The following is a 68,689-nucleotide window of genomic DNA, read 5'->3' on the forward strand; positions in this document are numbered from 1 at the left end:
TGCGTCTGACTTTGAAATTCTCCGCCCTATTTTACGGTACATTCCTAAGGTTGCCTAATTTGACAAATGGGAATAGATCATAACAGACAGAGTACAAGTAGTATAGCTGAACAGAAGAGTGTACGCCGATCAGTTGGCACAATGTTGCAGTTCAAACAACGCGCAAACACCAAATTCATGTGCAAATTGAAGAAAACTTCTTCAGATTCTTCGATATCCTTAAAAACAGTTTAGCACTATCCGATTTTTGACCCTTTCCAAAGCTAAAAATGGACCTGAGATGTACTAGTTTTGCCACCATAGACGCATTCATCTTCAGGAATTATAATGAAGAGACCGGCGGAGAAAGCACACACACACACACACACACATATATATATATATATATATATATATATATATATATATATATATATATATATATATATATATATAAAATACTATTTAGGAGTAGGGCTATGAATGGGTACTTGTGATTGGCTGAGGAATGCTGGCTTCTGATTGGTTGTTGTTGTGGCTATACGAGAAATGACTGTTGAATGTCTGTTTTTGTTCCTGAAAAGGGCCGACCAGATAGGGCTGACAAGGGAACCTTCCGAAAATGATAGTTGCAGTGAAAGATGTGACCTATGCCAATTGAAAGAGCTGTAACAGAGATGAGCATTCCCAAAAAATTAGCTGCCCATAGCAATAGGTTCAGAAATATAAGAGGTGGAATTTCGGGAAACAGCAAGGTTGGACAAGAGGGGGGAAAGTGCAAATTCCGCAAAAGAGGGGGCCACTACAAAACACAATGCTGACAAGTGATGTATAGAAAGAGACTTGTCACAGTAGGGAACAAATGAAGGCCACCAGTGGGGTTAACAGTGTTGCCAGCTACGATGAAAAGTACATGTTTTGCAAAGAACACTATATGAAGTGAGTGCAATATTCAGTGTCAATCTGTCATGTAGAACATAAGATATGACGTGTATAATCAGTGGTACAATCTAACAAAAGAGAATAGAAAAAACAGAAGTATGAAAAATACGGGAAAGACGGAGTTGGCCATAATGCGCCACATTTGATCACGAGCTGTGCATATTAGAATGAACAAAACAAGAAGCACGAACTATGCAGGAAACCGACGTCCCTAGAGTCGAAAAAAACTAGTTCCAAAGTTGGCAGCACTGGCCATGAAAATCCAGACAATTCTAATATAGTTAGGCCACTCGCTTCACACAAAGAAAACTTCGGCAACAGGCATTCGCCTCCGCATCATTTGTACATGCTCGTCCACATTGTACGTGCAATTGTTCGATGAGACAATGGTCCAAACCGAAGATACATTTGCAGTGAGCGCAGTGGAATACTACCAATCCGTCACACATGGTACAAAGATCGCCTGTGAATGTCTCGAAACAGTACTCTAGAGGTGTCGGAACCTTTGGTGGTCTTTCTATTACATATCCACACCTGCAGAAAGCAAACATAATCAAAGGCTCGATCTGCTATGTGTTGCTGTCGCAGTACTATCACCGCTTATATGATATATCCAGTGTCCCACCTAACTCTGCGACTGAAATAGTTTCAAAGCAAAAAAAATATGACACACCCAGTTGTGCAGGAATGTACCCATGTCAGCGGGCGACAAACTTCTGTGAGACTCAAGTGCCACGAAGTCCCCCATCATAGGGTCCCAGGGGCCAACTTCAAAATTTCAAATAGCACCATCGGTCGAGTTATATTTCTTTCGATAAATCTTGGAATATGCCACAACGCATATCAGAAATATTTACTATATGGGATTTCAAAATGACCGCCAAAAATATCTGCTAGGTGACAAGAACAACGCGCATTTTTGGCGGCCATTTTGAAACCCGTGCTTCATATAGCAAATGTTTCTTTATAGGCGGTGTTGTATCTATCCAGAGAAATATCATCCGCCCCCTGTTCCCATTTGAAATGTTGCGGTTGACCCCTCCAGCCTTATGATGGGGACCCTGGGGACTTGCTTCTTACAAAGTTTTCTTGGCCCTCGACATGAGTAAATTCCTGTGCAATTAGATTTGCAACATTTCTTTTCGCTTCGCAGCAATTTGAGATCACAATGTCCTATGTCATGTTAAGACACAACATATATTTGTGGTGGCCATTTTGAAAAAAACATGTTTCATATAACAAATGTTTCCTATAGGTGTTGTTGCACATTCCATGATCTATCAAGAGAGTTACCACTCGGTCCCTGTTGCCATTTGAAAGTTTGAAGTTGACTCCTGGGGCCCTATTATGGGGATCCTGGGGGCACTTGCTTCTCACAGACTTTTATCACCCCCCTGACATTGATACATTCCTGCACAACTGGATCCGTCACATTTTTGTTCGTTTCGCAAATCTTTCAGGTCACAAAGTTTGGTGGGACACCCAGTATATTCCCACATACGACCGAACCATGACATAATGGTCACTACTTCTATTATCGGTTGTTGGCTCGACCCAACCATTTCATGTTCCCCGACTTGACATTGCCTCAATCACTCTATCATTGATGCATTCCAAGTGATGGCTGTTGCCGGAATTTTCTTTTTGTGAAGTGAGTTGCCTAACTATATTAGACTTGTCTGGATGCTCATGGCCAGTGTTATTAACTTTGGAACTAGTTTTTCTTTTCGACTCTAGGGACGTCGGTTTCCTGCATAGTCGGTGCTTCTTGTTTTGTTCATTCTGATATGCACAGTTCGTGATCAAATGTGGCGCATTATTGCCAACTCCATCTTTCCCGTATTTTTCATACTTGTGTTTTTCTATTTCCTTTTGTTAGATTGATTACACCACTGATTACACACGTCATATCTTATGTTCTACATGACAGGTTGACACTGAATATTGCACTCACTTCATATAGTGTTCTTTGCAAAACATGTACTTTTCATTGCAGCTGGCAACACTGTTAACCCTATTGGTGGCCTCCATTTGTTTTCTATTGTGACAAGTCTCTTTCTATACATCACTTGTCAGCATTGTATTTTGCCGTGCCCCCCCCCCTTTTTTTTTTCGGAATTTGCACTTTTCCCCTTGTCCAACCTTGCTGTTTCCCGAACTTCCACCCCTTATATTTCTTGAACATATTGCTATGGGCAGCTAATTTTTTGGGAATGCTCATCTCTGTTACAGCTCTTTCAATTGGCATATGTCACATCTTTCACTGCAACTCTCATTTTCGGAAGGTTCCCTTGTGAGTTGTATACCTGATAGGCTATACAATAGAGATCCCTACTGAGCCATTTTTACTGATCACTAGGCATCTGAAATTCAACCCGACATGTGATTGGTGTTCAGGACCACACACTCCACATCATTATAGAGTTGTTTATGAATCTCCTGCCAACTCAAAACTGGATACATAAACTCTTCACACGCCAGGATCACCAACTCAAGCAGTCAAAAACAGCACTCAAGCAGTCCTTAAGATGATCGAGTAAGTGACGCAAATCACCGGCTTTACTCAGAAGACACCTCAACCTCCGCCAACTACAACTCAGATGCCAGGTGTCCAGAGAGAAAAAAATCATAAGGACAGTAATACTTCTGGCCCTTCTGAGGTCCAAACGCAAGAGAGTTCCAGTGTAGACATCTCAGATGGAGAACCGTATAAGAAAGAGAAAAAGACATTCAAAGGTCGGCAGACAGCATAGCCTAGAGCCTGAACTCAGAATTTATTTTACAAATACCACAATAGTAGCCAAGTGCAGCAATTTTTGGGAGAGAACAATAAAGGAAGCCATAGTTATCTCACGGAAAAGGAATAGTCTCAATAGAGACAGTGGGTTTCAACTCAGCCCTATCTGGTCGGCCCTTTTTAGGAACAAAAACAGACATTTAAGAAAACCATTTCTTGTAGTTACAACAACAGCCAATTAGGAACCAGCATCCCTTAGCCAATCCGAAGCCAGCATTATCTCTCAGTCAGTCAAACACCCCATTCATAGCTCTGCCCCTAAATTGTCACTATATATAGATGCTCACATCTCCGGTCTCTTCACTCCACATACAACGAAATTCTTAACTATGTACAAAAACACAGCATAGCGCACAACCATGCCGCTAAGACAAACAAGTATGTCAAGATAGTGGTTAGGGGTCTACCAACTGACATACCTACAGACGAAATAGCCGAGGAGATCAACACTGAGTTACAGACACAGGGTATCACAGTATATCAAACGAGTAGGAGACAATACATGGACAAGACTAGCAAAGCACTGGGGACGGAGAAAGTTCTGATGCCACTGTTTCTAGTGAAATTACCAGATGTAGACTGTAAAAAGAGATTCGTGAAGCTTCGACAGTTATTATGCATGGCAGTAAAATTCGAAGATTATATCCCCTCCCTTCCCAACAAGAGTTAACCCAGTGCCACACATACCAAGGTTTTCAACATTCTGCAAGCAACTGCTCTCTGCAGCCCAGATGCGTCAAATGTGGCCAGGACCATTGGTATACGGAGTGCGGAAAGCCCAGGAGTGTCCCGCCTACCTGTGCTAATTGCAAGAGCTCCCACCCAAGCAATTACAGAGGCTGCGCGGAGTACAGAAAATTACTGGCATATACAGCTGGTAACAGAAACGTAAGAGTGGCTAACAGAACGCGAGCTTACACCACCACAGCACACAAGACTTTATAGAATGAAGTAGACAACACTATGACGGACAACAAACAAATATCCAAACCTAATACTCAACCTTGGAACCTCAACTAACGCCACCAAACCTAAAATCATCAAAACCCAATCCTACCCCTAAAAGACAACCCAGACCCTGAAAACCAAAGAAACCAAACACCTGGCATCAAGACAACAGTACCACGACCGATGACGAAACAAACACAAACAAACAAACAAACAAGACACAAGACCAAACAAACAACAAACAGACCACGGGCAAAAGACAACCCATCATTGAACAAAGTATACAATCTGAACTCCTTAGAAATAAATAGTGTAGGTAACCCTAACTTAGAATCTGTTTTCTCTCATTTACAAGACTTTTTAGCGCATCTCATCAAATGGGTAGGAAGATTACTTAAAGTCAGCATACCACGGTACTAGTACCAATGGAAATTTTGTATTAAGATTGGTAAACAACTTGGTGGTAATAGTTTCAAAATACTCGTCCGGAATGCTTGCGGACTTAATAAAAAAAATAGACGAACTTGCCTACTACTAGCAAGAAAACAAAAACGCTGCAACGAGTAAATTAGGGACACTAGCCGTAATCAGAGAAAATATTAAACATATAGGACCTTATAAAGAGTCGTTGTGACGCGTGATTAATGCCATACTAAAGAGTTTGATCAACATATGTTTCCTGCAGTAGTCAGACCTTTAGTACGACGCTAATCATACATCAAAACGACTCTGCATAAGGCGGATAGAATTTAAATTACCACCACTTAACACAATAGAGGCTACGGGAGTGAAAATATATCTAAATAACAAACCAGTTACAGTTGTCGGTATATTAGCAGAAACCAACATTATATTATCAAAAATAAAAACATTCAAACAGCTTGTATCTGCTCTGATTCACTTAGTGTATTAACCGTATTAATGCAAATACATTGGAGCTAAAAGCCTCGGAACCTATTAAATATCAAACATTTGTATAATAAATTATGCAATGATAACTACAAAATATTTATTCTTTTTGTAAAATCACATGTTGATTTATAAAAAAAATACATATACCATTAATACTGCAGCCAAACTTTCTTGTACAGAAGCTCAAGCTTGTCCTATTAAAATATAATATCAAACTTAATGTTCAGAAAAGGAATACAAACTTGTATATCAAAATTCATTCATCCATACCAGCCTGGAAAATTGTACTCGTCCATAACACTAAACCTCATGGAAGGATAATCCACGGAATTCAATTGAAAGTTGGTCTAGATCCAAATCAGTTTTATATTACGGATTAATATTTGGTACAGCAGCAAATTTAATCAAATCAAGAAAAATCCTACCTTTCATTGTTGGTATGTAATAAAGACATTGATTGGCACGATAGGACCTCTTGTATTTGAATGTGATTTATTTAAGGATTACCGTTCATATTTAATTGATAAGATACATAACGAACAAAGGTATGGTTCTTTGTGTTAGCAACAACCAGAAACACTATTAAAGTATTGCTAACATATCTGTTAGTGGTTGGTCTAAATTTATAAATTAAAGTATATTCATGCAATTATAATTCCATCATCTTTAGTTTCACCATATGGGTATGTATTGGGTATAAAATATCTTGAATCTTCAGCATTAATTGACAGATATGTACACTCATGTCCAAAATGATTGTCGCATATCTATAACTGTCTTATTGTAAGAATATAATTTGATAATGATTTTGCAGGGTACTTTTAATACCGATACTATGCAGGCACGTAGCCAAGGGGGAATCCGGGGGGTCCGGACCCCCCCCCCCCTTCGAGACCAGAAATGAAAAAATTAAGGAAGGATAAAACAAAATGAAATGACGAAATGACAAAATGAAATGAAGGATCACCGTTAAAAATTAAAAAGAAAACTACAGGAAGCTTTTGCTTACTCTTTCTTATGAGGAAATTTGTATTACTTCCAATATGGTGGCGAGGTAAGCGAGATATTCTGGAAGAGTCAGGGAATTTGAAATTTCAAGAAAAGTTATGGAATTCTCAGAATTTCTGCTACTAGTCAGGGAGATTTCAAGCTTTCGAAAGCATAGTGCCGTTGTGTAACAGCGTGGACATTTTAAATCATAATTTTTTGTCATCGCATCCTTGTAGTATCCAACATGTTATTTCAAGGACAATTTTCTATTGCTCCTTTAACCTGTCATTTGGAACCGACAATAGTTGACGGAATAATAGAAACAATAATTTATGTTGAAAGAAAGTTCTGTTAGCATTTGATTCAACAGAGAAAGGAACGTATATATTGTAAAACTAGTTGAACATACACATGCTTCGCCACAGGGGCTGTATTTGGAAGTCAACGCCTGTGGGAGTATCACCATGAATCTCAGCGACGGCAAAAACTATGGATTTGATACTAATATCGGTCATTTCGGGCTATTTTTTACATGTCTCGGTATCCACCCCCCGCTGACTCCCAGCCCGCATACAATTGTAACTAAATTTGCACGTCATCGCTATTGGAAATGTCACCATTGATTTCAGCGACCGCGAAAACTATGGATTTGACACTAATGTCGATCATTTTGGATTACTTTTATGTCTTTCCCCTCCGGCGACCCCCGGCCCGGAGCCGAATAGCGTGAATTTGGAAGTTAATGCGATCCGAGTTTCACCATTGATTTCAACGACCGCGAAAATATAAATTCGACACTAATAGCTCAAGTGGTAGAGCGTTGACTTCGCATTCGAGAGGTCGTGGCTTCGAATCCTGCTGCCGACCATCCTGAGATTTTCCAGGGTTTCCCTCAGTCCTACCAGGCAAATGCCGGGATGGTACCTACTAAACAGGCCCTGGCCGATACCTTCCCAAATCCTTTCCGTTGTTAATGTTGTTGGATAACCAGTGTAAATGGCCTCTGAGCTGAATCTGGTGATTGTTAAATAAATAAATAAATATCGGTCATTTTCTACTACTTTTACATGTTCCAGTAAACGCCCCGCTGAGACCCCCCTGGTTCGAATTTCGACAAAAACATTTAAATCTGGTCTGGAGCCTGGACCAAGGTATTCGTGGCTAAAATTTGGTAACTCTCGGTCAATTTGTCTGGTTCCCAAACCGGTTCCGGTAAACGCCCTCTGAGACCCCCTGTTTAGAAATTTAAAAAAACGCTTCGTCTTGATCTGGGGCCTGAGCCAAGGTACCCTTGACCAAAATTTGGTAACTCTCGGTCCACTCATCTGGTCCCCAGGCCGCACACAAACAGACAAACACATAAACAAACTCTTTATTTTATTTATATTAGAAGATAGTTTACAAGACAGTATTGAGTAAGTACTTTTTATAATAATTGAGGTCATAACGAAAGGAAAATTGTTATATTTGAATAAACAGGAGAAGGACGTAAATATTGTAAAATCTTTTTCAATACTTTTTTTTTTATTATTTTGCTAGAAATTTCTTCATAGTTTGTTATTAAAATACTTGCCAACATATCCTCATTTTATTGTCCTAACAACCAAATATATGTTGATAGTAAAGTAGTTTAGATTGATCGAGCTCCTGGGCCTTCATAATTTCATGTCACTCTTCCCCCCCCCCCCGTTACGAAATCCTGGCTAAACGAACCAATATATGTTTCAGTAAAATAGTTTAGAATGATCGAGCCCCTTTTGGGATGACCACAGTATTTCATGTCACGGACCCCCCCCCCCTTCACGAAATCCTGGCTACGTGCCTGTACTATGTGTATAATCGGGAAATGTATATTTGTAGTAAATTTCATAGAAAACAATTGTAAATACGAAAGTTAGAATGAGTAAAACAAAATGTTGCTAAATGAACAAGAAAGATTTATTTGCGTTTTATTGTTCTTATTTACTGCTCTTTTAACATGACATTTACCACATACATGTCTTTGCCGATTCTACACATAATAACATTATTAAAAATACCGGGCGAATTCGTTATCAAATTATATTCTTACAACAACATATTTATAGACATGCTTGACATGAGTGTACATTAAAACATGGAGAAACTGAATATTTTATGAACAACACATGAAACATTTAATCATGGAATTCTGTTTTATATATATATATATAGATATAGATATATATATATATATATATATATATATATATATATATATATATATATATATATTCCTTTCAAATAAAAAGCTTCTGCGAAAGCTTCTGTGAAGAGCCATCTATCATAATCATATTATGTCAGGTTGTATTATGTATGTGTCTTCTTGTTGAAAGATAATGTAAAATTAATAATAAATTAAATGATAGTTAATTAAAATTAAATTAAATAAAAAGACCTTCCAAGGCTGCATTGAAATTTATCTCATGCTCACGGGACACAAATTATTCTTCCTCGGGCCTTTACCTAACCACATGACGATATGTAGAAGAAAGAAAATCCAACATGAGTTGATGAGATAATTATGAAAATGGTAATAACGATATTAATGAAGAGAGGTAATCATTTGATAGTTGTTAGTTGACATACTGTAGCAATTGGGTAACAAGCTATAATAAGTGAATATAATACGATATAATAAGATATCAATACAAGCCTTTTCTGATGTAAACAATCGGCGATGGGACTCCTTTTTTGGAACTCAGGGAGGCATATTGGGCATGCATACGAAGTATTTGGAGGTTTTTAATAATCATGAAGAAGAATCAGAGAGATGCATTACCAGACTTTTTACGTACTGCCGTTCTATCAGCATTCAATATTCGCAATTTTCTTCCATTTTTTTTTTAAATCACAGTTTCACATGAACTTTGCGGAATTCCAATAGCTTTTCCTAAATTTGTTCACACCGGTATCTAACATCATTAAGGAAAGATAGTGTTTTGATAATATGAAGCAACAGTTAGAACCAAGGAGTCAGATGCGTTTTGCAGCTAAACGGACAGGCTTGACGATGTAACTTTTGTTCTCACTCTGAGGCATTAATTAGATGTCAACTAATTTACGGAGTGGAACCGATCCGAAATAAGCTGTTAAATGTACCCAACATAACTTTAAATATTACAAGGGTAAATCATTAATCTTGCAATATACTGGTACACAACATACCTTCATGTATTATAGTAAAATAAGAAGTTAACATTCAAAGTATAGCTCATCGTTGGAGATCTGCAGCCACATTTCTGTCAGTTCTTCTATTCCAGGTTGTCAATATTGTCAATACCATGTTTTGTTCTTAGAATCAAAGGGAGTCAGTCACTGCTGTTTCTACTTCCAGGTGGTTAGTGCAGCATCACGATTTCAGGAAGTACATCTTGGAACGAATTAAGTAGTAATTCGAAGATGAAAGATCAAGACTATATGTCGGGTGTGGCATCAGCTTGATGCTATCAAGTTCTTGCATTTGTTGTTTCATGTTTCGAGCTGAATGTTGTTTTATGTTCAGCAAGGCGAGCTTTCAGTTCACTAATATAGGACATTTTTGATATAGTGCAGCATACATTCTCCAACTCTACGGAATAAAGGTCGGTATTGTAGATACTATCGTTAGGAACGAACTCGAATTGAATTATCCCCTCGTAGTTACCAACACACACAAAGCATGACTTTATGCTCGAAGCGGCCTTGTCTGAAGACTTATTCTAGAAATTGATATTTGCTCAACCACTGCTTTTGCACATTCAGGGTTTAGGGGGGGAAATATTTCGTCGTATGTGACAATCCGTTTCAAGAAACGCACATCATGCGGATTTTGCAGCAGTTATCGACATATATCCACTCTCCTCTGGGCCTGAACTGGGATCAAATCATGACAGAATGCAGCAGCTCTTGGTGATTTTTCCGGAGTGAAAGTGACGCAATATAGTGGACTGAAACACTGTTAGTTGGTTTTGACTGTTACATCATTTGAATTACGTATCAATTTTTTGGGACGCTCTGTATATCATTCTAATGTCAAGTAATCAAATTTCAAAATTTTCCTGTAGAGTTAAAAATTGAAAGGAAAATTTTCGATATGAAATAACTTTATTTTCATGTAAAATGTTGAAATTTAGCCTTTTGACGATTTTGAACAGCCCTAGCTCTGAAACTATACTTTTCCCCACAGGTTCAAATGAACTGTTTCTCTTATTTTGTTGCGAGGAATCAACTCTTACAGTTTGTCAGTCACTATAGTTCATTAACACCATATAGATAGATAGATAGATAGATAGATAGATAGATAAAGACGATATCTAGAAAGTTACAACATCTGAGAAATATGTATATAGGTTTAACTCTTATAACGCAAAGGGAAACATATATCACAGTCAGGTACATTTTATTCATAACAGAGAGTGATATGCTATACTAAAAAGAGAGGTTTTTCCTTCATTCTTTCTGGTAATTGATTATGATTGATTATGCCGTGAAATAATATTGATAGTATTTCATGTTGAAGTACCTAGACAACTCACAGGAAGTGAACGCCCATCTGGATTTGTTTGAAAATACACAATTGGAAAATCATTATTTTACAATTTACGGAAATTAATATTGAATTAAACAATAAAATTATGGGAAATACAAACAAGAAAAATTAAATGACCATTTTAATATTTATAAAAACAACTTCAAAGTATCTGTCAACTAAAGTCAAATTAATATTTTCTGTATACAAAGTGAAATAAAACTGAACTTCTAACTAGTGAATTTGTGAGTCTTTTGAAAACATTTCATCAAACAATACAAAAATATGAACTTATTTCATGCATTTGGTAATCTTATTCTTTTCACCAAAATAGCTGGTTTAGCACCAGGTTCTGAACAACATCGAATTCTCGCAATCGCGTATAATTTTCTCACAATTTTTGTTACCAATCTCTTGGTTATTTCCTATAAAATTCAAATGTCCTTTAATCGTTTAGAATTAGATAGAATATTTAGAAGTTGCTTGGAAACTTTCCCACTTATATTTGATTTCTTGGGATCTGTTTTCTTCATCAAAGTTTCGTACAAGAATTCCTTGACAGTGATAGATTCACTGTCTCAAATATCAAATCTGGTCGGATTTGATTTCAAAAGACTTGAGTCATGTATAAAGAGGAGAATTTTAATTTCAGTCATTACGTTAATCCTTACTATCATAATATGCGATATATTTTTATTTTGCTTGTCTAACAAACACTTTTCTTATTTAATTTTCATCATAAGCTTTTCCGTCTTTCAATTTCAAAGTATAATAGAATATATTTGGTATGTAAATCTATTATATGTACTGAAAGAGCAGTTTCAATTTCTAAATCAGAAAATTGTGATTTTACATGATTCAACATGCTTTAATTCTGTCCAAGTGAAGAGCAAATGTCTGTCCAAAATTGATAGTTATAGACAAGCACATACCAGTTTGGTCAAGGTATTAAAACAATTAAATTCAAGCTACGGATTTCCTATATTAGCACATGTTCTGGATCTTGAAATATCAATCGTATATATTCTTTTCTCAGTGATTCGTTTCTTTTCTGCTAATGCAACTGCACAATCTAACGGTTTGAAAACTATATATTATATTTGTGGAATGCTCTGGTACTCTAGTAAAGCCTTTGTCCTTCTAAGATCGTCTGTAGCAGTTTGTGAAGAGGTAAGTTAAGTTAACTCACAAGCACATCAGAAACTCACTGATTTTTCATGGGTTCTCACAAGGAACGAACGTGAACATGTCATCCGGACATCCGATTCAAATCTAGTCCATTCCATAAACGTAACAAAGATATGTTCATGAACAAAAAAAAAAAAAAAAAAAAAAAGTGCCATGAACAACGGAGTAAGTTCCTGGGGCTCATTAACCCTGTTAGTATAAAGAAAATCGTAAACTCGCAGTGAAATAGTTATTGCATCACCGCTGTTTATTGGAAAGTCGTGGTTTATGAAACCAGCTTTCCACAAGCGCTATGCATTGGGGCCCATAACTTGTATACCAATACAAGCTTTCCCCTCATACCTATTCCGTCTATCAATACAAAACTTGGTACACACATTTCTTATCCCCTGTAGTATTTTTCAAGATACATTTGGATCGTGTGATTTTACCTGCGATCACTCCAGAGGAGTTCAAAGTTGATGAGAGAGATTTCTGGAGGGAATTTCCCCGGCATTCTCCTAATTTTTCCTGTTCAAGTACACTATGGGCCCAAATACATAGTACCTCTGGAAAGCTGAGGAGAATGAACCGTAAACCATGACTTTCAAATGAACAATGATGATGCAATAACTATTTCACTGCGAGTCTATAATTTTCTTTATACTAACAGGGTTAATGAGCCCCAGTGACTTATTCCATTGTCCATGGCACCTAATTTTTTGTGAATGAACACATCTTTGTTATGTTTATCGAATGGACTAGGTCTTATTTGGATGTCCGGATGACAGATTCATGTCTGTTCCTTGTCAGTTAGATGTTATTTTCAGCTAGAAGTTAAAATTTACTTATTTTAACAAAACTTCTAACAGTAAGTATGAAGGTATAGCTTTAGGACACCAGATAGGAATACCTTAATCATTTCATTTGTTAGACCAGGTCATTAAAGTTATCCGCAGTGTTTCAATGTACTTTTGAAATTCAAAATTGTCTCATAGGGTATTATTAGGGATGCGCACGAGTCGAGACATGTGTCGAATCTCGACTCGACTCGACTCGAATCTCGAATCGAATTCGAGTCGAGATACACTTTGTAAAATTCGAGACGAGTCGAGACAAACTTATTTCTCGACTCGAATTTTCAAGTCGAGACTGCTCGTAAAAATCTCGACTTGACTCGAATGTCTCGAAAATCTTTCTATAATTTTTAATATTATTTTGAAGAAAGTATTCACTTGGAAACAGCCTTGAAACCAAGTCCAGCATTTATTACTTTAGAAAGGTACAGAACACATATCTAAACATAATCATTCGAGATCAAGATTTAATTTTCAGCTCAATTCAGTTAATTAAAACTAATAATTAATGTCGTGATATTTGATTGTACTTCAAATATAATAATAATAATATTTGATTATCTAGTTTGTATAAAACTATTATCCGTAGCCTATATCTAATTTGTATAAAACTATTGCGATAAAGTGAACTTCATAAATTCTCTGAATGAGCAATTGGCAGTCTATAGTAATTTAGCATACTTATAATTAATGTGTTTTCGTTCCCATGAACGCAATAGGGCTACATAACTTCCGGATTATTCGCTTCCCCAACTATTTTGAGGCTTTGATGTGTTGCAGCATATCACGTGTTACGGATATTATATAATGTAACATTTGTTGTACATCACATATTATGATACGAGAATATTTTACATAGTATATTACAATAAATGGACTGCTTGGATGCCAAGAAGTAGTACAGATAGGTACCTTTGACTTCTATAGATAGTTATTTTTTAAAAGGATTTTTGTAAACACTATTATAAAACAATAAACTACATACAGTAGTTATGGTTTTGGTTCTCAACATAAAAGAAATATGGAATGTTCATGAGATATTGAACTTCAACTTTCACTCTTGGAAAATTTCAATTTTGGAGTTAGGCCATTTGGCATCAAAGCAGTTCACTGTAAGATAAATACACTCCACACTTTACTCTAGTAACATAGTTGTTCAAGAGCCTGGGATTTCCATCCTCTCAAATGAAAGCTGAACGATTTCTTGATACATGCTGACTATATAGGAGTAATAGTGTATTAGGTTTTCGAGCTTTGGTGCGTATCCGTATTTACACACTGATATAACTTTTAATATATTTTTTAACACAGAATTTCATAAACATTCAATAAGTATACATTTACATGGGTTAATTCATATACGATATTGCATAATAGTAATGTAGTATTATATACACCTATATTTATATATTTATATTAATAGACATGCTCAAAAAAAGGAAATCCATTTAGTTAATCAAAAGATTACAAAAATATATTTTATATATTATTAATTAGCAGAAATTGCGTGAGTTTGGTGAGAGGAAGGTGGTTATACTAAACGCAATGTTAACTTGAGAGCCGCATCACAAGCGCATTAGTACATGCTGGCGCGCGAACCTTTTCACAGGGAAGCCTATGTATGTGTGTGTGTGTGTGTTTTGGTTTGGCTCTCAATCGTCAGGGTTTCAACTCGCGCTGCTCTGGGTTTTAGTTGGTATAGCAGAGTGGTGATTTCTCGTCCTTTTCCTGCCGCTTACGAAAAATATGTTTCTTGGTCTATTTGTTTTAATAATTCATGAAGACACGACAATAATAATAAATGTATTGGAAATTCGCACGTCATGCATTTGCAATCCTCACAATTAAAACCTGAGAGCATGAAAACTATTTTGCTTATTTATTTCAATTGATTAAGGTAAGAAAGGATAAGAAATGAAGTTATTCTCATATATCTACCTGGAAAAGGTCAATCATAAACAGAAACATACCAGCAGCCACCTTCCCACACAATAAATTCAAAATACGATTTTTTTTCTCAAAGCACAGCAACTCTACATTGGCACTGAGTAAACCAGCAGCGAACCGGCAACGATCATATCAACAATTTCTTCAATAGTTTTGTCTGCATATTTTTCTCTTAGTCGAGCGTACACATTGATTACAATTTACTTTGCTTGACTTTAAAGAGGTTTACCTTCCTCGTGTTCGCAATAATACTGAGAAGATGATAATTCGGATTCATTCATATTTTCAACTTCGCATTTAACATTCTCCATGGTTTCAGTTTCAGTACACCCACGTTCCCACTCTAATGCACGTGCGAAGACGATATTTGGCAGAGCAGTGTTACTCTCTGCACAAAAATTGCAGAAGTTACATGTGAGTCCCGTTCTTTCTTTTGTTTCATTTATTAACAGGCAAAGAAGTTTCTTACGGGATAGCTACTCTATTTAATTTATATATCATATAAAAATATTAAGCCATTTCTTATCCATTGTGGACGGTTTCTAACATTGATCAATTAACTAATTTTACTGGTCCTCTGTTTTTGATATAAGATTTTTCAAGTTTATAATCTTGCAACACTTGCAAGAGACTCGCATCTTAGCTGCCGGCTTTTCACTCCTTTCTTTCCTTCTCTCTTTCCGATTCTGAGTCGTGACGTCATTTTCATAACCCGTTACTAATAAATCTAGTGCCTTTTACTTTAAATATTGTTTCTGTATTGACATTTTTATATACTTGAACACAATTAGCTCTTTGAATTGATCTCCTAAGTAGTGTTTTACTTGTGTAACGTGACGAACTATGTAATGTGCGCGGAGTCGCCTGAATTGAAGCTGAGTATCTCGGCTATCAGGATAAGGTCGCGGTGAGTATACAGAAGGAAGATTTCTTCCAGTGCCTTTCCCGGTGGAAGCGTTCATAGCATCTCTGCTACGTTCCCTCTTTGCACAGCCATACTTAATCTCTGTATAAGAAAGGCTGAAGCTCGAGTGTCGCCTGTTTTGAGAGTTATTCGGCGCACAACTTCTTTAATAAAATTTAGTCCTTCATGACCCCAGGACCCACAAGTTTCGATGGCGATGGTGATGAAGTGGTATTTGTCCAGGAGGTTGTTATATTTTCGTCTCTTTTCAGATTCTCTACGAGTTGCCACCATCCCAGCTTTTGTGGAAGAAGTAGGAAGATTATAGGGGGCTAGAGTATCGGCACAAGTGAAATCCCATATTAAAGCCTTCCCTCGTTTCCATGGCACCAAAGACATTCCATCAGGTCTCTTGCCATCAGTACGACTACACCCCATTGACTCTCTCACGGAAGGCGTTCCAGAAGAGATGAGGGCTCTCATGATGAGGTCATTAACATCTGAGTGGCGAGAGTATCTGCCAGCACTGTGGAGACATGAGAGGCCATGTATACCCTTCTTATCCACTAAACTTCCGCAAGCAAGGCACTGGTGTTGTTCGTAGACATCTGCTCTCAAACGTAACGCACAAGCGATTCGATAACTTTCGTCGGGAAGATGCAGCCCTAGGGATGGAGATGGAATAGCCTGTACCCAGGCACCTGCTTCAAGGGATGAAGTAGCTAGAAGACGTGCCTTATCCTCAGGATTGGTGGAGGACTGAAGACGCTAAGAAAATCTGGAGTTTATAAGAGAAGTGTCCCATGAAGATTGTAAACTTCTCTTATCAAGATCAGGTAGGTAGCAAGTCCGCCGCACGATCTCCACTGGGAGATACAATCATTAATCTCAGCTTCAGAATCTTGATGAATATCCTGGCGAAGAAGAGAAGTGATCAATGGCATAGAGCTATGAATGGAAGAAAGGAAAGATGGAGTGGCCAAATCATGGGCTCGACGAATACCTAGACCTCCATGATCCACTGGGAGAGATGCCTGTAGCCATGACCTATCCGTAAAAGAGCAGTTGAGAAGAGATTCTAGGCCAAGTTGGATGGAATTATCGTATTGATTCAGAAGATCTGTCTCGCGCCAGGATGGAGAACTACGAAGGAAATATCCGCATGCTAATGAGGCCCGTATTGCTAATGAGGCCCGTAAGAGATAGACAGCTGAGTGTGTAGAAATCTTAGATAGGCGAGTGAAAAAGAAATCTAATTTGGATATTTTGTCTAGTAATACGATGCGTCGAGTGTCAGTGTTTAGTGCTGCACCTAAAAGGGAGGCTCTGTCTGGTGATATAAGTTGAATTCCAGGTGCGACTTCGTTGAGAAAGGTGTACAGGGTGTTAGCCTGTTCGTTTGAGACTCCCAGGAAACCAACTTCACACTTGCTGAAATTGAGATTTAATCCAATCTCGCGAGATTGATTATGGATCTTTGTCAAAGCTTCCAGGACATCTTTCTTGTCTCCAGCTATAGTTCCATCGTCGAGATACCAAATGTTTAACTCAGTATTGATGTTGCTGATAATAGATTGAAGTGTCAACGCAAATAAAGCAGGTCCTAGGGGGTCGCCTTGTTGAACATCTCGCTGGGAGAGGATGATGTTTTCATCAAAGAATAGGTGATTAGGGTGTGAATAGCACTGATGTATGAAAGCGTATATATAAGGGAAGTGCGTTTTTACAGCTGTAAGCATTGAGTCTCTGTTGATTTCGTTTAATGCATTCCGGAAATCAAGTTTCAAGAATTTTTTTCTTGGTTGTGGGGATGAGAATAATATAGTCGGGCTACATGGGCTGCAACCTTTGAGCCATGTGGAATGAACACTCCCAATTGATGTGGTGACAAAAAGTTAGATAACGGTTCCCTAATTCTTTGACATATTATTTTAGCTGATAACCGTCTCCAAACGTTACCGACAGCGATGGGGCGTATATCACCACATTTCTTCCTCAATGCTATAAGCGACGCTCCGAAAAATATTGGCCTGATTTCTTTAGGTACGTTTCCAGTGAGGATTATTTGAAGAAAATCACTGATAGTGTTCAACAGACGGTCTCTAGAGTCAATGTTCTGGTATAGCAGAAGATCCTTGAGGATGGAAGGCCGTAAACTGTCTATACCTCCTGCGGAGCCGGAAGGAAAGGATCGAAGAGCTCTCTGGACTTCCTTGACAGAAACACTAGGGACGGCTGGAGCGTTTTCGATGAGTGCAGAAGGTATAAAAGTGTGACTGTGTGTAGGATGTTTGTTGCGTAAAGCTTCTAGCACTGTAGCATTCGGAAGCGCCAAAGTGTCATCAGATATGAGGAGTCTGACTGCTCCATGGACATCGCCGTCGGAAAGTTTGTTCTCTATATTCTTTGTGTTGAAGGTGATTGCATCTGTTGATTGGCGAGGATTGGAGGGTCGTTGGTGGCGATAAAGAAGGGCATCGCAGCGAGAATTAGTCCAACTAGTGATTCTTTGTTTCACCCATGTAGTGATATTAGACACTTTGTTAGTTCTTGTTGGTGAACAAAGAATTACGTATGGGAAGACGAAGAGCTCCTTCCACGATTGCAGGCTATTAGAAGATACAATATTCTGTAGAACTTGACAGAGGGAGTCAGCTATCGCCGGTCTAGCTCTTCGAGGTACTCTACGTAGAATAGGAGTAATGGATTTGAGTTTTCCGAGTAGCGTGTTGCATTCTTCGATCGACATCTCGTTGGGACTATCAATGCAATTGCGCAAGATAGAACTATGTGAAGAAGGTGAGGAAATGGAAGTGAGAGTGGACGATGTAGGTTTGGCTTTAGTACTAGTGGCACTTACTGTTGTGGATTGCTAGACCTCTTGCATTAAGTAACTGTTTGTTGTTGCAATGGGAACACACTGAATCATGATTAATAGATGCACCGGCAGTATTTAAAATGTTAATGGTCGGATCATCACTATCGTTCGGCAACACAGTCATCCACGTTTGTGGACATTGCACTAGTATTGTGTCCGGTCGACATATTTAGCAAATGGTTGGTAAGATAAACAAACATTCATACTTTTAATATAAATTTATTTAGGTTTATTTTCTTATTGATTTAATACAGATTCTCTCTGTTATCGTGGAGTGTTCATTCACTAGACATTTATTCTGCGCATTGCTGAAGGAAGAATGGGTTTAGTAATTTTTATTTTCCGAAATTCACGTCTGAAATGTATTTCATTTACATACTAATCTGGTTGCAACGCTATTTCCTTTTTTCTTTCTTTTCATAACAATTCCGGACAGTTTTGTTTTGTGCTGGGAGTATATTTTATATTCATCTAATAAAATTACGGGTTTATTTTGTAATCAGTTTTAAATTTATTGAAACTATTAATATAAGTTCACAATCAAATCGCGCTAATTGTTTAATGCGTTTCAAAGGCTTTTGTTCTTATGCAGCTCATTAAGGAAAAGCTATTTCAAAATCGTAACATTTACGTACTAAAAAACTATGAAACTACGTACTGTCTCCTCAGATATTACAGAAGATATTAATTGGTCCATACAAGGTTCTGTGATCACCACAGACAGTGATGCATGGTCTGCACTGAGCTCCCATGCTACTTACAAGATTGGTAATGAATTGTTGAGATATGGAGCTCCATTCCTCCACCAGCGCTGTTGACAACTGCTGGATGGTCCTTGGTGCATCTGAACGTGTTGCAAGATGTCTCCCCATAGCATTTTAAATGCGCACGATGAGATTTAGGTCGAGGGAAAGGATAATCAGTCAATTCGCCGAATATCCTCTTTCCAAGAGTTTTGTTACATGCACTGTTCGATGCGAACGCGCATTGTCATCTATGAAGGATAAGTTGGGACCTATTGGACCTTTTAAAAGACACACTTTGGGATGGAGTACAGTGTCATAATAACGTTGACTAGTGAGTGTACTGCATTCAAATATTGGAAGGTCGGTATGCCCATGCAACATTATGCCCCTCCACATACAATGGCACGGTTTGTGGCCTTTGCTGTTTCCATTATTTTTTTAAAAAAATCTGTATATACGGTGTATTATATATAAGTTATATGTGGGTTATTTCGTATTATTAACAAGTAGGGTATACACGATATGAATTTTAGTTTTTATTTTAAATCTATTTTATAGTGTATTGGTATAATTCATATATAATCATTGAGTATGCAAATATGTTCTTGGCGTTTGTTGCTTGTTATTTACTATAACTGTGAACAATGTATATACTAATTAGAAGATATTTTCAATCGATTTTAGCTTGAAGACAAGAAAACCAATTCTACACTATGCTTTAGTTGCAACTCTGTTCGGTTCTATACGGAAAGCTTGGGAAGTCGTTTTGAAAAAAATAAAAATCCTAGAGAGAGTCGTAGTTTTTTTCACTTTGCAACAGTCTCTCTTTCTTGTGAAGAAGTCCTTCTGTTTATTATATAACAGGCCACTCCAAATACTCTTGGCGGGTTTGTTTAGGAACTGACACATCTACCAGTAAGCCACATCTTGCATCATAGTGCTGAATCTAGCATTATTCACACGCCTTTAGAATCTAGCATCTTGGTCAAATTTAGCATAATTTTATTCTTTTCTCAGGAGAACATGCAAAGAACGAACATTTAATGGTTGGAACGATAATGATGGTTGGAGTAATAAACAAGTCCGTATTTCTACTGCGTTCTGTTGTTGAATTCCCAGAAATATTCAAAAATAAATTCAAGAAGTAAAACACGATCCTACAAAAGACTGTATACTTGCTTACTAGCTTTATTATTGTGAACTGAAACTCAAGTGTGTAGTTATCTTGAATACTTTTGTTCCTTTTCACTTTACAACTTAAGGTGGGATGAGGGTCAGGATACGTGGATCTAGTGGTATACAGCTAAAAGAAATGTTTCAGTACAGTGTCAGAAGCGGTATGTATTGTTTATATTACTTGCAATGTTACCTCCCCATAAAATATAAATTCACCCTTCCTACCTTTCCTTTTTCGAATACAGTGAACCAACTCTTTTGCTGAACATAGATGCTAAGAGAAAATTGAAACTTGTGTGTCTTAAACTTTCTTTGAGCGCAGTCTTTTGTATTTGTACGGTTTTGCGAGTATATTTTCACATCAATATGAAGATATAGCGAGCCAAATCTCTTACCACGGACTCCTGCTGCAAACTGACCGTGAGTAAACATCTGATATCGCTCTGCTCATTTTCTCTGGCACACATGAAATGGGTTTGTTGTTTCCAAAACAAATGGGAAGATAGTTATCTGGTGCTTTTGCGTTTTTGCCCGCACACAGGTATTATTACTATGTTTTAATGATCAGAAAAAATATCAAAACCGTCCGATACACATGATACGAAACCGCGAACAGAGGGAGGCAAAGATTATGGTAGACCAAGTTTTCCACGTGGTACCATTATGAAGAATAAATATTCGATAATGTCAGTTGAGATGCGCTTAAACCTATTCCATCTGTCCTTATAATTTTTCTGGTCTCACGAATTTCTCAGGAGAGTACGTGCGACATATGTCTAGATTTGTACTCTTTCTAAACTAATGAGTAAACTCATTAAGAACACCATCTGATATCAATAAACAGGAAATAAAACAATAATTCATACTTCTATCGTTTGGTGCACATCTCTATGATTGTTTTTCACAGAAGCATAGCTTACTTCTTTTCGAAATAGCTTCTTCGTGTCGCAGCTTGTTTAGTTTTGTTTCGTGTTAGGATGAAAGGGAGAAATGCAACATTTGCTTCGCGGTGAATTTATATATATATTATTAAGATGAGCGATGATAAGCGAGGTTTAACAAAGAGTGGCTTTCGGATCCACAATTTAACGGGTAGTTGCAGTCTGCGTTGAGAATCAAACCAAAGCTACGTAAGACCTGTTAACATTGAGCTCTTTTGTGGTAAAAGTGAACTTCAGAAACACAGAAAAGACTTGAAAGATCAAGCTAATGTAAAGCAATTGCAAAATACCCTGCCTATCGCTGCACCTTTTCTGTGCCAAGTAACATGCGGTGCGCAGCAACACAAGAATCGTGTTAAGACCTATATATATATATATATATATATATATATATATATATATATATATATATATATATATATATATATATATATATATATATGTATGTATTCTGCCGAACATAACATCCCTTTCCACACCATAAAATACAATATAATATTTGTTAAAAGAAAGTGCACATAATATTTTTAAATTTTGTTTATGATCTTATCATGCATAATCATAAATAATGTCTTTCGTACTACGAGAATGAATTAAACTGTACGTCATAGCCCCTCTAAAGCGATATTGTTTTAAAATTATTTATCGCCAGATATTGTAAATTTACGGTATCTATTTTAGTGGGCTGGAAATTTTGCATCTAATCGGAAAATTTCATGGCTTCAGACAGGAATTCGCAGTTACGAAATTTGCATCACTGCCTTCTGAAAGGATACCTAGAAAAATACTACTGGAAAATAACTGAGAACACAAAATGGATTTGATAGCCAAATTCACGTCATCTTGGTGCGTCATCATTTTTATTTAAATACTTGTATTTAGTATTAGATTAGAGTTTAGTGTCCCTTTCAACATCGAGGCTATATGAAACGTGAACTTACAAATTAATATGGGATCAGAACCAAAAGAGTTCCTACTGGAAATCCAATCTGGGTCTCCCGCACCAAAGATGCTTACGAACACGTGATCATCGCCACTGGACCTTGGGGCAGGGGCAGAGTTTGTCATTGTCTGATGAATCCCGATACCTTCTTCGTCATGATGATAGGAGGGTGCGAATGGGTCGTGTACCAAGGAAACAGCTCCTTGACATCTGTATTGCGGGACGGAGACAACCTGCCGCGGCTTAACTATGCTCTGGGGAACATTCACATGAGCATCCATGTGTCTAGTGGAGCTCGAGCAAGGCACCACGACTTCCGAGGCGTATCGCACACTGCTTGAAGACTACGTACACCCTTTATGATGACCATGTTTCCCAACAGTAGTGGCATTTTTCGATAAGATAATGCACGATGTCACAAGGCCAGGAGTGTGATGGAGTAGTTTGAGGAACACAGGGGCGAGTGATGTTCTGGCCCCCGAACTCGCGGGATCTGAACCTAATCGAACACATCTGGGATATGATTGAACGTGATGTCAGAGCGCATCGCCACCCTTCCTGGACTTTACCGGAATTAGGTGATCTGTGTGTGCACATGTGGTGCCAACTCTCCCCAGTGACCTACCAAGGATCATTGTGTCCATGCTAAGACGCGTTGCCGTTGTTATCCGTGCCAAAGGTGGACATACTGACAATTAGGTAGATAGTCATAATGTTCTGGCTGATGTGTGCGTATATTTTGTCTCGATTCGAATTTCGAGACGTCTCGTCTATAATTCGAATCGAGTCGAGACAGAAACTGTCGATTCGAGAAACAAGTTGAGATAGAAACATATTTTCGAGTCAAGACAACATTTTCTCGAGACGAATCGAGACAGGCTTAAATCTCGACTCGACTCGACTCGTGCGCATCCCTAGATATCATCAATACATTTAATGGAAGTCATTGAAAACAACATTAGACGATGGCTGTCTTTCTCTCTCGAATCTCAGTTATCCACTTGTTTTTGTTATATGAATAAAAATGAAGATTGTACTGAGAGATCAATTTTGTTCTCAGAGATGAGCTCAGGAAAATTATTTCGAAATTGTAAAGCCACGTAAATAAATGAGTAATAAATATGGAGTATACGGCATATATACGACTTGTGCACTGAGAAAAATATGTTATCCAAACAGTGGTATCCTGTAAAAATATAAGGAATCCTTATATTTACTACAGAAATCTGGAAGGAATATATATTATCCATATGCTACATACGTACTGCCCTTTTCCCGCTTACATGTTACGTCATGTCGCTGCAGGATGCCTGATGTTTAACAGTCTTAGTATAGTAGATTAGGGTGAATAGGGCCACTTTCACGAAAATTACCTTGTACTGCTATAATAAGTGCTTTATTAAAGAACTTTTTACAGAATTATAATATACCATATCTCTACTACAAAATTCACAATAAATCATTTTTTAAAAAAATTGTATAATACTATATATATATATACTCGCTCCGAATGGCCCTATTCATCCTAACATATCTGGGTGAATAGGGCCGTTCGTAAGGTGAATAGGGCTACATGTATTAAGTAGATTGAAACCACACACAATTGTAAAGTCGTACTAAAACATAGAGTAGAATTCGTATACATAATATTTTAGAATAATAAGTGTAAGCGGTAGATTTACGTACTCATAAAGTCCTATATATTTATATATGGGTGGGAACAACTTTCTCTCCAATGTATTTTAAGAAAACACAACACAAATAAGTAGTCTCTAATACCTTCTTTTTTGTATCACCATAATCACATTGCAACTAAAGATTCTTGAACAATGTGTTAATAATAAGACGAACGATCTCTTTTTTTTCTAATCAGCAAAAAATCGTTAATTAACCCGTGTCTATAGGCCTAGCCTATCATATACGAAAAGAGTACACAAAAATAAAACTTCAGTTTGCATTGTAAAAAACAGTAAACTTTTCATTTTTAACTTTTATTTCGTTCTGTTGCTGGATTGCTGAGACAACGTTCACAAGTAAATATTTTCTTTTGTTCTCCTTCGATACATCGCGTATGATACCACGCTTTGCATTTGTAGCAACATAACCATTACCCAAAGGATGAAAACAAAGGGTAGTAATAGGAAATGCTGCAAAACCAACACACGATCATTTCATTTTTATTTGTATCTTTTGTTACTTCATCATATTCTTTTTCTTCTGTCAGGCCTTCTGAACTTACTACTGACGTTCTACGTTGCCGATCCCTTTTCAATAATACTTTTCGAACAGATTCTGGAGATGGTAGTAGCTCAGCACGCTGCTTAGGTCTAGATTTGCTTGATATATTTTTAACAATCTTTTTGGGAGTTGGTATTAAATCATGGAAAGAAATGCTTGCCTTTTTGGACATAGGCATACACTCAACTCTATTTTTCACAGATGTAGTTGCTGATGTTTCTTTCTCTGCAGACCTTGAATTATTAGCGTTAATTTCTGCTTCCTTATTAGATATTTCAATTGTGCTAGAGGATAAAAACTTGTACTGCTTCTTGTACGTCATCTGAGTTTAATGCTTATATTTTCCCATCTGAAATAAGAAAGAGAGACAAAAAATATCGATTTCTTATATCACCATTATGTATAAGACGATAGATAGAATGAATGGGTGGAGTGTGATTGATGCATGCATTCGTACAAAATTAAAGTGGGGGAAAATCTTTGAGTTTTACTTCCCAAGGTTATGCCGTGTAGGCTAAAGGAGACGGTGATTATGAGAATGAATGAAATGGTGGAATGAAAAAAAGTGGGAGTAAAGGGGAAAACCCCGATAAAACCCTCTACACGGTGTTTGTCCACCACTTAGCGCGAGATGGGATCCAACGAGGGACCCCACACATCGGAGGTCAACGTTCTGCACTGAGACATCGCAGCTCCCTAATCAAAAAGTATGGCCCTGTTCATCCTAACTAGATATGGTCCTATTCACCCTAATTGGTAATATATAGAAAATTTAGTTGGCAAGTTCCTTCACGATTATCATGTTAGTCATAACAACTTGAGTCAACCTTGTTGAAGATAAGAAAATGAAACTTCTGCACTTCCAACAAAACTACATAGCGTAACAAGAAAGAATACATGACAGAAGTATTAAAAATACGCTATTTTTCTTAACACTTGCCTTCAATGGATAATGAAAGTTGCTCTGTAATACAATCAGCGTCCAGCATTCACTCAATCTAACTGCATAATAAACTTGTAGAGACTCACAGTGAAGACACGGCGTTCACTCACTTCGCTGCTTCTGTTCTATAAACAAGTAAGGTGAGTAACATAACGAGTGGCCCTATTCATCCGGTGGTCCTATTCCACCGAAACTACTCTATATTACATACGTATGCGCGTTACATACATCAACTATATGTTATATATGTCTACCTGTATGTGAAATCCTTACCGCTTATATACAATTCTTTCTTTCATACGGAAAGCACGCATAAATGGAACACTTATACGGAATGTGAGATCCTTACCACTTATATACAATTCTTTCTTTCATACGGAAAGCACGCATAAATGGAACACTTATACGGAATGTGAGATCCTTACCGCTTATATACAGTTCTTTCTTTGCACTATGGTACACTTTGTCCTATATCGTAAAGTACCTTTAAGTGGTATATGCTAATATAAGATGTTTACAAACATTATTCACAGAGAGTATTCACAAGTTCTAATGTGCATTCTTGTTCCCGTGTTTTGCATATTAGTGATAAAAATGAGACACAGAAACTGTTGTAAAGGCTGACAATATATTGCCTTCTCAAAAAGATTTCTTTGTTGCAATCTGTTGGATTTTTATTGTTTTGAACTACACAACACTTTATATACTTTCGTAAATATAATATTTGGACATCGTATGCTGATAAAATTTGAATTAAACATGAAATGCTAGGAAAACACAGATACTTGGCATTTGAGCAATAAATGAGTGCTTTTTAATATAACAACACACCTTCTAAGCAGGCCCGTATCCAGGGGTCTACGGGGGCCGGGTCCTTCCTAAATTTTTGCTGCCCCCCTAAAATTTTCACAGTAGGCTTGCAAATGAACTATAATATGGTTGGATAGCCCCCTTAACTTCAGCCGCCCGCCCCTACATTTTTAGGCTGGCTACCGGACTGCTTCTAAGTATTCAGCTAGAAGACGGATTTGATTATTACAAAAAAGCTTCGTTAGCAACTCTATTAGATTGACTCATGCTTTGCCAAATAAATGACAATTTCTTCAGTTTACGCACCACCATTAATTACACACAATAGATGTTTCGATTACTGGTGGGCAAAAAACCGGTTTTTCGGTTTTCGGTTTTTAGAAAAACCAAAACTAATTTTTGAATTTTTTTTAAAAAACGGTTTCAGTTTTTTTCAAAAACCGGTTCGGTTTTCTCCAAAACCGTTTTCGCTTTTCTTCAAAACCGGTTCCGTTTTTTTAATTTGTTCTATTTCTGACTAGAATAGTGTTTCGTTGTTCTCCGGAAACCGAATCCGTTTCCACAGAAATAGTTTTATGTTTTCCAAAAGTTTTCACCGAAATCAATTTCGGTGAAAACCGAACCGGTTTTTGGAGAAAACCGAGACCGGTTTTGGTGAAAAACCGAACCGGTTTTGGAGAAAACCGAAATGTGGGTTTTTCGGGTTTCGTTTTTTCAGAAATCGGTTTCCGGTTTTTATAAAAACCGGTTTTGCCCATCCCTAGTTTCGATCCTATGCTGTTACATAACGAACAGTGGTGCTCATATTGGTAAAAGCTGAAAAAGAAAGGTTCATTAAGTTATGATCAAGAATAGTGTAAAAAAAAAAAAAACTTTTCTGTCAAGTTTCCTTTTAATAAAAATGCGGTATTTTTTCACGTTTTCCTTTTCAGATTTTTTAAGATTAACGTTTGACCTAAACACTACTTAGAAGTTGTTTGGATGAGTAGAAATGTACTGTGTGGTCTAACTATATCATTTACAGTATTTTACTTACGTATTATAAGAGTCAACTATCGAATCAGTGCTCTAGAGTTCATTGGACAATTATCCAACGGCGTGATGCAGATTAGCTGCAATGCATATCATTTAATCACGCTAGACCCTAGCCATAGGAGCTAAATACGCTGTTCTGATTGGTTGAAGCTATCCGTTTCTCGCCACATAACATACATCATCATCATCATAGGTATACTGCCTTTATTGGCAGGTCACTTGCCGCAACTGAGAAGCTTCCATGCTCCACGATCCTCCGCTAACCTTTTCGTCTTCGCGTATGATCTTTCTGTTTTAATATCATCCATTAATTGTAGTCTCTTTCGCCCCCTCCCTCTCTTTCCCGCCACCATACCCTCTAGGACGTCCCTCATGATACAATCTCTTCTTAGGCAATGTCCCAACCAGTTTCTCTTCCTCTTCCTAATAATATCTAAAAGTGTTCTTTTCTCACCCACCATTTCTAACACTCTCTCATTCGTTTTCCGCTCGACCCAACTAACTCTTTCCATTCTTCTCCACACCCACATTTCGAAGGCTTCCAGTCGATTTTCGTCACCCTTACGCAATGTCCACGTTTCCGCCCCATACAGCACAACACTCCACACGAAGCATTTTATGAGTCTTTTTCTCAACTCTTTGTTCAAGGTCCCACAAAACAGACTTTTCTTTCTTTTACAGGCTTCTTTCGCCATTCCTATCCTTGCTTTTATTTCACGTTCGCATTTCATGTCATTACTAAGAACACTACCCAGGTATCGAAAACTATTCACTTGTTCTATTTTCTCCCCTCCTACTTTTATATTTGACACAGACCCCTTCGTTCCAATCACCATGGCTTTTGTCTTTCTAACATTTATTTTCATCCCATATTCTTCAAAGCCCCTTCTCATTTTTTCTAACATTTTATTGATTTTCTTTTCAGATTCTGCAACAAGGGCCATATCGTCTGCAAATCTTATGCATCTAATCATTCTACCTCCTACCGAAATGCCATCATCATCATGTAGGCTCTTTTTTACTATCTCTTCTAGATAGACATTAAATAGTGTTGGCGAGAGGCAGCATCCTTGTCGAACTCCCCTTCCAATTGTACTCTCTTCCGTCAGTTCTTCCCCTATTCTAACACTTACTTGTTGGTTCATGTATAAGTTTCTTATGGGTCTTCTATCTTTCCATTCCAACCCTACCTTTGTTAGAACTCCCAACAACAACAAAGATAACATACATATAGCAGAAATCAAAGGCAAGCTGCTGTCGGTTCTCGTAGCCGAGCGTTTAGCACAACAGGCTAGTAATCATAATTGCTTTTGGCGTAGGTTCAAACGCGTTCCAAGGAAAGTTTTTTTTATTATTTTTTTCATAACACCTTTTTTCATTAAAATAAGATGAAAATAATACTCAGAAAGTGCTTTACTTACGTTACGCGTGTAGTTTTGCTATACGATTCCATAGTGTAAGTAGTAGTAGGCTAGTAGTAATAGTAGTAGTAGTTGTTGTTGTTGTACTAGTAGTAGTAGTAGAAGGAGTAGAAGGAGTAATAGTAGTAGTAGGAACGGGTTAGAAGCCCCGCAGGGATCGTTTTGTTCCACTTTGACCACATGCAACCAATCAGAAACGTGTATTTAGTCCCTATGGCTAGGGTCAAGCGTGCTACAACAGCTCTTCCAGGACATCATTATCCAGCTTCAGTCTCCGTCCGATCGAATTATTAAATGGATCAACATCAATTTTGGCCAGGATGTAGAGGATCGAAAGTTAGGAATCGATAGAATGATATTTCGACCGGAAGTGCTAGAAAGCAACCATTTCCGACTTTTACGTTGATCACTATAGAGCAAAACCGGCAATAGATAGCGAAAAACGATTTCCTACTATCGATTAAGCTTTCTAACAATACAGTTATTCTTCCTCCTTAAGCCTGTACTAAAACCGGAAGTAATAGAAATTCATTAGAAATTACGGTTTCAATATTGATCTACATAGAACGAAACGATTAGAAATAGTGAGAAATGTTTTCTAGGGAGAAGGAGAATCGGATCAGTTTCTAAGAATAGGTACTATACTCTCTTAGCCCTGACCAGAAGTAGCAGAAATCAAGAAATTTCAATTTTACGTTGATTGATATTGTAAAGTTCTTCTTAGGTAGAACAAATTTTACATGAGAACATTTCCTTCTATTATCGAAATTTATTATTAAAATCTTCCTGCTATAAACAGTATGGTACAAAATTACTCTAATATAAATAATCCTCCAATAGCTGGGTAGAGGAAGGTATCTGAAGGCCCAAGCATCCTAGGGAAGGATCTCCACAGAGCTTCAAGCAAGCTAAGTAAAGTAGATTTAGGATCCTCAATGCTCTATGCAAGCAGAGGGGCCTTTAAAAGCCACAAAGTTTCACTCAAGCTGGATGGCTGAGGTTAGGAGTCCTACAGAGTTCCGAGTAAACTAAGTGGACAAGTATAGAGGCCTAGAGGAGAGCTCCGAGCAAGCTAAAAGCTTTTGGGTTAGGTAGCTCCCAGAGCTCTAAGCAAGCTAAGGGAGAGGAGATGACTAGCTGTAGACTGATGCCAAATGTGGAAATCCCTCTGGTCTTATAGCAGCTCCAGGTACTGGTAGTCCTTCTTCATCACATAACTAGTATTATAGCTGGTATTCCTGTCGTTTGTCACTGCAGTAGTTTGTAGTAGGACGCACATGGTGTTGTTTATACATATAAACATGTGTTGCTTGTTTGTAAACAGAACCATGTATAGGATATTACAATATAGAATAAAAACGGTAATATATAGTAAGAACCAGTTTTCTGCAATCAATTAAGCGTCCCTAGAACATATTTCATCTTTACTTTAACCTATCTACTAAAACCAAAAGCGGTAAACATTTACTATCACTTCTGGTTTCAATATTAATTAAAATGATATCAAGATTTATGTAAACCAAATTTCTTGACGTGGTGTGAACATAGCACTGCTGCTATTTCACTAAATTGATTACTAACTAACTAACTCTATGGCGTACGGAACCCGGAGGTTCAATGCCGCGTTCACAAAAGCTTTCCACTGACTTCTATCCTTAGCTAACTGCATCCAGTGTCTACTTTGTATTCCTATCTCTGCGAGATCCATCTTAATATTGTCCTTCCATCTGCGCCTAGGTCTTCCTAATGGTCGTTTTCCGATGGGTCTTCCAGTCAAGACTTTGAAAGCGTTTCTACTTTCTTCCATTCTAGCTACATGACCCGCCCACCTAAGCCTCCTAGACTTGACGACCCTAGCAATGTTGGGTAAACCGTATAAATTATGTAGTTCCTCGTTATGAAGTTTCCGCCATTCCCCATTTCTGTTCCTCTTGGGTCCGAATATTCTTCTCAGGATCTTGTTCTCAAATACTTTCAGTCTGTGTTCTTCCCTCAGAGTAAGCGACCATGTTTCGCAACCATACAGAACAACAGGCATGATTATCGTTTTATATGTTTTAAGCTTCAAATTCTTCGACAGAATTCGCGACAACAAGAGATTTTGAGCCGAATAGTAACACGAATTCCCTGCTTTTAGTCGACATTTAATTTCTTCGTGAATATGATTTTCGTCTGTTAATATCGATCCTAAATATTTGAAAGTATGCACTTTATCAAAAGTATTATTTAATATTTTAACGCCTCCACAATTTGCCGTATTACGGTCCCGACGCACTTCCATGTATTTAGTTTTCTCTGCATTTACTTCTAAACCCATGTCCCTGCAAGCGTTTAATAAGATTTCTGCATTTCTTTCTATTGTTCTCCTATCATCCCCTATTAAATTTAATCATCAGCATATGCCATAACCTGGTGAATACCGTTCAACTCTAGGCCCTGGTTGCTACCTTTGATTTTCCTTATGGCGTATTCCAGGCGTATGTAAATTGATTACACAAAATATATTAGGTATAGATTGAAATTTCATCACTGTTTTTTTTTTTCTTTATTTGACAAATCTACATTAATTGGATTTAACGACCTTTGCAGCAGCAAGGCTATATGAGACGTAGAGCTACAACTTAACGTGGTACCCAAACCACATGAGCTCTCACCGAGAAACGAACCCGTGCCTCCGACACCAAAGGCGTATATGCTATCCATATAGGCAAGAGGAAGCTCAAGTTTACATTTAAAAACTAACCTTAGCACATTCTAAGCAATATATTGATTTTTTGGTTGTTTTTCTACGTACATTATTTCACATTTGTCCGAAAAAGACTTACTTCAAACATAAAACGGCGACTCGTGTATTTCTTCTGAAAGAGGTATTCTTTCTTTTTTTCAGAAAAAAATGTTTCTTTTTTATTTACAATATTTACAATCAAGAATTAATACATTAGGTAAACATTCTTCGTTGAGCTTCTAGCAAATTTTATTGATGTGAATTCCCTTGAGAGCCATCATTGGTAAAATACCGCCGAATTACATTGTCTGCAGCAACAAAGTTTAAACTTTTATTGATGTGACTTCCCTCGAGAGCCGTCACCGGAAAAGTATCGCCGAATTACATTGCCTACAAGCTTGCCTTAAGTGGAGCCTATCGAATATGTGTAGGACGTGGCTGTTGGCACCTTATCAGTACTGTTCTCCAGCGGATACTAATGACACTTCGTAGATTTTCATAGAAGCAGCTTGTAACAATATGGATAGACATGAACTTTTAAATCAATCCTCGTATTTCTCAACTTCGATTTTTAGAAATAAAACGCAACCAGTTAACATGTGGAGGAGAACAAAGCTCAGGAATTTGTCACCCAAAAGGTGCCTCACTTTTCCAGACAGCCATGCCTCCTCCCGTCAGCCCAAACATGGTGAGGAATTTCGCTACACAGTGCTGTCTGCCCACGCAGTATGGACTCATATGATGATGACAGATTTTACGTGATAATGTAAAATCTATCAATAATCATTAATTTCATGACTTATTGGAATTATTAGTGTTTTTAATATGGTTTTAATTAACCTATGAATTATCCATTATACAGCATTAGTAAAATAATGAAGCAAAAATTTAATGTTTTCTATGAACTATATTTCAGTCTGCTAGTGTATTCTTACGCTGTCTGACTGGCAACTATGTGACGCTTCAAGCCATGCGTCAGAGCATATCCAGAACTCCGAAAAGCAAGAAGGTACAGGAGTCTTGCTCTCATAATAGAAGAACGCACCAGAGAAAGTAATATGAAAATACTTGTGAAATTAGTTTAAATTCAATTGAATATTCTTTCTAACAGTGCCACGACAAATTCGTATATTTGATAGTTGTGATATTGTGACATTAACAATGTCTTTTTATCGTATCATTGTAGTGAACATTTTTACATTTGAAATGAATGAAGAAACTCATTATTGAGATCTAATGTACTGCAGAAATGAAATTATCACACAAATTCATCTTCAGTCAGCAGTGGAAGTGAAATCTTCCTTATAAACATTTATCGCTGTTCAAATCATTACGTCCGCCGATCGCGAATATCGTGCGTGTTAACGACGTCGTCCCGTAACCGCGCTATGTAAGGGCCAATCTAGTTTTGAGTGAAGCATTATCAATAATTTGAAAATATTATTGTGTTGTTTTAAAGCTATATGTGATGTGTGAAGTGAAAGTGAATATTAATACAAAGTTTGCCTACAATTCTTGTTATTTTTCTTGAAAGTGAAAATAATAATAATAATAATAATGTGTATTTAATAAGTTGTGTTTTCTCTTTAGCGGTAAAAAATACCAACTTAAAGGAGTATTTAATTTAACCAAGGATTTGAGCAAGGTATAGTATCTCTGAAGTTGATCAAACCAAACATTTAGTTTGCACCCCGCTACTCATCTGGTGCTGAACTAGCATATGGATCCCAGGTTTTGATGATGTTGTCCACAGCCTGAGTGGCAATGATGGTGGGCACACGTCCAATGCCTAGTTTATTATACCGCCCGGATCCTGAGACCGTGGGAGAGAATTTCTGTTATCTTGCCAGTATTTAAATTCGTAATTTTTTTTATCCATGACACTGAACAATGTCGTAAAGTGGTTTTCTCATTTTAAAGGTCCAAGGTTCGAATCCGTATTTTTAGACCTCACTTTCCCAATTTGGCATATACAGAACCCGCATCCCATTACAAGCTTACCTCAGGAATACATCCAATGCCTGTTCGATTCGATGTCATAGCGTGTAGAGGTTCTGATTTAGCAGATGGAGGTCTTACGCCATTCTCATTTATTAAGATAGGAGGTGTTATATATTTTTGAAAATCGTAAAACATTTTACAATTGGACATCGATAACTCGAATTTTTTTTCACTCTTCATAACACTCAAATGTTAAAATAACCTCTATAAGTGGAATGTTTAAAAATTCCAAACATTCGATATGTCGAATTATAACGGTTTCATAATCATATTTCAAAACCTCGGTAACTAGAACTTCGTATCTGCGAATCTCTACATACTTCTGTAATTCGAATTTCTCTCGATGTGACCTCGATAACTCGAAGCTATAGCTCTATGCTTTTGCATAATATGTCATCGTTGCTAGTCTTATCATTATTGCTAATATGTACTGTAATTGTGTTTTATTCATGTCTAGATATGAAAGTCCTCTCCAAAAGCATTCTACATCACATCTATTAATTTTTACTAGTCATCGTATTTAATTTAGGGGACTTTCACAACTTCGACTTCTACTCGTACAGGTCGAACGAATAAAATTTTAAGTTATAGAGGTTAATGATGTACGCGGTTTGACCTCCAGTTATAGAGATTCGAGTTTTAATGAGGAACCTCGGTGTCTCGAATTTTTTCTATGGCCTTCTTGATAGCTGAACCGAACCCTGATTACTCGAAAAACTCGATATCTCGAATTTTTGTCTATTCCCTTCAATTCGAGTTATTGATGTCCCACTGTATACAGTCATATAAAGAATTTTGTATAAATCTTATTTCAGTGAGATATGTTACAATTTTTCACAAACAGCCGTGTAAATATAATTATATATTTTTTTATCATTTGAAAATTTCTGTTTAACAGATGTGGATATCCCACTGAACAAACATATAAATCAATAACGTAAATATAAATCGAAGAAATCTTTTCTAAGTCGTCAGCTTTTGATTGATAAATTGTACCTTGTAATTTACATAATGTATTTATTTTAAGGAGGGGTTTGTAGTAGTCAAATGTGTTATTGTTATTGAACATAGAACAAAAATTATAAACGAAACACTAGTGGTAATGAAAATTTGTTATTAATGTTATTACTTTATTGCAATGAGACTCTAGAAACTACGAAAACATCATGATCACGGTCTGACACACATGTTAAATAGATATACATTACTGAACACATATATAGTGCATTTTGTCACAGTTGTAAGCTTCATTATATGGCGCTCATCATGCAAAACCAGTCACTACATTCAATTTTAAACTCAATTTACTCGTCCCTAAATTTTATTGGCTTAACCAAATGGGTTCGATTCTCTTCGAAGCTTCAATTCAGTATAACGGGAACATTTCATCTGATATTGCTTCTTATAATTAAATTGGTTGTTTTTATGTTTCTGATTTTTGGGCTGAAAGAGGAAATAATTTTCTCTTCCAAAGTACCAGCACAGTTTCTTAGACCAAGGATATTCGTGGCATTTCTGAAGTATACCCCAAGAATAGCCTGTTTCGTTGGATCACTAATATTTAGTGCAAAGTCTCGCAATATATTAATCATATTTCAAGAAATACTCAAAGTTGAAAAATGTTTGGCTGGGTCTTGTAGTAGTTACAAGAAAATGCATAAAAGCTTCATTGTTACTACAATAGGATATTTTATTCTGTGTTCTATGATAATTGCATTTTATGCATTTCACGAACTTCGTTCTTCTAGTTCAATGTTGATTAGTAGTGTTGGATACATATTTTTCTTAACGCTCTGTGTAGAAATAAGTGTAATATTTGTAAGTTTTATCCATCTGTGTTGGCTGCTTGGAAAATTCTTTCTGATTCTTAATAATGAGCTGATATCCTTTAAATGTAATGCCAAGTATGGTAGCTTTCTGCCTCTTGCTGGCTTTGAATTTAATTTTTATTATGCAAGATTCAATAGAGTGTTTAGCTCAGTTGCTATTAGCTCTGATAGAGTAAGAGTCCTACGAAATTTACATTACGATATCTATAAAATAGTCTTGAAATTAAATGGCCTCTATGGATCTACAATTATGTGTCATTCTGTCGAAATTTTGTTCACTCTTCTGTTTTCGACTTATTTTATTATTCAGTCGTTTGCTAATTCGTCAGCACAAAATAGTTCTACATTATTTAACATTAATTCAGTAGCTTTTCAAGTAATCAGAGTGGTGTTTCTAGGATTCATTCCTGCTACTGTATCACGTCAGGTAAGAAATATAATAGTTCTACATGTCATATATTCTTAATACGTGTTACTCATTATGGAGTACCCCCATCAGGAAGTCGCGGTCGGAAATAGGGATTACCGCGGTCGACGGTGGCGGGCCGCCGGAGGCAGCCGGCACCCGTCCGCTGCGGCACCACATTCTACTTGTTCAAAGTGCCGACCTTTTGCCGAGGTGGCAAGCGGTCGAAAATCGTAAAATAAAATGCCCTTTGCCGACCGTCAGAGTCGGCAAAACAGTCGGAAAGACCTCTTTCCGACCCTCTGCCGACTCCTTATGCCGATCTCTTTTCGATCGCGGCGTCAGCGCATTTACTGCGCCTTTACGGCTGTTTACCGACTACTCGGCAAGGCAACTTTCCGACAGCGGTCCCGGCGCATTTAATGCTCATTTCCGGCTGTTTGCCGACTGGTCGGCAAGGCAACTATTCGTCGCGGTCGAAAATCGCGCGGAAAGACGCTGGTGTCCGGCACTGACAAGCCGACCGCGGCATCTGGTCGGCATGGACAAATTGTCCTACTATAGGCGGCAGATTCCTGATGGGGATCTGTTGTAAGTAATGGCATCCGTCATCGTTACGACGAAAGGAGTTTGCTTTATCAAAACTTCTTTAAACCTAGTCTTGCCATAAATACTGTCCTAAATTTTGAGGGTAGCTGTACTTCCACCCGTACAAGCGAGCGACGTCAAAAGCGGTATCGTGAAACGTTGAGTGATCGCTGGACGAGCTGAAGAAGTGTAAAGGTGGCAGTTGTAAGTGTTGAAAATAGAATGGGAAGAATATTAAAATCGTGTGGACGTGATAGCGTTACACAAAGTAGGCAAATCACCGAGGTGGATTTTCAAAACGCTCCATCAGCTGGAAGTTAGTAAAACAAATATTTTACCGCACTATCCAGCGCTTTGTTGAGAGTGAAACTGCGCCGGACACGCACCGCCTCTGCTCCCACAAATTCCGGTGTTCGTATTGTGCGTAGTATTCCTTGCCGCGGGCGGCCTTTCGAAATCTAGTTAGAAAACGGTGTGTTATGACTCATGAACTAGAGATATCGAAAATATTTATGTCTAGTGCGTTAAGCAGTGACCTAGGACTTCATGTTTACAAACAACACAAAGGACATCTCCTGACAAGTAAACTGAAGTACCAGAGGCTCCTAGAAGCCAAGCGCTTACTTGAGCGTTATGTAGCAAATGGGCATTGTTGAATCCTTTTCACTGATGAAAAGATTTTTCAGTGTTGAGGAGACTTTAAATAGCCAAAATGGCAAGATATATGCCACATCCTCTAGAGAAGCTGGTGAAAAGGTTTGAAGGATGCAGAGTGGTCAGCATCCTGTCTTCAATCATGGCGCGGTACGAGGGAACAATTGAGCTTCATTTCTATGAAAAGGGGGTCGAAACGTCAGCCAAAGTGTTCCAGGAGACAGTGCTTGAGAGACTAGTGAAGAAACAAACCAACCCTCTTCCATGGACAGAACTGGAGCTTCCAGCAGGGCTCAGTCCCAGCATACTAAGCGCGGACAACAGAGCAGTGGCTGGAGGCAAATGTTCCGGACTTCATTTCCACTTCAGATTGCCCTTCTGTAAATCAGGACCTAAACCCTTTGAACTACAAATTGTAATCCAAGCTTCAGAAGATGGCTTGGGCTTGCAAGTAGAGACATCCCAATTTTGAAAGTTTAAAGCGGTCTCTTTGGAAGCAGCTGCTGATTTTCTAGTTGATGTGTTGCGTAATGCAATTGATGAGTACTCACCAGTGGCGTATTTAGGGGGGCTTCCGGGCTTAAGCCCCCCGAAATCTTACTATAGTAAAGTATATGAAATACCTTGCAGAATTTTCAGATTTTTAGGCAAAAGCCCCCCCCCCCCGAAAGTTAGCAAAGCCCCCTCCGAAACAAAATCGTAAATACGCCACTTCACAAAGACTTAAGGACTCTGTGCACGCTAATAGTGGCCATTTTGAATAATTATTTGTGATTTTGGTTCATAATGCATCCATTTAACTCATGTTATTAGTATATTAAAAAGTCTCTAACCATTTTATGTCAATGTAGTTAAAACTTCGGGATAGTATTTATAGTAAGACTAGGTATATTCATCCAGTTCGTATGTTCTGTCCGGAACACAAAACATTGCAAAAAATACTTGATGAATAACCATCAATTTTGGCCAGAATATAAAGGGTAAAGTGTTAGGAATGGAATTGGTCGATGGAGATGATCGGTGTTTACATTGATTACTATAAAGCAAATACAGGAATATATTGTGAAGTGACTGTAAAATAATGTAAAATTGTGTGAACTGTAGATTCAATTTGTTAAATTCAATTTTATTATTTTATCAATTTACGTTTTATCCACAACTAAATTTTAGCAGAATTATGAACTCTTAAATTCCAACAAGACAAAACTTTTATTTATAATGTACATAAGTAGACAGCTTAAATAAGCATGAATTTCTTAACGGTTGTTACCAAAGCTGCAATAAACAGGGATTAAACACGACTAGTTCCCTTCCTGCTTTTGTGCATTCCCTTCCGCCTAGCCTGATGCTTCCTAGTTCACTGAACGCAAGACTCATCGTTTTTCTATTAAACAAAACCACGGAGGACACATGGGTATTCGCCATGAAATTTGGATAGGTGTAAGATCGTGAGAAACACAGCACACAATTGAAGATTTACCAACTCCATGTCTTGGTAATGCCATTCTGCAGGTTCATTGCCACAGACTCTTTTCAACAAAACACCTGTCTAGTGAAATGAAAATGAAGGAGAATATCATTGAAGATCACATAGTGAGAAGAGAACTGGACGCCTCTAGCAGCTCAACAGGATTGGAATCCAATTGTTGGCTGGCTCCAGTGTGTCCAGATTCCTCCAAAGAGATCCATTCATCGGCCCAGATGACTAGGACGACACCAGTCTAATTGGAATTATCAGTCTAGTGCTCTTCCTCTGTTTTGGAATTTAAACCTTTCTCTCTCTCTCTCTCTCTCTTCTTACCTTTCCTTAACTAATCATTTTTATAAAATTGAAACATTTGAATTTCATTTGAATTCAACCATATCTTTACAGTAAAATATCGTGTTGGGCTTCTAATATAAAGAGTAGCTATTTTCTGCAGTCAATTAAACATCCTAAATAATAGCTATATTTCATTTCTACTCTAATCTCTCTCTACTAAAACCCGGAAGTGACAGAAATCAATCACTTCCTATTTTAACGTTCATTTTTATAGAGTAAAATGGGAAATATATGTGGGTTTCAAGAAGCTTTTGTTTAGTCAATTAAGTATCCCACAGATATATATATACTTCATCTCCACTCTAACAAGTAAACTTTGCGTGGTCGAAATCAACTTTGTTGGCCAAACTTGGCAGCGAAGTGAGGAACATCAAGAAACGAGCGTAAGTAATATATAATGTGCTTTTGTCCATAAAGACGGGCGCAAGAACCAAAAACCTTATCGATCAGAAAAAGACATCTGTAAGACGTAATGAAATGGCAAGTTGATATAAGTTCGTTGGTTCCGAGATTTCGCAACAGCCGTATCTTGAATCTTAAAGGAACTCACAAACCAATATCCCACAAACAAGAATGGAGAGATACACGCTAGAAATAACTAGGAGGGAAAGAAATGGCTTCTATGTGATAGGTGCAAAATGTTATAACGACTACAGACAAAATGGAATGGAGATGAGACGATCAGAAGGGGTGCGGTGGCTCAGTGGTAGAGCGTTCATCTTCGGTGCTTGGGGTCCCTGGTTCAATCCCAACTCGCGCCGTGTGGACTTTGTGGTGGACAAACACCGTGCTCGTGGGTTTTCTCGTGTTCTTCTCCCGCTTCTTCCCACTTTCTTCATTCCACCATATTCTCATCATCACCATCTCATTCATATCTCATCATCACCATCTTTTTTAGTATAATCGTGGGACGTAAAACTTAAAGATTTCATTTTTTCGTTTTTGAGACGATCAGAAACCTTAAGGAACTGATGGAAGACGAATGGCTTGTTCTCTGTTGGGTTATTCGAAACAAGAATCGAGTTAGAAGGCAATCCTTCATAAACAGCTACCTATTCAATACGTACTAGAATACATTAGGTTTTCGGAACTTGAATTTAGTTTGTTTGTTTGTTTGTTTGTTTGTTTGTTTTTAAGTACGGTAGTTAATGAATCTCGGAACCAAGATACTCATACCAATGTGCCATTTCATTATGACTTACAAATGGCAACATAGACTTCACTATTGTATTTCTCTTAAAATTCTAGCCCAGTTTGTTATATTACGTGATCCCTTCCTATTTAAAACAATCGATCGAAATACAAGATGGATGACTTCAAGATGGCGGCCATAACAAGCCTAACCTCTAATAGATGTCTACTTCTCCCCGGTGTCTATTAACGTGTTGTTCATTTTACATCCTTTTACTTGTTTTACGAATAAACTGAAATTTTCAGATTTGAAACACTGTGTTCTGGCTTATTCTGATCAATCGGGTTTTTGGCAACTGCGCCTGTCTTTATCGACGGGAGCACTTTAAATTGTATTCACTCTCGTTTCTTGATCTTCCCCATGTCGCTGTCAAGTTTGATGAACAAAATCGATTTCGACTTCGCAAAGTATACGTGTAAGCTCTACTAAAACCGGAAGACGTAGAAATCTATTATCACATTCGGTTTCAATATTAATTGACAAAATATCACCAAATATAAATCAAACTCTTTCACGTCGTGTACATGTCACACTGTTATTCGTTTAGTTTAGTTCAGAAACCGTAACAGTAGCAGTCATTATTACACTGTGACTAATTGCCGGATGCTATGGAAAATGCCTATTTATATAGTTAAGGCTACAATAAAAGTGAGTGTACTTTAGTTCATGTTGGGGAAAGGGGGAGTTATTTCTTTAATTTAAGCAATATGTATATTGTGTATCTCGCTGTAAACTGCTATACTGTTGCTTAAAATGCCAAATACAAGTGTCCATTACATGGATTTGCTTCAAAATCAGAACTTCGTTGTGATAACTGCATACATCACTTGTATCAAAGAAAGTTTCTTTTGGCACCAAGAAAAAAAATACACGAAAAGAGTGCCACAACGAAGTATGATTGATTCTGTTCTGACTCTTATCCCCTCTCCGAGGGAAGCATCAAAGCTCAGTGATACAGTGATACAGGAAAGCATACCTCTGACTTTCTGCCTCTATATTAGGCTATATTTTCTTCAGCATAAAACGTAATACCGCTGGACTTCAAATTAATGATGTCATTTCATTACATACTCCCTTTTAACTTCCTTTCGTTTGTAACACTGTTTCTTACCACGAATACATTAAGAAAATACGAGGTGTGTTCAGAAAGTATCTAACCTTATTTTTTCCGCGTAAACCAATGAAGCGCGGGACACTTTCTTCAGAGGGGACACTCATGCGCAGACGTGATTTTTTTTCCCGCCCGCAGAAAGCATCAGTCGTTGGCAGTTGGCCAATGAGTGAAGACATGTAATGAGCGGTTGTCGGATTTGATTTTTTTTTTTCTAATATTGTTAGCCTGGTCTGCTCTAGTTCAAAGCGAATGTGGGGATTGTAGCTAAAAGGAGAAGACCAGACTAAACTTAGAAAAATATCTGAAATTTCTCTTATGAACATGCCCTTGAAATTTAGACAAAATTGTGTACAATGAAACTAGGGCAAATTCAAATGATCAATGAGGTTGATGTTTAATTTAGAAAGAGGCTTCACGTTCATGTCAGATCAGTTTATTAAACATAGAATTATGTGTTCTTAGATTGGACGTGTTTAAATGTCTGAAAAAACGTGTAGGATAAAAGAACGGAAATCTGGCCAAAGAGAATGTCATACCTTGAGTACTGCTGGATCCATGTTCTCAAGAGTCCTTCTCTGCAGCTCCGTTTCGGTTGTTATAAAATGTCCTTGGAAGTATCAAACTTGGTAATCGAAACACTTGATAGCAAGAATCGTTCAAAAAATTTCCGAACACTCTTTAGACTTAAGTGAATTATTCTGTTCCGTTACTTCGTAGGTAGTGCTGTATTGAAAACATGATATATTCGTCCGTTTACAATTTACGGTTCTCCACGATTACTAATTTGTCGCGATTCTAGTCTGCGCTCTCTCGACTCTCGTTCTCTACTAACTCCCGATCTCTACTACTCTCTCTATTTCCAAGGAAACAATTTTATGTAACCGAAAACATGAGATTGCAGATTTCAGAGATACTTCGAAACAACAATGGCTCCAGCCAGCACGTGGAAACTCTTGAGAAAACCCAGTTGAGAAAGAACATTCTGCTGACCAAAAAAATCCTTAAAATCTCAAAGACACAATCTCCGGTATTTTTTTGGTAAAATGACAGAAAAAACTTGAGCAGCGATATTGCAACAAATTTTGCCAAAAAGCTTGGCGATACCCACGCAGAACACGTTCAATCGGATCGCTAAATTTAATTTCGAACGAGAATTTGTGCATGAGGAGAGTGTCCGCAAAATTTGATTTAGGCTTTCATCGCCAAATATAACATTGCTGTGTGTCGTGTTGAGGCTCCCTGCTCACCCGACATGGCTCCATGTGACTTTTGGTTATTTCCCAAGCTGAAAATGCAACTAAAAGGGACCCAGTTTGAGTCAAGAGAAGACACCATGCAGAATGCGACGGCACGGTTGCTCGCCGTTCCAAAAACTGCGTTCCGGAAGTGTTCCCAAGAATGGCTGGATCAAGAAGTGTGTACTTTACCAAGGAGACTACTTTGTAGAGATTAGTGTTTCGGATTTACAAATCAATAACTGTATTTTTGATAACCAAAGGTATTAAATTCATATATCTAATTATTGATTTACTAGTTTGAAGGTTATCAAATAGTTTATTTGCTTTTACTGCTGTGTGTAATAATAACATACTGCTAAGTAGTTAACTAGATTTTCGCGAAATATGGAAGCAATCTGATGCCTTTTTTTCCTTGAAAACAAGATAGTTAATACAATGATTAGCCCTGTATCAGGTCAACTGAACACTATTTATTGCATATTGCAGTGTTTGCACTGCATTGAAGAATCATCCAATATTATTCAGTAACTATTTTACTGCACATTTCTCGAATTATAATTGCATAGTTTCTGTTTTAAAGCATAAACTTATACATCCGTATTCAAAGACATTTTTGCGTGTGATTATTGGAGTACTAAGCAATAATGCCAACCTGAAACGTTATAAAATCCCATCTCGAGAGGTAGAAATTTCTATTTTGCTCTTTAATTTCCCACACTATACAAAATTTTCAAATTTATAAAATATGAAAAGTGAACTGTAGATCACTCACTTTCTTCAGGATGTAAGTAAATTCAAACATTCTACGTTAAATAGTTTATGAATAAATAATTAGGACAGAGAATTGAAATTTTTGATGAAAATAGCTACATTTTGCTGCTATAGTACTCGCGCCCAGTCGTGAAGCTTAGGCTCTAAACCAATCATAGAAATATTTTGCTTGAGCTCCGATGCATCGGAAAACTTCGGTACAATTCGTGAAGCCGCTTCCCGAGCGCACACTTGGGGAAACGTCAAAGAGCTGAAATTCACCAATAATGTTGCCAAACTTTGAAGACATAGTAAATGGATATTTAAAAATTACCAATAATAACACCCCACAACACTAACCAGTGTAACAATTATTATAAAATGTAACAACGAATAGTAACAACGAAAATATAACGCAATAAAAAAAATTAACAAAACGGAACTTGGCGCCATTCCGACAACACTGTACTCTCGGGAGATGTTTTCCGTGTAGCGCGAGAGACGACACTGACAAAATTTGATGGGTGTGGGTTGACGAATGGAACACACCCTTGCGTTCAATTGGATGGTGAAATCAGTAGATCTAGGTCAAGCTTCACGAGTCGGCGCGAATACTATAGGAATTAGTATTTGCATCATAATCTTGGATGGAACGTAACGAAACTAGATAAGACAAGATTTATTCTCCAGTAATTTCGTGTGGAACGTTCTGGAAGATGGTAGTTTCCCATTTGGTATTTTTTTAAATACTAGATTTGTTAATAAGTCCTATGGTCCTTATTTTTTTTTTAAGATTCTCAAGTCATTGTATAAATCACTTCCATACTAGCATTCGTTTTACAGGAATTAAAATTTGACAATTAGGATTAATTTCACGTTTGCTGAAGATTCATTAGTTTACTTCTCGTCCATAGAGAAGTTTATTGGCATCGATGAAGTAAAAGTATGAAAAATCCCATTTATGTGCCAATTTCTAAGAAAATTCCCTTCATCCCTTTTGGAGAAATTAATGTCAAAAAATCCCACATAATGAGATTTTTCCCATGGGTTGACATCACTGGTACTAAGATTTTGACTAAACATGATGTTAACTTCCGTATTTAGAAACTCATTGCTTATGTTATTTATGATTTATATATATATATATATATATATATATATATATATATATATATATATATATATATATATATATATATATATATATATATATATATATATATAAACTGCTACCACAAGTTTTCGATAGGGTTGTCCAATCACATTAGGAGAAATCAAGGTAACACTATCTTCACGTTTCTCCTAATGTATTTGGACAATCCTGCGGAAAAGTTGGGGCTGGTATTTTTCGATATAAATTGCGGTCCAAAAGTGCGCCATATCAATGGATTTTCCAAAAGCTATTATATTTCCTATTTTAATATTGAGTGTTGCCTATTACAAACAAAATATATACGTGTAAATCTTCGGCATTCATAATCTTTAAAAAAAAAATGGCTTATTTTTACATGTCGGATGAGCCTATAATTTCCCGGGGATCCCAAAAAATATGTATCGGCGTTTTTGTTACACGTATATTCCGACAAATGTACCGGAGAAAATCAAAATTTGAACGCTACTTTTTCATTTTTATGCTGGGTCCAACGAAAACAACATGAAATCGATCGAACGAAACATTTTAATTTCTAGGCACTCCTATCTTCCCAGTGATGGAGACTTTGGGTCATTGAAACTGCAGCTAAGAGGAAAACTACCTATGTTCCTGCACATTGGTACAATGTAATGGCTTCAATCCGAAGAAAAAATAAATTTATTGTTCACTTAATGAGACCCACATATTTTGCTTGAGTCCAGTCGCAGCAAGAAATATATCACCAGATACAAGAAATATCAGGGCTACAACGAAATTAATTGGATGAATAAGCGTCACGTCAAGTATGGCAAGAAATTTTCACAACAGATATTTCATAAAGAAAATCTAAACGGTTTAGAGCAAGGATGTTATAAATAGAGGATCTACTCATATGTATCGTCATCCTATTAAATCGATGAAGCCAAAAAACAACCGAGCATCAGTTCGTCTGATTGGCTACTCTCGTTTCCGCCATCATCTGATTGGCTACTTTCGTTTCAGCCATGATTGTTGGCTCAAAACTTTGCGACCCTATTGGGCGGAGTGGGCAGAGTAGGGGTTGCAAAACTGTGACGTATGGCTTCAAGATTTTATTGTAAGGGCAAATCCTCTATTTTATAAGATCCTTGATTTAGAGGGATGCTCTGTGCTTGACCTACGGAAAGGCCGAACAGAAAGAACTGAAGTTGAAAGCTCCTCAACTTGGAACAACTATACCAGATTGGAGAAATGCGATCGACTCAAAAACGGAAGACGTGATGGAATTACTTCCTTTCATTCCAGCATGTCATCTTTCCTTTAATAATTTGCATGCAGAAAACAGTTAGGAGAAAAAGACAGATGTAGAGGAGGGACGAGAAAAAAGGAACGTGGACTGAAGAACGTTCACAGTAAGTTTTGGTGACAACTTTCTTAAGTATATTATAACAGTTTTTTTTTTATTATCTTATGTAACTTTAAGTCTACAGATTTATGTACGTTTTCTCCACAATTTTTGTAGTTGTTCAGTGTCAATAAATTGAATTTTGGCGTTTGTTTTCGCCTTTTTAAGCAGCATAACATTTCGTTTCTTTCTTACTAACTCTCTAGTGTTATGTGATCAGTAAATTATTAGATCATAAACTATATGCGTAATTATGGGTTTGGTTGCTAACATAATAGAAACATAAATTAACCATAAGTTATTGAACTTCAAATATCTCTCCTGGACAGTGATGCAAATTTAGCCTATTTTTGGCTAAATCTAGTCTATTTAGAGAAGCATTTAGCCATACAAATCTACGAAAAAATGCTTATAGCCTTAAATATAGCTTATTTTATGAAACTCTTTTGCCATTTCTGGCTCTTTCATTAGCCATTAAATTAATTGTAAAAATACTTCTTTCTTTGAAAATAAGTGCAATTTCTTTAAAAATTGGCCTATTTGTCATTATATATTATCTCTAGACAGCGGGTGTTTTATTACGCAACAAGCGCCTATTTTTTTTTTTTTTTAATTTTTATTCTTTCTCCCCACCCACAGATTTACAACTGCTTAACAATATTTATCGACTCAGAAAGAATTTTAATGTCGCTTCCGTATCGGACCCGTTTGCTACTTTTTTTTATTATTTTAGTTATCCCATTTCATTGAACAATATAAGTTTTCTAATGTAAATTTAGTAAACTGTTCGATTCTTTAAACCACAGAGGTTGTTCTTGTTTATCAAAGGAAACAAAATAAGATATCTTAATTAGTTTGAAAACTCATTTTGATGTTTTATGAGGGTGTACCGAGAAATAAGAAGTGTTTGTAAGGACTATGACTACCGAAAGAAGTACTACTGAAAATTGAGACAATAGCGGCCTACACAAGCTAACCCAATCCATAATCCAACGATGGTGCATCCAGTTCCAGCGCCTCGGCTAGCTGGGATATCATCGATGATGAGTTATTTCAATTCAACTGATAATATGGGTGTTGACTTTTACAAATCAGATTAGAGTTGTTGATGGATTTTATTGTAAAGTCATGTATGTTGCTTGTAAGTCTTCGGTGAATAAAATTCAACATTTCAAATTTTACTATAACTCACATATAAAATTACACACACAAAAGTGGTTTAAAATTTACAATGTGGGTTGTAGGGTGGCAGTTGAAAATCTAGCCATTTTTTTGGGGGGGGAAAAAGCTTATTTTTGAAGGCCATCTAGCCTATTTTCTTCAGAGGTTGTTGGCAACACTGCTCCTGGAAAATTTCAGTTTTGGACTTAGTACATTTGGGATCCAAGAAGTACAACCGTCACCTCACCTTACCCTGCTGCTTGATCTATTCAACCGGTGAGCAATGACTTCTTACCTTCGACCAGGGTTGTAATGAGACGTATATGGGAATATACAGCATATACCTACCTAAATGTTTACGAAAGAACGAGCGAATACCTTAAATTTACAAAAATAAAAAACGAGCTTATACGGTGGTAGATACACTTTAATTTTTTAAAAACAGCCTGCCGTATACTCACCAATATTCTAGCCTTACATCACTGCTTACAAGTAATTCCAAAGAAAATACAATTTTTTTCTATGGAAGAATTTCCTTTAATTGGTAGACATCATTTGGTTGTAACAAGGTGACTCAAAAGTACGCACAACACGAAGTAGTTAAACTCTAGTCCAAGATGACTATTGTTATGACTATGTGGTATCCAGCTTCAGTAGTGTGACTTAGCATTTCGCTCTCTGGACTTAACGGGCCTTATGCAGAGTCGTTTTGAAGTGAGATTAGTGACATACTAAAGAGTTCGATTAACATATGTTTCCTGCAGTAGTCAGCCCTTTAGTATGACACTAATCATATTTCGAAACGACTCTGCATAAGGCGGAACATGTTTAGATTCCTTGTTGAAGAACAGAATCTTCGCTTGTTTTTAATGTACGATCGAGATATTTTTAGTTTTCCGTTTTCCTTATTATACCTAGGTACACAATGCAATTCTGCCATGTACAATCTGATTGATTGTTCTGGAGATAAAACAATCCAAACGATGAAATTTAAATAAGTATACTCTTCTAATATTCTATATTTATGTATTATGAGAAAGACGTCTTACCTTCTTCCAACCTTCTCACATTTTATTTTGTTCTGTGAATCATCCTGAGATAATTCCAAGTATTATGATTGAAGAAAAGAAGAAAATGTTACGTTTATCAATCATCCTGAGATAATTTCAAGTATTATGATTGAAGAAAAGAAGAAAGTGTTACGTTTATCAATCGCCCTGAGATAATTCCGAGTATGAGAATTGAAATAAAGAAGAAAGTATTTTGTTTTGTCAATCATCCTGGGAAAATTCCAAATATTATAATTGACAGAAAGAAGAAAAATCTGTAAAAATTAAGATTTTCGAGAATCCTTAACAATCACAATGCTTAAATTTATTAAATGAAAACATAGTTTAATCTAACATTTTCAAAATGTCGGTATGTAAATATGTGAAAATTTTGTGTAATCGAAGCTAAAATAGGATTTTCTTTTTTACTTATCTATTTTAGGCAAATGCAACAGGAGCAATTGTGTATAGCCTAATCCGAAGAAACATGGATCCAGACATTAAAGAAGAGGTAGAGAATATTACTTATTAGAAATTATTGAAGCTGTACGTGTTCTTTCTTACATTATTTTTTTTATTCGAGTATAAAATGGTTTTTGCTAGAGCAATAACGCCACTCGCTGGTAATAAAATAAGCTATAAGCTGTAATTTAAACATTCCTAACTGTTCTCTCCAGGTAAAAGTACATTCATCCCTAGAGCACTCAGACGACCCAGTTTAACCTAGACAGTCCTGAATTTTCGTTATGCTCCCGAAATCCTTTTATTCTCCCAAATTCTCGCTTTTTCTTTAGGACATAAGTTAATATCATTCGTGCGATATTTAAAAAATACAGATTTTATGATTCATCGATACGCAACTAATAGGAATGATCTACTCTTTTATTAGTCATCGATACTTAACTAATGGGAATAATCTATTCTTTTATTAGTTATCGATACTAAACTGATAGGAATAATCTACTCTTTTGTTAGTTGGGGGCGCGGTGGCTCAGTGGTAGAGCGTTCACCTCCGGTGCTTGGGGTCCCTGGTTTGATTCCAGCTCGCGCCGTTTGAACTTTGTGGTGGACAAACACCATGCTCGTGATTTTCCTCGGAGTTCTCCCGTTTCCTCCTACGTTCTTCATTCCACCATTTCATTCATTTCTCATCTTTACAGTCTCCCTTAGCCTAACCGGCATAACTGTGGGTCGTAAAGCTTAAAGATTTCATTTCATTTTTCTTTTGTTAGTTATCGATACTCAACTGATAGGAATAATCTATTCTTTTATTAGTCAGCGGTACTTAACTAATAAGAATAATCTACTCTTATTATTTATCGATACACAACTGATAGGAATAATCTATTCTCTGTCATTCATTTATAGCGAGTACTGACCTGTTATTCAATTAATTTTCAAATTGCAGCAACAAGCGAGTTATATAACTATGACTATATTGTACATTTTGTATTCCAGTTTTTAATGCATACTTTCAGAGGATGTCCCGATTGTATAGTCTGAAAATCTGTTAGCCCTATTCATGCCGGTGCAAAACAGTTTGTAATTAATTAGATAAAGGTATGAGAAAACGGAACTACTTTATTGGAACTCGGACATCTGCTGGTGGTCCCACCTACAGAATTCAAAGAGTAAGAAAATATACTTGATGCTCCAATGTAGATCATGTAATGCGTTTTAGGAATATTGAATAGCCCTGTTCACCGGTCTATTAGGTATTCGCATACTCTTAGTGCACAAAGCACCTGGTTATACTTCCGAAGGGAAAGCATCGAAAACTATAACGGTCGAGATCTCACAGCTCATCCGTTTCTGACAAAATACGTAACTATGATCAATCAACCAGTAGTATGCAGGTCGCTTGGACAAAATTTTGGGCCCCGGGATCCTTGGCCAAGAGTCAATAACACCTAGCATCCCTCTTAATTTTGGTAGGCGCACATTGGCCCATCCCTAAAATTTCGGGAGGGGTACACAGGACAATTTCCCATAAATTTTGGAAATTGTCAAGTTAAAAAAATTGGCATGGTAGTATAGGACCAGGGTATGTAAAACCTATCAGTACAAGACGATTGTCAATCCAACTTGGCATATTCCAGTCCACTGTAGTGCGTCTCCTTCAGAAACTGAGAAAAAACATAAAGAGCTGTCGCCTGCTCGGGCACAGAGAAAGTGGATTTGAGCTGACATCTGCTGCAAAATCCGCGTCGTATTGGTTTCCTGAAATGAATTGAAATATGCGACGAAAAGTGTCTTTTCCTAGAAATCTAAATGCGCATAAACAATAGTTAAGCAAAAGAAAACTTCCGCAACCCGTTGTCAAACAGAGCTGTTTTGGGCGTAAAGTCATACTCTACATATGTTGGAATTACGAGGGGTAATTCACTCCAAGCTCGACTAACGATTATATCATCAATGCCGAACTTCATTCCCAATAGTTGGAGTGGATGTATGCTGAACTACGAAAAAATATATTCTATTGGTGAACTGAAAGCCAGCCCTGCTGAAACACGATAACACAAAACTACACTCGGCTCGAAACATTTAGATACTTGAGGGGATCGAACAAATGCCTCAGCCGGCATGTAGTCCTGACCTTGCCCCTTTGGATTACTACACATTTCTGTCTAGGTGCGCTTCTTGAAATGACAATACTTCACCAACCAGCAGCAGATGAAAACAGCAGTGACTAACTTCTTTGGTTCTAAGGGCAAGACATGGTATTGATGTGGAATGCAGGGACTGACAAGATGGTAGCTGTAGGCAGTCCAACATGAGGGGCTATACTCTGAAAGTTAACCTGGTTTCATTGTACTGTAATAAATAAAGCTATGTAGACATAGGTCTTACACCGTATATCAGGTTGTGAAGAGCGCTGGTTACGCTAGTTCGATTCTATGGCTGGGTAGCCAAACTTGCGGCGTCACCTTTTCCAATAATTAGAATTTTGGCTATGGGAACCAAACCTGAAAAGCGCTACCTTGCGTCTTATATTACCTTGAATTTGTATCCGTAGCTGACATTAAGGAAACGAAGGAAAAAAAAAGAAGAAAAAACATTGGGTCGCCGTTATTCCTTCTTACACTATAATTTATAGACCAGTAAACACAACGCTACTTACTCCAGATTCTTGTACACTACTTGCGTTGTCAATGCTAAGGAAAAGACGAGGAAAAGAAAGAAAAAAATCATTTAAGATAACACCATATATCTTGCATCTCTGTTTATTTAACCTTCCTTGTAATAAACGTATAACAAAAGACTCTCATTGACATTTATGATCGTGGATAGCTAGATTCAGGAAAAAAAAAGTTTGTATTCAGTTTAAGTTTCTCAAACCCTTTAGCGCCAACACAACTCAAAGGTGAATAACAATATAAATTAAGCCACACTGTACTAACAGTAAGAGAGTTGTTTACATTTCTAAACAATAGCATAAAGTCCTTGGTAGGCTACTTCACCAAAAGAAATTTACCGATTACATTACCACTCGTAAACATCTCCTTGCAAAGAGAGAGAGACCTACGGCTGCGTCGATTAACCTTCCCCCTTTTAGTACATAACTTCTCCACTTCACCCGCATCCAACTGCTAAGAGGGCATTTCCCTCGACATTTACTATTAGCAGCGGCGGTAATAACATTAAACTCTGTAGCACATTATGGGGAACACAAAACCAGCCAATGAAATTAGACTCGACTTCTGACACTCCCGCATTGGAGTACGAGTGGTATCGTACACCCACCGTCTTAACGTGCCTCACTGATCTAGTGAGCAACATCACAATCAAACGTAACAGGACAATTCGAGAATGCAAACTTGGGGTGCGGCGACTTGATGCTTAGATTGTAAATTATATAGATATACTTACGTATATAGTTATTGATGAACAATACGGAATGCCCGCTGCTAGACAGACGTAAACTAGCCATCGCTAATCAATCCCTAATTTATCAAATAGAATACCTGAGAGAATAAACAATACGGAATACCTGTTGCTCCATACATGTGCTAGATGGCAGCGAGTAATATATTATACATCTAGGCAACTCTAAGAGATGATTTTTATTCAGAGCAAGAGAGAAACGGCTTTGATATCAGACTACCCCGCTGGCGTATGATTCAACTTACTGGATAGAGACTCACTCTCGTTTACTCGGACATATTACGGACAAAACTCATTTCGGACAATATTATGGACATTATAAACTGACTCGGATAATATATATATGTATACACCAAGAAAACTGAGAATTATTGAACGTATATTATTGTTTGTTCATAAGTAATCTGTAGTAAGATAATGAACACACGAAGACATTAATATGACGTTAGATGTTATATTTTAAATAATTTGGACAACTATAAACGGTGGACAATTTCTTCCGCAACTTCCCGGATGATACCAGTTTCTTCACAAGACGGAATAAAAGAAATAGACATATTTACCTAGTAGACAGTTACCAAAGCTCACCCGACCGTGGTTTCACTTTACGAATAGGGACACTGAGGAAACACTGTGAAACAGCACTCCAGGGTGGCAACCGGTCCTGACGACTCCTCCAACATCTCACCATGTGTACAGCCATAACCTCGGCGTGGATTGATCACACGACGACCCCTCCTTGGTTAACAGCAAAGCATACGTTCCACTGCTATCTCCACCAGGTAGACAAACAATCACTGCAAAGCTGCTGCAATGTTCATCCTCACAACAGCGACCACAGTTAGACACATTAAATTCCGGAGAGGCAGGCTGAGCTGACAACAAGTAATATAGGACGAAGTCCCTTGCCAAGAAAACGTAGTAAGGGTGGACGGAAATTTACAACGTCAAGAGAAGGAGGCCATACATCAATCGAGTTCAGTCTCGGAGACAGCACAAAAGGGATTTCTGAACTTCAGCTTTCATCACATTAACAATTAGGAAATATCTAACCAATCCCAGCCATATTCCAAAACGCACAGGTCGAATATTTGAGTAAGTTCTCTTGCGATTCTTGTTTATACCCGCTAGCCTAGCATACCGTTCGACTAAAACAGCTTCTTTAAATATTTATATTAAAGAACGGCCACTCACTGCATAATTCACTGTAAATTAATGTCCGAAAATATGGACAATCGTGCTTTTCACCTCACCACGGCCATGTTCGCAGTTCGTAGTACAAAGAAAAGGTGAACCAGAGGGGGCTCTCCGCAGCCCTCTCACTTCCGGATTGGTCATTCCATACTACGCATCAGAGCGTAGAATGGAAATAACAGATTTTATAATAAAACAAATATAACTAAAGGAGAATAAAAATTATATAAACGGGCATTTATATATGCAGATTCATAATAATCCTTCCGTTTTACATGAAACACAAAAATTTAAATTATTTCAAACGATCCGAGCTACTCTCAAAAGCCGCTCAACGCAAACCATAGACGTACAAAGGAAAGTAGCATACTACATCTACACGCACTAGTCCAATTGTCGACCATCTTGAATCCTTCATGAGAGTCGAGAATTGAGAAAATAAAAAGAAATAATATTAGCTGAGAGCTGATTGAACATTTCCGCAAATATTCTCTTTGAGAAAATGTAACGCTCAAAGAGGAACGTTACAGTTGTCTGAAAAAGTATTGAGCACTTGGGGGTCAAAATTGAGAATGCAATTATTGCTTTTTTAAAATAATAGGCCTATTATGTAACCACCGTGCACTATTTTCCTCGATCAGTATCTTCTATTTTTCCTGCAACTATAATTTCGTTGTTATAGAACTTTTGTGGTATCTAGTGAAAAAAATATACATGATTTCCACAAACGTCTTATCAGCATTCATGGAGTTCTTCACACACTGAAACAAATAATCGATCATTTTATGTTTGCGGTCTGGAATTGTAAGCAAAGTAGGCCCTATACGAAACCCTTCTCTGTTTACCAGTTTCTTTTGAATTACTAGGTACATTCGCCTAATTGTTGATAGTAGAAGTCCGAGTCTATCGTTCTGCTCGGTGGCACTAGCTCGTGATCCACAATGCCCTTTCAATCCCACCAAACGCATAGCATAACCTTCCTGGGCGTCAGTGTGGGCTACGCCAACGACTGTCATAGAGTTTCATATGACTTCGACTACGATCTATCTCGCTTATTGTTGTCGTAGTTATCCACTTTTCATCACTCGTGGTCAACGACTTCAGAAATGGTTCGAGTTCATCGCGTTTCAATAGAGATTATCACATACAAGTTCCAACAAGTAAATGTTTTTGAGTCAGATCCTATTGTACCCTAACTTTGGAGCTTCTTTTTGTAGCTATCTTACTCCAAACGGCTTAGTATTGTTTGGTGATGGATGTTTACGTCGTTGGCAATGCCGTGACTGTTTATATTCGATCTTGCTCGACTTTCGCCAGAATATCATCCATTTTTTGATTGGTCACACACTACCAGGAGCATCTTGGACATCGAAATTTGGAGAACGAAAGTGACTAAACTATCTTCTGGCTTTTACTTTTGATTATACGTCTTACCCAGGAACAGGAAAAATTTCTTAACGGGCCTTTACACATAAAATTGTAAAATGTAGTGCAGTTTAGCGGTAAGTTAACTCATCTTCACGTCACATCTGATCATAGGAGTTCTGACACTTTTTCACATCTATTAGCTTCAATTGTTGGCAGAAAAATGATGTTATACCCGACCTGTTGCGCTCATATACCCTAAAATTTGGAACGATAACACCCTCCCCCCTCTTGTGCACAAAAGGCTTAATATTTCTTATACTACTTGATATGTGTACTCCATCCAAGGATGTTATCATATAGAGGATTTGCACATAGTTATTTTTATCCTAGTAATTTGGTGAAGCCGAAAAGAAGCGAGTATCGCTAAGCCTAATTAGCTTCTCTCCTTTCCACCATGATTGTTCGCTCAAAATATTAAGTTCTCTGAATGTGAACATCTCATGTTTATTGCGTTTTATTTAAGTATTGCTTTAACATTCAAAAAGTTAGCTACATTTGCAGCTCACGAGTGGCAGTCAAGGTGTTCAATTATAAAAGAAAGTTTAAACTCCTTTAACAAATATATTATAATTTCGACTGTAGTTTGTGTCTGTAAATTAAATTTTAACTAAATTTCAGAGATTACAATGAAGAATATAAGCTGGAAATGTTATAATTCTGAGTTTTAATGAACAGGCAAATATGTGCTTAATAGAACGTTTTACTTGTGAAATATAAGTGTCAGTACTACACAACTTACTACTGAAATAAATCAATATAAGTGATTATAATGTAATGAATTTTTAAGTCTGTTACCGGTAATACTTAATATGTTTTATATTAATATATAAATATCAGTTTCTTTCTTATTTTAGTTGCAGCTGTTTGCAAATGAGTTGTCACACAGGAAGGTCCAATTAACGGCGTGCGGGGTGTTTCCTCTAGATATGACACTGTTACATTCAGTAAGTAATATACGTAAAATTATCAGTAGTGTCAAATTTCGCACTCATTTTCAAAGGTCGTTAAATAACTTTATACACATAAATGACAATCTAGAAATAAATTATACTTTTACGTTGTAACTAAAATTATAAATATTTCATAACTTAAAAGCTCACGAAATAAGGTAAATGATTTTCCATTCCTTAGTAGTGAGATATTTGTAAAATCTAAGTTTTCCTTTGATGGTGGCAATAATTACTCAAACTTTTAAAGCGAACGATGTAGATTGTAGAAAGACATGAAAAAAAAAATCCTAGGAGTACTAAGAACACGTTGTTGTCTATCCCAAGTCCACACGGCTTAGGTTCGTAGTAACGTATTCCATGTCCTACAGATCAACGAAAATATGCACACCAACTTGTTAACTCCCATATATTAGACTTGTTGTCAAATCATAATATTATATAAACAAATGGAACAAATCACTATATGAGGCGTTGAACCGCAAAGTGGAGTAACTCATTTAAAAAAAAAAAATAAATAATAATGAGATTAAATCATTTCCTTCAACTTGAAAGCATAACCTGTTGGATGGCAAAGTTCCGTATCTCAGAATTAAAAGACCAGGCCATAGGCCAAAAGATGGCAGCACAAAGAACTTTTTTTTCGCTTTTTCTATATCCATTGTAATAAAAGTCTCAACATCTCACAATGTCTCAAAATTGAGTTATGCCACTTTGTCATCCAATGCCTCATATTTCTCAATATCAAATTCATTGGAGGGAAAAGCTCAAAGACACAGCTTCCTCCCTATATTGGTAGGGCTTACTCACCGATTCTGGAGTAGATATCATTTCCTCAGTTAAACTCTATTAATACTAGTAGAGTTTAACTTCTATTAATATTTTCATTTCTAAAGATGACTATACATAGTCCTAACGATCAGTTACTTCTCGAAAGCGGTAAGGAAAGCATAAAAACAGCAAGTCTGAAGAAAGCCAGAATGATATTGGGAAATAAACAAATAGTCTTCAAGTTATTTATAAATATCGAGCAGTTGATGTGTAATTTACAAGTAAACATGACAAATACTTGAGATATCACTTTTACTAAATTGTGAATGGATAAATATCAGGAATCGAAGCAGAAGGAATTCCAAGTTCAAGTCTGGTAATAGAATCACTTCGGGTGAACCGACAATGAAGTTACAATCAAACTCTTAAAAAAAAAAAAAAAAAAAAAGAAGTAATTAGTATCTCGTCATTTGTTTTAATCGTTAGTAAAATTTACGTCCTTTTCTAATAACAAATTTACGAAGTATGTGTCTTACTATGAATATTTAAGATGTGATTCCCTCACTATTCCGATTTCTATTCGATGTACAATATTTCCATCAAACTTTGAACCTGCACCTCAACCTGGTGTTATAGGGAAATCTGTTTTACATGCATCTCAGAATTTTAGCTCTACACACTGCATATAGTAACCGGAAGTTGATAAGAAGTTTAGGGTAATTTCGGCGGGATGACGTTTCATTTGGTGTTACTCTGCTCAACAACTAATGAATGCGCCACTTATAAAACTAGTTCGGTTTTAATTTGCAAGAAAAAAAGCAACAGCAGGAGCGGTTCCTCCACTGAAGAAACGAAACAAGCTATCTGACTGCTTCCCTAACTATCTGACTGCTATCTGTTCACTTTCTGACTGCTTCCCTAACTATATTCAATTCCATTACATTTACATTATTATAGTTTTTAATATCCAGCAAATTTCGAAAGATGTATTGCCCATTTACAAGAATCTTCATAATCTTTCATCTTGTGCACTATCGTTGAACTTCTGACTGATCTGTGATGAGTGAAAGAGAGGTTTTCCTGCGTATTAAGATCGAAAGTACACGAACTGAATTGATGAGCAACTCCTAAGAATATACAGGAATAAATTTGTCGTTTCCTCCAATGAATTTGATATTGTAGAATATATGTTTGATCAGCTCTGTTTGATTATATAATGACAATTTCATAACTTGTTCAGTATGTACAATAAGTTGGTGTGTGTGTGTGTGTCTTTGATGCCTGAAGGATATTTATTGGTGTCCATTACGTGTTTCCTGTTTGAATATGCCAATACACGCAATTTCCCATTAGTTATTAGTAGAGTACCGAACTCTAGTGCAAGGCCTATCTAGGTACCTAGTTTGAGCGTAAACCATGTGAGCTTGGAGTGGACAACATGTTCTTAGTTTTTCTCCACACCCTCCAATTATATACATTCACCAGGTTTTTTTTTTCAGGTCATTTACTTTCATTTATCGCTATTCTTGTCTTGTCTTGTCTTCTTTACCGTTATCGGTGTTATTTAAAGGAGCATCAGCTTTAAACCTAGTATGCTAAAAATGTGGATAAATTGAATTACTTGTACAGAAATTGTAAAGAATTTTACAAATGGCGGAGGCCGCCATTTGCATTTTTTGGTCGACTTTCTAGTCGTATTACCTGTCATATAGTCGCATCTAGGTAAAAAAAAATGTATAGTCATAGTCAGGTGTGAAAATAGTCAAAATCGAGAAGAGTTCCAGCGGGAAGAAGAGGGCCAGTTACCCAGATGTTCAGTATGAAAATGTTGGATAAAGTGAAAAATAAATGAAATGAGTACGTGTAGAGTAATTGTGAATGTATGTAAATGTTTTCATGAATATGTATAAAGTGTGTAAATGGTGAACGATGAGAATTTTCCACTTTAACCACTTCCTCTTCGGCAGCTGTTTACGCTTCACACTCACCGCGGAACTTATTGTTATTCTTATTTACCTTTAAGATCAAGGATCTTATAAATATCCTTGTTTAAGATTACACAAAATATATCACTTCTTCTTCTTTCTTTATCTTAATCGAAGTACTTGTAATAGTGCAGACCTGTAGTCCAGCTCACCAATAGTATTAATAATGTTTGTACATAAATGTTGTATTTGGTTGATATTATATATTTTTAACAGGCCCCATCGTCACTTAGTTATTCTTCTCCAAATTAAATCATTGTCTTGTCCATTTTACACTACTGGACATTACTACAAGAACCAATTTGATAGCCAAGAAGTCTCTCACTTTTACAGTTAAATATAGCTAAGAGAAGGAAGAAATGAAATAGTCAATTACTACCAGGTTTGAGTTTATGAACCTTGAGGTTTCGTCTTCCACAGACAGTGCTGATACTTGTGTACATTTATCTGTACAGTGTTGTGTACATTTATTGTTGCAACAGAGAAATAGGTATATTTTGATGTGATGTACTGAATTTGATGTTATTACTGGCAAATGTATCTTTTACATATTAATTTAAAAATCCACAACGGAACAGATGGTTAAAATAAGAGACTTGCAGCTGAGAAAAGCAATAAATAACCTTTTCTTGTAGTATCAACAATAGTTTCTCTGAAGAGTCAGCTGAAACTTCCTAGCGAATTATCTTTAAAGAGTTATAACACACAGTCAATTGAGTGATACATAGCATATGTACGGATTTTTAATTAAATTGAGTTACACTTTCGAGAACAAAGGTCATTATTTCTTAGTGCAAGCAATTCCTCAATCGCTTCACTATGTGATAGTATCATTGAAAATATGGCTACAGAAGGCATCTAGTCCGAAATCACCACCAATCAACACCATCATATACTGTTCAACATACGGGAATCAATTAGTTGCCATACCCAATGATCGAAGTTCCCGTCCCACAATAGCCATGCATACAAGAATGTTTTCCCTTTCGGTCCATGGTATAGTGTGGCTGTTGATATTTTTTTATTGTTCTCCTAAACCAATTGATTCCATATTCGGATTAGTGGTTACATTGAGTCCAATACGGGTTAGATGCAGAGACTTCTTCTAAGTGACCTTAGATTGGGAACGGATAGTAGGAATGGGATATAGTTAACTTTGTTTATTTTGTTTAGTTGCACAATGCACGTAATATTGATGTAAAACATACAGGTTCACGATTGTAAAAGTTAAAAATTGTAAATAAAATAATAGACGAAAATTGAGATATTACGGTCTCGCAAAAAGTTGTAAGATACTAGAAGATAAAACGTGGTCCCAATTCTGATCAATGGGAGAAAAGATAAGAAGAACACAAGAAAAAAAGAGAAAGATTAACAATGTCAGTAATGGTGGGAGAGAGTGGAGCGCTAGAAATGAAAAAAGAAGTCCAATATGGGTACCAATATAACAGAAGTATAATCCGCAATCGTGAAATAGAACAATCATCCCACGATTAAAGGGATAAACCTGTTGGAATTGCCTCCATATTCAAAGGTTCAGCTCTAGAAATTCCTGTTATACAAACAGTCGGCCACTACTCAACTTTGACCCACTGCCTCTATTTTTATTTGTAAAGTACGTAGCAAGAACAAGTAATATGTATCGAAGCTACACTCTGATCATTATAATGTTCTATTCTCTACACATTCTGCAAGCGTAGGGTAAATCTGACGTCATCTCGATTTTGTACTGTTACTGACCAGTAGAGTACGGTATTTTTAACTTATTTTTAGAACGTATTTTATTAACGCATTCAAATAAATATAATTCATATTTCTCACATTGCAAGTTTTTACAAGAAATAAAATATTTCGAACTCAGAAATGTTCGATTTTGATTAACATTTCTTATTGTTAATGTATTTTTTTTATTTGCAGATAGCAGCGTCCGTAATGACTTACGTCGTAATCCTGATCCAGTTTGTAAGTGTGACAGAACAAACCTCATCAGATGCCTCTGAAACATTCCCCTCCATTGTCAATTCGACTTTCCTTGAAACAAACTAATAAAAATGTATCAGTTGTGAATCACAAATAAACACTTCTACTTCTATAGTACTAGATATAATTAACATAGATTATAATTAACATAGACATTTTTCTAATATTATTTCGTTAAAATCCTAAACTCGATAAAATTGTATAATACTAACAGTTCTCTACTCTGTGAAGATGGAATTTAATCACTCTGTACCAATTCCAATGCAGGAAGCAAGATCTTTTTACAAAGATATAAAAATGAAAGAAAACACAAATACCCAGTATTTTTCATAGGATTAACTAAACTAAGTACATGTGGTCGTGTACCCAAATTGGCTGAAGAAGTTACTATGTTGAGCCGAATGCTGTAATATTTAATTAACCTCCTGAGACCCGAGCATTTATTTGTCAAGAACTTTTGATAAAATTTTGTATATTAGGTAACAATAGACCCAATAGTACATATTTAAAAACCATTTTGTCATACTGTTTTCCTATTGATCGGTAATGGGTCGAATTGTATGCAGTAATTTGGGTCTCAAATTGGTATGTATTGCATACAATACACAAGGAAAATTGTATATTTCCCTTCGTAATATAAGCATAAAATATGTAAATCATTAAACTTGAAATTTACTGCACTATGTTTTATTTTCTGAGAAATCATTCAATCAATGTACCTGGATCAGATGCGTCCATAACCCCAATTGTCTTCTGCCCGCCTTCAGCAGATAATAGAGCCACCTGTAGGTAAAAACAAAAACCAGCTGCCTTTTCTGCAGTAATTTCGACACTTCCCGAATACAATAACCGAGATTCGGGCATATTCTTAAATATTCGTAGCCACGACGGGCGTTCGAAAAACGTATTGTTTGCAATATGCAGAATCTCAGGAGGTTATGGTATATTTACAACTTCGTTTCATTACAACTATTTAAGATGGCAATATCTTTGATCCTTGAAGCATTATTATTTAGAACTGTCTAACATAGATTTGCTACAAATGAACTTTCGGGTTAAGATCCCTCACATCTTACGTTCAATAACAGTTACATATACAAGTGATTAATGGAAAAGGAACTTGGAAGGTTTTAGCGGTCAGTAAGGTGTGCTATACACTATAGGATAGATCCTAGGAAACCTCTTACGATTTGTCCTAGAGTGAAATCTCAACGTGTATGGCATCAGATCGCATGTTATGTCCTATGTTCTGAACGGTCCTACCAGATTTCTCGTGTTTAGAACACACTCTATATCAGAATGGAAATTCTAATGCCATATACGGGACATCAAGTGTAAATTTTCGATCTAAGAGACATCAGGTGAAAGAAAGTGAAAACCAATTTGTTTTCTCCCCGCCAGCCTTATATGGGTGAAAGAGCAAAAGTATACTCGACAAATTGAAGAGTGATGTAGGAACTCATGAGGTATGTTTTGCTATTTTATCTTCTGATTTTTATACTTTCTCTAGAGGATGCAATTTAACAATATACCACCTGGTATCAATATCAGTAGGATGTGTAGTGTAGTTACGTGTATGGCACAAAAGGGTAGACTGTTCTACGAGATATGTCGTAACTTTTTTTTCCTCAGATAAATCATCATCACCATCGCCCTTAGCCATGGTGCCTTATCGTGGGACATGAAAAATATGGTAGACTCTACACTAAGCTTTTCTATATTTCAGAAGTTATCTATGACTAAACGTTTTGGTTACAAAAGCCGACCATCATCAAATTAAAAATAGAACTATGTTTTATGGGAAAACTGGACTGAAATACTTTAAAAATTTCGCCGTAAAGATAAAAATTGCCGGTAAAATTAGTTTAAAATAAGCAAGAGGTAATCATAATTTCTTTAAAACTAGTGAATGTCTGTTTTGCTTGTTTCAATGGTGAAAATTATGTTCAATGTGCTGCAGTAAAATTCTACATAGTTCCCGAAGGTACTTTCCTTGGCTAATGATTACGTAATTTTCTAAACTCAGTTATCAGAAGACGAAATCTATACTCACATACCACTATTGACTTATATTTGTGAGCGTTTTCGCTATCGTGTTGGGAAATATGTTTGTCACTGTTGTACTGGATACGAATGAATAATAGTTATAACAATCAACTAGAGGATATGGACTGCGATTTGAAAAAATACATTAAATAAACCTTTCATGGCATAATGAACTCTCATCTTTGCTGCAAGTGGTCCCGGGTTCGATTTCCGGAGGGAACACGGGGTTTTCATAAGGTTTTCTCATTCATGCCAGGCAAATGCCGGGATGGTACCTAACATACATGTCCCAGGCCGCTTTCTTCCTTTCCCAATTCTTTATTCATACCCTTTCCTCGGATAGTGTGATCGCCGAAAGACGACATCACACATATATGACGGGTTATATAGCCATAGAAGCCGAAAGTCCAGAAATCTAATTCCTGTGGCATAAAGAGAGTATCAGTAATAAATGAAAAGTAACGTAATTTAATAAACATTGAAAAGAGATATATTTATGTCGCAAAGTAATTAAATACGATATATATGCAAAGTAATATACAATATATTAAATACGATGTATCTATATAGATAGAGACATATAGATATAGACATATGTTAAATACTGTTATAAAATATGAATAATATTTCAATTTTTGTAATACTAGATTATATGAATATGAATTAATAATTATTAGTTCTTTTTGATTGCTATAATCCAAGGATGTTACAAAATAGAAGATCTGCCCATATTCGTATATCTTCATCCTATTAAATCAATGAAGCCAATTCTACACAAACAAGTAGTTTATAAAGAGGTCTTTTAGTAACACTTCAAGTGCAATGTGCACATATTTTATCCTTACGTAGTCTTTTACTAAGGGGTAAATGTTATTCACCCTTCACATGTTATTCAATGGGTCAGTGAACGCTGTTGGTTATAATGGGAGTTTGGGAGGTCGGAACACATTTTACTATTAATCCTAGTATGTTTCTGTTCGGGACGTCAGATATAATGGGATTGGGTTCGATACTTGCTGGTTCCAGTTCGAGAAGACCGACTAATAATATTATCGGGATCCGAACCTTGGATCTCTATAGAAATCTTTATAACATCATTCAATTGCACAAATTAATGGGTTATAGTAAGGAACTGGTAACAAAACAAATAACTTCATTCCCACGGTCCTAGGATTCGGGCGTTATAAATACCAAAGACATGCCGTGTGCCCACCGTCGCTATTGAGTCAACCCAAAGGTATACTCATTACTGCCTGTAAAAGAATACAAGGTGGGACAGATATGTGTGGTTAACACCAGACGAATAGTGGGAGACGAAAGTAAACATTTGCACTTCACTGCTTAAAAGCTACCTTACCTCGTGACGTACTACTTTAAGTTGCACACATATTTAGGATTTGATATCCATCATTCACTAAGAAAGAAAAATGTAAAATCACACACTTTGATCCTATGAAATATGATTTTCAACAACTATTAGAAAGAAAAGAAACATTTTGTAAGACACTTATATTTTAAAATTTTCCATGAAGATGAAATATTTACATATAGGCACTAACACCAAACACTTTTAATTTATCATCATAATTTTCTTTTCTTATTCGGTGGCCCTTTTGTTTTACGGGACGATACCGTTAACGTGCACGATATTCGCGATCGACGGTTACGATGCTAAAAATTCACTAGTGCACTGTTGAATAAAGATGAGTTTGTGCGTCGCTTTCAATTTTGGAGTACATCAGATCTCTTCTATGAGTTTCTTCATTCAAAAGTACCAACTATTAATATACGTTGAAATTACACGTTGTGTATGTGATTCGATGCACTTGTAAAAAAAAAAATACTTTGCTAAATTGACGTTATAAGAATTATCAAAATATCTTTGAACGTTTTCACATTTTATGTTTACTGATGCATTTTTTATATATGATAGCTTAGTTTCTATCCATGTTCGTTTTTGAAGTTTTAAGTTCGCTCTTATTTTGAGAGCGTATGTTGAATACGTCGAATTTGCTTAAAAGATGCCAACACTCTCTCGCGCTTCTCTTCATGCGTCACATAGTTGCCAGTTAAACAGCGCAAGAATACACTAGCAGACTGAAATATAGTTCATAGAAAACATTAAGTTTTTGCTTCATTATGTTACTAATGATGTATAATGGATAATCCATAGGTTAATTGAAACCATATTGAAGATATTGACAATCCCAATAAATCATGAAATTAACGATTATTGATAGATTTTACATTATCACGTAAAATCTGTCATCATCACATGAGTCCATACTGCGTAGGCGGACAGCATGAGAGTAGCGAAATTCCTCACCATGTTTGGGCTGACGGGAGGAAGTAGGACTGTCTGGAAAAGTGAGGCACCTTTTGGGTGACAAATTCCTGAGCATTGTTCTCCTCCAAATGTTAACTGGTTGCGTTTCATTTCTAAGAATCGGCGTTGAAGAAATACGAGGGTTGCTTTAAAAGTTCATGCCAATTCGTATTGTTATATGGTCCCAGAATAAAACCTCTGATTATGGAGCTTGGTGATTAAAGTGTTGATGTAATAATACTACATTAAAGAAGCAAAAAGTAATTTGATCTGTTTGTGAGTAACTTAATCTGATGAATGTCAAAAAATAGGTTGTTGAAACAATATAGAAACACCCTTAAGAGACATACTCCACGGAGAAAATGTTTCATTTACCTTTCTTAACAATTAATATACAGGGTGGTCCAAAAGTATGGAAACACCAATAAAATCCAAACCGTTCAGAATTGGGAAAAAGGAAAAAGGTGATGATAACAGACGAGGGGGAAAATCTTTTCAGACATATGGCGCCATCGGTCGCCATCTTGAAATGGCGGGAACTTTTTTAAACAGGAACCCTATCGTGTGATACTTCAAATAGGACTGAAATTTTTTCCAGGAATCCAGTGATGAAATGTTTTTGGCTCTACGACCAACCGTTGCAAAGTTTTTCCGATTTTCTGCATTTACCTGGAGACAATGTGTGGCCCATTGACCAATGTTACAGCAATTGTCCATTGTACCGTCCCTCCGTTAAATGTATCCGCTGCTTCCAGTCATTCATTGTCCTGCCCAGCATGTCCTCAGGAATATTTGTACTTTTAGTGTAAGTTATTTATAAAGTACACTCACTGCAATGAAGGTAACTTTACTTTCTTTACTACCACGAATATAAATATCCTTTCCTTACTGTGAAACAAAGACTTATGCTCCCATCTTTATGAAGAATTTCCATATCCTTTTTGCCTTTTTGTAAAATAATCGTCGGATATGAATTTCGAAAATATGTAGTAATTTGATAACGAAAAGGGATATGAAATTTCTACATATAAGAAACAATAAATCCCTGCTGTGGTGTAACGTGTGAATGGAAAGTTTGAGACAACCGTTAAGAATATAAACTGATAATCACACATTCAGTCAGTAATTATCAGCTGCTATGTTTTCGAAAAGAACGGCTACTAGAAAAAAAAAAATCCCACGTCTTTTACGTTGAGATTCTCAACTTTCACTCACTCTTTCTTGAAGAGAGGTAATGTAAATTGAAGGACTCAAGAAAATTAAGTGGAACATATGTATTATTAAACAATTCTAGTAAGCATCTTTATAGAATCGAAATGTTACTTGTCTGGGTTGGTTGTGTTAAGGAACGGAACAATTAAATTCAGTTTTACGTTAAGTTATAAATATTGCATGATATATGAGCCAGGCAGCCCCGTTTTGAAATAGCTTGTTTCGAGACAAGGTTAGAACTAATAGGGAGAAACACGCAATATAGCAAACGTGTCCTTTTGCTATTGTAAATGCTACTATCATCATTAATGAAATAAAAGGTACATATTTACACAAGCAGTTATCACGACATATTTAATAAATGAAACCTGTGGAAAAAGTGGCTAAAGAACCGGCTCTGTTATTCTCACAGTCATATGCACGTTAGTGTACTTTCACAAATGTTTTACTACAATTATATCCATCACAATAAAGTTCGAAATTTAGATATGGAGAAGAATGGAAAAATCAGCTGCAAAGAGAAAATAAGACATAAAGAAATGCTGAGAAGAGTGAATGAAGAAAGAAGAATACTGAAGTTGATTGTGAAAAAGAAAAGAGATAGGTTTGGACACTGTCTAAGGATGAATTGCCTTATAACAGATACTTTGGAAAGATTAGTGTCTGGAAGGAGAAAGAGTGGAACAAGAAGGTATCAGCTCCTGTAGAGACTAATATTGTGGGAGAAAGCTCAAAACAATGAAATAAAGAAAAAATACTTCTGGATATGAAGATCGGAGCTTCTGGTGCCTTAACAGAAACTAAGCAGGATGTGTTGTCTTCATCATGATACATAGTAACTACCTTTGTTTGGGTAAAATCATTTTGATTAGTTGTTCGTTGTATTGATATTTTAACAAAATATATATACGAATATAGTACAGAATTGTTCCTATTTACAAATTTTAGTTGAACGGATATATGGAATGTGTTGGAAATGGCGAACGAAATTATTATTATTATTATTTCTAGCAGTAGTGGTAAATAGTAGAAGAAGTAGAATGTTAGGAACAACTTCACAATTGCTAGGAAACAATAAGGTTTGTTTTTGATGAGTCATATTTTTGACCGATGTTAAGGATGAGCCTTATGTATTCATCAATTGTTTGGGAAACACGTTACGTTTACATACAGTACGAATCAAGATTGATGCGGATGACGTCATTTTGTAGACATATTGTTAGTATTTCTCCTTTGAAAAAAGTAGTTTCAACTCTAAGCCTTAGGGAAATTGAATATTTTTCATGTTATTATACATCAGAAATCTCAATATTGCAAATGATAAAGATTTCCTTAATTACCTCAACGGGAATCGAAGTCAGGACACCCAACTTGCGAAACCGATACTTAAACCACTACTATAAGACTGCACTGTTAAAGAAAAGGAAGATACACTCGATGTGAAATTGCACACGTTTATGATTCCAATCTTTTAATAACGGCGAAACACTCTGATTTCCGTTATGATAAAGTACGAAAGTGTTATGTAGAAACAATAGTCTAGAGAACTCAAATGTAAATTGAAAATCAAAAAAGACATACAAACACACAAAGACATGAAAGAATAAAATGGCCTTAAGAGGGATTCAAACCCTTAACTGGCACTTCTCTTAACTGGAATCTGGTGCCTCAGACCACTTTTTATGTTTTTCTGATTCACCGAAAGTATCTCAGTCACTTGTCTCTATTTTCTACTCGGTTATACTCGTTTTACAGCTATTTCCAGTAACCTTGAACGACAGGGACACGGACACAGGTACATCGAGAACATCTAACATTTCAAAGGCTCTCCCACCGGGAATCGAGCCCGGGACCCCGACGACTGGACTATTTGTGAATGGCAAAGAACGGAACAAATAAATACATCTTGTAGTATAACGATGTGAGATAAATGTTCCAATAGTATTTATATCAAATAGAAAATGTCCACAGAAAGCAATTCCTAATTTCCATATTATTACGTAAATTTTCTTCCATATTATTATTATTAGTACTAGTAGTTCTTGTAGTAGTAGTTGTTGTTGTTTGTAGTTGGAGTTGTTGAAATATGAGTGGTGGCAGTAGTATTAGTGGATTTTGTAACGGCATTTAGATAATAGGAATTTTAAACGCCGTGTTTGAGCATCGAGGCTATATGTTATGTGACACTACAGTTTAGGTCTATACCTTTTCGGGTATTTCTTTATAATTATATTCATTCACGAGGCACTAATATACATTTTAGATTGTCGTGTTTAATGTTTTATCCAGTCTCCTCGGTTTTGCGGGGAATCAAAATCTCGAGAACTGGTATGTCTAACCGGTATGTCTAGAAATTTTAAACCGAGAAATCTTATAACAAGTATTTGTTTTGAAACTTTTAAAAGCAATACAGCAATAAACAAATTATCAATATAGCAATAGTTTTAACACCAAAGCATTAAATTTGACATTTTCGTGTGTAACAAATATTGTACTTTTAATTATTTCATCATATCTTCATGTTTAAAAAATAAATTAATAAACATCTGAGATTTGAGTTTCGAATCCTTGGATCTTCAAGTTTCAGAAGTTCTTTATGAAGACTCAGTGCCTCACCATATTCGGCTATCGGCGCACATGTATCTCTTGCAGCTAGTGTCTATATAAAGAACAGAGGGGAAATACCGGATCCCCTCTGTATAGACCTGCGGAAATTGTGATGTATCTAGGCTCACTTTTCTGGACTTAGTCTCAAACGAGTTTCCAAG

The 68,689-nt window shown here is 36.6% G+C and overlaps 1 protein-coding gene across 2 annotated transcripts; it reads left to right on the plus strand.

Annotated features, from left to right (window-relative positions):
* The first annotated feature begins 32,827 nt into the window (after nucleotides 1–32,827).
* Nucleotides 32,828–60,731, plus strand: LOC145683522 (putative gustatory receptor 28b). 2 transcript variants are annotated; one of them, XM_081754863.1, is made up of 4 exons: nucleotides 32,828–33,217; nucleotides 48,590–48,658; nucleotides 55,509–55,598; nucleotides 60,275–60,731. In XM_081754863.1, the coding sequence occupies exons 2-4, from the start codon at nucleotides 48,635–48,637 to the stop codon at nucleotides 60,401–60,403; spliced, it is 243 nt and encodes an 80-aa protein (XP_081610989.1). In that variant the 5' UTR covers nucleotides 32,828–33,217; nucleotides 48,590–48,634; the 3' UTR covers nucleotides 60,404–60,731. The 2 variants fall into 2 exon arrangements, with proteins under 2 accessions (XP_081610989.1, XP_081610990.1); XM_081754864.1 differs by lacking the exon at nucleotides 32,828–33,217 and adding an exon at nucleotides 45,735–45,944.
* Nucleotides 60,732–68,689: the final 7,958 nt, after the last annotated feature.

The sequence above is a fragment of the Thermobia domestica genome, chromosome 4, assembly GCF_964235325.1.
Source record: "Thermobia domestica chromosome 4, izTheDome1.hap1.1, whole genome shotgun sequence".
NCBI classification, from domain to species: Eukaryota; Metazoa; Arthropoda; class Insecta; order Zygentoma; family Lepismatidae; genus Thermobia; species Thermobia domestica.

Excerpts from the sequence above, each read along its gene's own strand:
- LOC145683522 (XM_081754863.1), top strand. The coding sequence starts at position 48,635 with ATGGATCCAGACATTAAAGAAGAG. Across the intron at positions 48,659-55,508 it reads ATCCAGACATTAAAGAAGAG|TTGCAGCTGTTTGCAAATGA; the intron begins GTAGAGAATATT and ends TTCTTATTTTAG. Across the intron at positions 55,599-60,274 it reads ATATGACACTGTTACATTCA|ATAGCAGCGTCCGTAATGAC; the intron begins GTAAGTAATATA and ends TTTTATTTGCAG.